The following is a 63359-nucleotide window of genomic DNA, read 5'->3' as shown; positions in this document are numbered from 1 at the left end:
GGCCTGTATCCCTCTATATGTCTAGGCTTCGGCCTGTATCCCCCTAGGCCCTTACTAGCAAGATTCACTTGAATAATGTTTTCCCCAAAGATAAGCTTGTATCTTTAATGTTAATCAAATAAGTTTTATTTTTCAAAAGCGAAACTTTTAAACCTTTTTTTCAATTCCCAAACTTATTTTGGAAAAGAAACAAAACTATTTTTATTATATGTAAATGTAGAAAACTTTATGGGTTATTATTATTTTTATTATGATAGTGAATATAAAGCTGCATCCACTACTTATACTTATAGGAAAACAACGGCAGCAGGAGCAGCAGATGGGATAGTTTGATTTACCTTTATATCTTCTGCTAGAAAAAAACATTTCCAAAATGTAAGGTAAGCTACATTTTTAAATATGCGTCATTTATCGTTTGAAGCAGAAAAAGAGATAAAGAAAAAAAAGTTGTAAAGTGCAATTTTTAATTGTAAAGCTTTTTCGGAATAATTTTAAACATTTCAAAATTTCTCTGATAGGTTGTGAGTTAACTAGATACTATTTAATTATATACATTAATCAGATTTAACCTTTTTTTTCGTCTATGGATTATTTTTCCCTTGAAGTTGAGATAAGGGAGTGTGATACGTGTCCCTAATCCAACGTGCGTCGGAAAAATATTCATCCCCCAACCCTTACCCTATCGTGATTTAATTTAAAATTTGAATCTGTAGCTTTCATTTATTATGATTAAATCTATATATAAATTTGGCTTGTCTGTTTGTTTGTCTGGGTGTCTGTCTGTTTGTATCCAATAAACGTCAAAACGGCTGAACCGATCGGGCCCAAATTTTTTGTGGGACATCTAGGGACCCCAGGGAAGGTTTATGAAAAATCAAAATTTCAAATATTTGTCTCCATCAAAANAAAAATTTTTTCTTCTTTGTTTTAAAATGTAAACAAAAAGAACATGTTCACAATTTAAATAGAAGATGGGCGAGAAGCGCCCTAAAAGCCTAGAAAGAAGGGCGCGAAGCGCCTTGAATTTCTAGTATTATATCTATTCATACGTGTTCTAAATGAAATAATAACGCAAAATTGTTAGAAAAATTTTTACTTTACAACAAACGATCCGTTGAAAATTTTTTTAACAACAATTTCGTGACAGAAACATTTTGTGTTAGAAAACGTTATTTTGACATTATTTTATAGTTTAATGCGAAACCTTGAGTGGTAAGGAACGTTTATTTGGAAACGTAGATTAGTATACTACTCTACGTTTTAGGGAACGTTTTTTTTTAACTTTTTGTGGTATAGAACGTTTATTTGTAAAATGAAAGTTGCAAAAAATGTTTTTAAGTAAGCTTGCATAGGTAACGTTTTTTGGAACATTTTTTTGGAACCTTTAAGTGGCAAGGGACGTTTATTTGTAAACTTTGTTTGGCAAAGAACGTTTATTTGAAAACTTAAAGTTGCAAAATCATCACAAGACTGAATATCTCCGGTCTCCACTATGTGATGACAAAATTAATAAAGTTTGGTTTACATTACATATTAATATTTAATCATAAATATTTGATGTGTTCTATATTCAATTATATCAATATTATATACATGTGAGAAATACAGAGCGTCCCTTATCATATTAGATTATCTCTCTTAACGCCAAAATAAACACATAATACTCAAAAATATAAGCCTTATTCAATTTTTCAAAATGATTTATTCTTCTTAAATGTTTTAATTAGTCCCGAAAATCGTAATTTTGACCCAGGGCCCCCCCTGGAACTCCCAGGGTGGGGGCAAGAGGACTACTGCCCCCCCTCTATGTACGCCACTGTGGGACACCCTGTGTATTAAACTTCTTAAAAATCTAATTTGGTACTTTTTTATAAAAAAGAAAAAAAGGTTCCACCAGAATAATATAAATTTACCAGAGGCAAAAAATAAACAAAACTTCATATTTAATTACATTTTGCGAACTTAGCCTCAAATACATTATACACTCGATTCTATTCTTGTTTTGTGTTTAAACAAAAGAAACATAAACAACAAGAAATAAGGAAACAAACATCAACTCTAACCGGAAAACTAGGAGTAAACAGATATCAAACATCAACTGTAAACATAAAACTAGGAGGAAACAGAGTCAAACATCAACTATAACTAGAAAACTAGAAGGAAACAGAGTCAAACATCAACTATAACTAGAAAACTAGTAGGAAACAGAGTCAAACATCAACTCTAAACAGAAAACTAGGAATAAACAGAGTCAAACATCTACTGTAACCAGAAAACTATAAGGAAACAGAGTCAAACGTCAACTCTAAAAACAGAAAACTAGTAAGAAAAAGAGCCAAACATCAACTCTAAACAAAAAAACTAGAAGGAAACAGAGTCAAACATCAACCATAAACAGAAAACTAGAAGGAAACAGAATCAACTATCAACTATAACCAGAAAAATAGAAGGAAACAGAGTCAAAATCTACTCTAGCCAGAACACTAGAAGGAAACAGAGTCAAACATCAGCTCTAACCAGAAAACTAGGAATAAGCAGAGTCAAACGTCCACTCTAGCGAGAAAACTAGAAGTAAACAGAGTAAAACATCAACTCTAACCAGAAAACTGGGAGGAAACAGAGTCAAACATCTACTCTAGCGAGAAAACTAGAAGTAAACAGAGTCAAACATCTACGCTAACCAGAAAACTGGGAGGAAAGAGAAATCAACACATAAAAACACGTGTTTGAGTTTGTGGCAAAGATTCAATACTTTTATCCATTTTACACTTTTAAAATGGAAACTCTAGAAGCGCATAAAAATGTTCTCAATTTTTGAATATTCGATTTGAATGGAGCTTTTGGTTTTTCTATAAACATTCAATATTCAATTTTTTATTTTAACGACTTGTTGAATTCAAATTCATTTTAGTCTTTTAATTCTAATTATTAAGTTTCCGAGAAATCAAATAATTTGAACCTGAGAAATCTTAAAGAAAAGTTTTTTATTTTAATGAAGAGGTGTATTTAAAATTTAATGTTCTGAATATAGTGTAAAGGACGAAAATAGTTATATCTCTTCTTTAGTTAGAAGTTTTTTCAAGTTAGTATATTCTAATACAAGAACTTTAATTTATTAAATTTAATTTGTTTTACCTCGTAGTCCTAACATCCTGGAGACATTGTGATATTAATTTCACGATGATCGGAAAGAAAAAGTGTGAATTGGTTTTTCAAGGTTGTATAACAGATTGGTTACTCTCAATACGTTACAATGTATGGAAAATGGTGTCTCCTAAGATAGACAGATAAAAACCTAATATGACGTCACTGATTATAGAAGCTAGAGTGACGTCATCTGAGGTTTTTATCTATATATCTTAGGAGACGACATTTTCCGTACATTGGAGCTCATCGACAGTAACAAACCTTGGTATTTATTAACATCCTTAGATATTTTTTTAATCTAAATATTTATATTTCCTATAGATTATATTAGAACATTAATACATTGATATTATGTTATTACTTTAAACGAATACATTGTAAATTTTCGAGATTATAACATAATTATTATACTTGAAAAATGCGGATTTGTTTGAACAATTTTTTTATAGAGTTGCATGATACTTTAGTTTCAGAGTTAAAGACTTAAATAGACTATACCGCGGGATGATAAACTACTATTCGACTATCGATCATAGTTTGAGTCTAATTAAACAGAGTTGAAACAGTTGTAGAGACCGGTCCTAAAATAGACTAGGTTTTAGGTAGATGATTAGATAATATGTGATATACCTATCAAAGTTGATTTAGACATATTCATAGTTGAAATGGTTTTACAGTCTAGACTAGACAGTGGGTAATCGAATATTGATAGACTACAGAACAGGTAATCGATTAATGATAGATAATATGTAATTTTCCCTCATAGTTTTTACATCCGACTTAAACGCACAGATAACATGTCTTCTGTTTGTTATTAGAGAAAATTGTTAGAGAAAATGGAGATTTTTATCCTGTTTCCTTTATAGTCCCTTTAATCTTTTAACCCATGCTTTGTTGTACCTTTGTTATTTTACATGAAGAACTTTATCTAGTTTTAAAAAAATGCGAAGAGGAAAAATGTTGTCTAATTATTTCAAACTAGTTAGGCAAAGATTATTAATTATAAAAGAAACCGGGTTGAAAAGCTGATTCCAGAACTATATATATGCAGAAAATATACATTCAGAATTGACAGCGCAGAGAACTAAAAATCTTTATCTTTCGGCAAAGGAACTGATTTTCTTTTCTCACAAATTCTGATTTTCTATTCCCTACATCTTTGCAACCTGATGGTGTAAACCTTTGATATTTCAAGCTATCATTATTTGATCTAAAAGAACTCATAGTTAGGATTATCTAAGGCCTCCGACTTGAAAAGGTCAATTAAACGGATTCAGATTCCTTCAAAATATGAAAAAAGAAATAAGTTTTTGCCACAACCCATAATTTTTCAATCCCTATATCTTTAAAACCAGATGTTGTGGACCTTAGATAATTCAAACCATGAATTCTGTTAAAGTCTAAGTTTTAAATTTCAAAGGTTTACACCATCAGGTTGCAAAGATCCAGGGATGAGAAAATTTGAGTTTGTGGCAAAACCTAAGTTCCTTTAAAAAGTTTGTCATGGAGTTGAAATTAAAAACATTTGGTTAAAACTGACCCATTCTATAATCTGTGAGTATCTATATCTTTATCTGTATATTCAAACCCAGAAATATGAGGATGACATTTCTTTTAGAGTTTATTAAATTATCTTCTGAATATGGTGTGGTGTATATGTAAAACATAATGGAGTTATGGAGTTTTCAACTAAGAAAAGGAAAATGGTGAGTGTCAAAGTTCTTAGTTGTCCAACTCTTAGTATTAGGAAAATCGTTGTCCGTTGACGTAGTTTAAAATTACCCGCCAATTATTCAAATATGTACATACAAGATGCACTCATGCAGTCATATAGCGTTTTTTGTTTATTCAGATATTTACTTAATTTTAACGCCAATTTATAGGAAATTTATAAGGCTTTATTTTTTGTGAAACATAAAAGTCCTAGGGGGGGGGTATTGAGGGGTGAATATTAACCGAAAAAAACTATTTATCAAAGGATAAAAGATACATATATATATATTACTTCTTAATGTATAAACAACATTAGTTCAAAATTTCCTGCTTGAGAAATGATTTGTTTAGTAGTTATTTTGGCTTTTGTAGCCATAACTCACCAGTATTTAAGTGATTTCTGTAAAACCCGCACACAGATTTCAATAAAAAGCTGATATCTTTTAAAGTTTTCCATATACTCTGAGAAAATTTGGTAATAAAACTCATTTTTTATATTCATCTCTAAATTTGACTTATTATACTATGATCGCCGCGCTAGCTTGTTTTATTTTTCTGTAAAACCCGTGCACAGATTTTCCACATACTCTCATTTAAATTGATATCAAAGCACATTTTTTACGACAAAATACAAATTTTTAATTCACAAATCTTTGCAACCTGATGACACAAAACTTTAAATTCATCTAGATGGTTGGAAATTTCGAAATTTCGAAGATCTACACCATCAGGTTGTAAAGACTTATCATAAAAAATCAGTATCTGTATATATATACTGAGACTCTGATGGGCGCTTAGGCCTATTTCATGAATTTGACAATGCTGTTTTTGATTCATAAATTCAATCATAAATTGGTCGCTTTTAACCATTTTGTAAAACAAAAGCTTAATAAAATAATAAATGATCATAATCCAACATCTTTCTAAGTAAATACTCTTTGATCACTAGACCAGTGAGTTGGTCGGAGATCATATTTATCAAAGTGTTTGTATTGTAGATCAAAGTGTTTGTATTGTAGATCAAAGTGTCTGTATTGGTATTCACAAATGTTTGGTCAAAGTTTATAAAATCAAAAATCAAGATAAAAAAACGAGTTCCAAGAAAAATTTGAATTGATGAATCACGTGACAAAAAATATTTGCAAAATATACTAGCGCACCAATCATAGAAAGTCAGTTTATTAAAATCTTAAACCATTAAGTCGCAAACAGACGTGTTTTAAGAAAAAATTTCGCGTAAAATTCAATTGATTAATTTAATAAAATAGGAAATCTGAAGTGCTGCCATTCAGAGTGTCATTAGGTTAAATTTTGAATCCAATCCGATTAAGCTGCTTGAAGAAATCTTTAAAAACGAGTACGTCATTAATAATGTTGATAATTTACATATCTATTGATAAATTTAATGTAATTTAATGTAATTTAATTTAATGTAATTTAATGAAATTTAATGTAATTTAATGCCCCGATTATAGTTAAAGTTAATAAGTCTGGCGACATCAGGTTACTAAGGTATGAATATAAGATTTTATGAATATGAAGATATTATATTTTTTCGAACAAAATTTCAAATGAAAATAAACTTTTTCGAACAAAAATGTGTTTTGTTACCAAATCATTTTGAAGTTTATTGAAAACCTTAAAAGTTTTACAGAAATCACTTCAAAATTGGCGATTTATGGTCACAAAATTCAAATTAGCCACTAAACCAATCAAAAGTTAAGACAAATATTTTGTTAGCTATTTAATATCCTGATATTTAGCTAATAAGTCTCGGTTAAAAAGTATTCAGTCCTAAGAAATATATTGCAAAGATTTGCATTTGTAAGTGGCTCGGACGGAGAATTGTTGCGGCTGGCCTTCCAGTCCTCGTATGGGAATTCAAACTTTTAAACTAGCTTTAAATATTTATTTCTTCAGTTGCGTTCTTTAGGTAAATCGAATGAAATGAATAAAACGAAATAAAATATGGGGGGGGGGGGTTACTTACACCATATTTCCTTTAGTTTCTAATAAATGTTGAGGCTGAAAACTATAGTTTATCATTTGTGAAAACGATATAAATTTCTTTGTCCAAGTTACCAAGCCTGTCACAGTTTTGTTCCGAGGTTTCTCTTTCTTTCAGTTTTCAAACTTGAATTACAGTTAGTCCCGATAAACTAAATAAACTGAGTTTCGATACAATGCCGAGGATTAGAAGAATTGCCACTGAAGAAAGGTTATAGTTTGAACGCTGGACTATAATTTGCATGGGAAAATTGTTATGATTTGTGCCTTAAATTCTAATGAATTGATTGGGTGTAAAACGCTGATTTTCGATCAATTCCCATGAAAATGTAGTGAAGCACCCAGAATTCCTATGAAAGTGTAGTGAAGCACCCAGAATTCATATGAGAGGGTGGTGAAGCACCCAGAATTCCTATGAAAGTGTACTGGAGCACCCAGAATTTCTATGAAAGCACTGGGAATTCCTTCTGAAAGTGTAGTGAAGCACCCAGATTTTCATTAAAGTGTAGTGAAGCAACCAGAATTCCTTGAGAAAGTGTAGTGAAGCACCCAGAATTCCTATGAAAGTGTAGTGAAGCATCCAGAATTCCTATGAAAGTGTAGTGAAGCACCCAGAATTCCTATGAAAGAGTGGTGAAGCACCCAGAATTCCTATGAAAGTGTAGTGAAGCACCCAGAATTCCTTTGAAAGTGTAGTGAAGCACCCAGAATTCCTATGAAAGTGTAGTGAAGCATCCAGAATTCCTTTGAAAGTGTAGTGAAGCACCCAGAATTCCTATGAAAGTGTAGTGAAGCATCCAGAATCCCTTTGAAAGTCAATATACAAGGAAACGTTTATCTTTATTTTATTAGCAACTGTTTTGATATTATGAGATCCAATATTTGTTTGTCGGGATATTAAACATCAGGAAGGAATTGGAAATAATATAAAAAGAATACATGCCGAGAATCTGAAACAAAAACAAAGAAAAAAACAACAAAACACGAACCAAAATGTAAATATAACTGCGAGTCAATTATTTAAGACGTTAACACTAACAGTCCAAATCATTTCATAAGACCCATCTAAATCATTCTGCATTCATTTGATCAATCAGTTTTTATTCAATGCTAATCAGACTTAAACTTATTCTAAAAAAATCTTGTTAAAGTTATTCTATTAAACTGCCGGTTAATTGTTAGCTATAGGCAATAATTTCTGTTTCTATTAGGTCCAGATCAAAAATATTCCAGAATCTTAATTTTCATATTCTCTGAAGTGTTTACTAAAATACGCTTCATTAGATTATGACCTTTCTCACACATATTTTATTAGTGCAGGAAATGTAATGTATATAATAGTAACCCCCATATCTTTGAAACATGAACCTACCTGTATATATATTATGTTATATTCACCTGACTGTATTAGCGGTCAGTTAAATCTTTATCTATAGCTTATACAATTATACATAAATTTAGTTAGTTGAATATGAACTCTGTTTTATTACGGTCAGACGTATCAGCTCTCAGTAGAGAGTATAGAGTTTGAGAGAGTTGTATCTGGATTGATACATACTTTAGAATACAGAGAGAGTTGTATCTGGATTGATACATACTTAAAAATACAGATAGAGTTGTATCTGGATTGATACATACTTAAGAATACAGATAGAGTTGTATCTGGATTGATACATACTTAAAGAACTATTGGTCTAAGGCATTTGTTATAGGTAAAGTAAGACACAAATATTTAGTTGCAAGATAGTTAAAACCAAGAAAGTAATGAAAATGGCTGAATAGTAAATAAAGTCTATACATGCAGTCGTCTCTGAAGTTCCATCCTTTGTTGGTAACCCTTTACCATAAAAAACTTTAATTGTTTCCAGCTCAGCATGTTTTATCTATATTGGGACTGAGGGGAGATTTACGCTGACTAACTCTTTCCCTATTTATGTGAAGTGTATCTGATTCAATTTGGTTTATTGATGTTTGTCAGACGGAGAAAATAGGTTCAGGGGCTCATATTCAATATACATATTTATTTATACAATGTACATTGAACAATGCACAATTTCCATCGAATAAAAAATATCAAAAAAACAAACAAATAATTCGATTTACACATGAAGCTGTATATAATTTTTATATTATTTTAGAAATACCAGTGTATATTATAAATTCTTAAGTACAAGTTTATTTTAAATTCTTAAAATTTTTTTCTGTATATTTTAATTCTCCTTATTTTTAAAGCCTGCCACCCTTTCTTTTTTCCTGTTTTTAGTTGTCTGTTTGTGTTATGAGTACTATGTAAACTGGATTATAATAACAAGATAGAATGTTATGTACATAGATTAATAACATTACAGATAGAACACTAGATGTTGTCTTTTAAAGATTTCGGGGTTTTTCGTTCACAATTACCCTGAGGCAGAGGCCCTAAGGAGTTATGCGCATGCCGCGTTGAATTACAAGAAAGAGAGAGAGCATATGCAAGTTGCAAAGTTTTAGGGATTAGAAAATCAGAGTTCGTGGCAAAGACTTATAAGTCCTTTTAATGGTTTTTCTGTTTCAAATACTTCACACAGAAATGGAGTGGGAAAAAAACGCCCAATATCAAAAAAGCCCAATGTAACAAAACGCCCAATGTTATGCAACAAAAGGCTTAAAATAAAAAAAACGCCCTAATTTAAAAAAACGCTGAATTTTTTTTTTTTAAATTGGGGAGTTAAAATGTGTTTAAAATTTCAGGGTTAGGTTAGGTTAAGATATTTTCTGGGCTCAGTGCTGCAGAAAGGATTTCAAATGTGTGTATAATTTCAGGGTTAGGGTTGGTGAAGACAGTTTCATTGTTGTAATATTTTTCCTAAAAGTTTGCCATGCCAACTGTCCATTTCTCCAGTTTTCAGCTGTAGACAAGAAAAAATATTTTTAAAATTCACAAATCAAAATGAAGTTATTTTCATAACTCTTAGATATAACTTGAGAACTGAAGGCGTTATAATGGTGCAAAGTATTCTCGTTGAAATATAAGTTCAAATGAAATGTATTTGAACTCCTAGTTGCAGGGCTCTGTCACAAAGCCTGTCTTAGCCACAGCACTCAGCCTGGAAACTGTCTTAACCTAACCTAACCCTGAATTTTTATGTTTTAATAATTTATTTTTTATAATTTTCATAAAATAAAATAGTACGAACTACTCCTAGCACTTCAAATTCAAATCCCTGATATAATACACACATTTCAACAATTTTCTGGCAATTGTACAACTGAATAAAAAATAGCTCAGCTCGATAAAATTAAAAATTATGTCGAAAGTCGTCTTCATTGTATTGATATAATCGACTGCCACTTAAGATGAATAAAAGGCCTATTAAAATCCGATTTTTTTTGTTGAAATCTCATCTAGAAAAAAAGTTAAAAATAAAAATGCTAAAACGTACAAAACTTTTGTCTGCCGTGCTTTCGTCCAGAATTTCAACAGAAAAGTTGCAACTTTTCTTGTTTCTTCTTTTCACATTAAAATTTGGACGTTTTGTAATTGGGCGTTTTGTTTTGTGCGTTTTGTAACATTGGGCGTTTTGGTTATTGGGTGTTTTGTAACATGCGCGTAGTTGGGGGGGGGGCAGTACCCCTGTGCCCCCCAGACATGCACCCCCCCTAGAGCCAGAGGCAGGCTCTAATTTATAACAGTAAATTTACATGTATATTCAGATTTTTTAATTCTCCATTATCAATCGAAAATGTCACAATTTGTCCATTTTATGATTATTTCTCAAATTAAAATTAGATTTTAAATTTAATTTTTTTCTTAATACTGGTGTTTAGGAGGGTGCACATCAACCGTTATTGGGGTGCACAAAAAAAAATTTCGCACCCCCCTAGGCTGAACGCGCCTTTTTTGTACTCACTCCCACAGAAACAGGTTTTCATACTTTCCATTACTTACATATATACATTTATATTATACGGTCTGGGGCCTATTAATCATAAGAAAACCATTAGAATATACAATAATATACATATTACACATAAACCTGGTTTATTATTATTCTAAAGGAGAGGAAAGAATCATGCAAAGGTGTGGCAATTTAGAGGTTAAGTTAGCAAATCTCTTTTTGTTAATTCTTTTCACAGTAAATATTAAAGCTTGTCACCAAATATTTGATCTAAGCTTATTTAATTTAATTTCTGTTCTCCGGCAAGCGCTTAAGACAGTAAGATGAAAAGAATTGAAAAGTTGGAGCTAAAAACCTGGTTCCGGTCTAGGAACTGGGAAAGAGAAGGATCATTGTTGAAATTACTCCGGGTCCAGTCTCTGATTTTATCCCACCACTGGTTTCTCCGGATTTAATGGCTATAAAACCTGGGTTCTCTACAAACATCTTAGAAAACATCTTGGATAATCTTATTAATGACCTTTTTATCCTTCTAATACAAATTATTTATATCATTAACAATAATGCAGTAGCTAGCTCTCTACTCCGCATTAAATCTACATAAATGAAACCCAGAAAGCCGAGCCGTATAAAGGAGGTTATGGGGTTTACACCCCCCCCCCCCGAACCAGGAGGGTACTATAAAAATGTATTTCAACATTAGGGGGAGCGGCTTAAAATGAAGAAGAATACTGTCGAGCTTAGTGACCGTATAAAATTCCAATATTCTTAAAATGTAAATATCAGCAAGTTTGGACAAGTTAAAAGTGTTAAAAAGAAGTTTTACTTTTGAGATTTTAATTCACTAATCTGCACACAATTAAAGTTTGAACAGACAATGGTTGCAGGAAAAATATGGAAATGGAAGACGACCTGAGAAAAATTCCATTTGATATCCGTATTCCGTAAAATGGGCAAGTGCGCACTACATCGTTAGTTTTTATCATTTTTATGGATGCTTATCAAACTATTTTTATCAAGCTGAGAACATTTTTGTGGTTCTTCAAGGTTACCCAATCAAAATTTGAGGCAAATCGGTTAAGGGGTTTCTGAGTTATGATCGGACATATAAACAAACAAACAGGGATTACTAATTTATATATATAGATTAAAGTACATTAAACTTTTTGCATCTATAGATGGTGCCTACTAGAGGGTGCAGCTGATTTTACATAGACTGACCCAGAAGCGAGTTGGCAAACTAAATATTTGGATTTTTAAACAATGGAGAACATTTTGTGAACTGAGCAGAACTAAAAGAAGAAGCTAAGAAGAGGGTGGGGAACGGGTGGGGGGGGGGGCTTAAACTTCGCATAAAATTCCAGTTAAAGTTTAAAAGTTTAAATTCTTCTCCAACTCTTAATTAGTAAAAGTACGATGTACATAACTCTGGAGGATACAAGATACAACATCATACATTCAAAACTTCAACCAAACCAACAAAGATGGCTAACTTTCAGAGTTGTCTAGATTTTAATGCCAGTGCAGTCGGAACCCGGGTTTCGTGAATGGGTTTACTAAATTTTGTTGTTTGAAATATTATTTAGTATATTATTTCATTCAACAATTCTCTCTTAAAGGATCAGTCTTTGCCACAATATTATTTCATTCAACAATTCTCTCTTAAAGGATCAGTCTTTGCCACACGAACTCAATAGTCTAATCCCTATATCTCATGCAGTCTAATGTGGTAGGGCTTTTTATATTTAAAGCTCAGATTATTTGATCTTACAGAATTCATAGTTTGAAAGATCTAAGGTTTACAACATTGGGTTGCAAAGATATAGAATATTAGAAAATCAGGGCCTGTGGCTAAAACTCAATTTTATTTCCGGCTCTGCTGGTAGAAAAATAAATAAAACTCATCACCACTAAGTTTGTTTACGTTTCTCCCACTTATAATGTAAACAAAGCTATAGGGTTCAAGTGTATCTTCCTTAAAGTAACACGTGGCCTTCAACTACCAAATTACTGATTGACAACAGCACCCTTTAAACCTTTTCTGATTAAGGATGAATAAGATATCCTTATTTGTCTAGCGGGAAGTTTATTTTTTAATTAATATTTATTCCTCAGAGTAATTGAATAAATTAAGGGGCGGCTTAGGATATTTTTCAGGGATGGGAAAATAATTAAAATATGTAAACAAGATTTAGATTTTTATAAAAATTTTCATTTAGGGTGATCAGTGGCGCCGCAGGGAAAATTATTTTCGAATCTATTCTTAAAAAGACAAATTAAAGAGTTAGAAGGTGCTTGGTTTCTCTACTTGCGCTCTTAATTTTTCCAGGGGGGCGTCCCCCCTTCCCCCCATAACAGGGGCGGATACAGGGGGGCGGGGGACATTCGCCCCCACCCCTCTGAATTTGGAATTTTTTGTTCCTATTTTCAGAATAGCTTCTCAATAGCATGCTTAAGGGAAAGAAACCCTAGTGCAAAACAGGAAAAATATCTGTCTTAATAAGCTATAATATGTGAAAAGTTAAAAAAAAANAGCCCCCCCTCACTTAAATCCGGTATCCGCCCCTGCCCCATAAGCCGCCTCAGAGTAAATTAGCTGAATTTCACTCTTTCATGAAGAAAAACACGACGATATCTTCCTCATTGTTAGGTTTGTTAGGTACCGTGGGAATCGGACTTGTTTTAGCATTTAATTTATTCAACATTAGAAAATATCAATATATTAGAAAAGTTTCAAGACACCGAGCTTTTTTCTCCAAAAATAGAATGAAAAGTGGAGAATTGAATATTCTGTTATCTCATTTGATCAGTATGTTTAGCTTCCTGGTATATTCTATTACAGAAAAGGAAACTATTACTCAAACCAATCATTAGAGGTTGGATAATATTGAGTGATTTATCCAATAGTGTAGACTCAGGGGCATCTTATAACTACAGAAGAATGTTCTCAGACCCCCCCCCCCACTTCTCTAAAACTTTACACTATAAACCAGGGGTGGTAAAAATTTTATCATCAAAAACTGCTGAAATAAATAAATAAATAAAGTTTACAAAGGAAATGCTACACATTTTTTTTCTACAGATTTACCGATTCTGAACCCTATTAAGATAGAATTGCATGCAATTCTTTATATTAGACTTATAAAATTTTGTAAAATGATCCGTTCTTTTAAAATTTTCTTATTAGTCCCGGAAATCGAAATTTAGAGCTATATAACACTATCCAACATGATGTGGGACACCCTGTATAATGTATGTAAACCTCCCTAGACTTGTGTATTCTGTAGGTTAGGAAAGAATAAGACTTATTATGTGTAGTCGATACATGATTTATTCCAGCTGTTATACAAGCTGTCAATATATATTGGTAATAGAGCTGCAGCTGTCTTCTGGATTCCAAGCTGTTATCTTGCTATATGGATCTGCAGGATTAAGCTACTATACTAATGATTTCTAGCTACTATCTACTAAATTATAGCTGCTATCTACTAAATTATAGTTGATATCTACTGGATTCTAGCTTTTATCTACTGGATTCTAGTTGCTATCTACTGGATTCTAGCTTCTATCTACTGGATTCTAGCTTCTATCTACTGGATTCTAGTTGCTATCTACTTGTTTTTGATAAATAGAACTGCCATTTGCTATGTAGACTATAGATAGTTAAATAAAATAGGTTCTTATAGCTACTGTATAATCGTAAACTAATGTTTATTATTCTAGCTTTATACAAATGAACTACAAAGCTGATTATAGTAGACTGCTCTTTATTGGAAGGTTGGTTACAAACAGCTTATCTACATAGATACTAGACTGTAGTTGAACTAGGAGCACCAAACTGCTGATTCTACATTTAGAAAAAGGCTGCAATTTGCAAGTTATTTTTGTGTTTTTTAGATGAAGACAATTTTAGTAAATATTCAACCCCAAGTAAGTAAGTTGCTGATAATTACAGATAAAATGTTGAAAATTAACCTATTGTAGAAAGAACTAAAGAACTAACTTTGAGCTTTAACCAGTTTGGTAGGTTTCATTCTAAGAAATAATTACTATGGTTTCAGAGAAGAACTTGTTTAAAGTAAAAAATAGAAACAATTCCCTAAAATTCACAATATTTAATAACTTCTGAAGCCTCCATACTTAAATGTAGTTTTTACAACAATTATCCAAATTTTTAGATTAATCTTTCATATTTTCAAACAGACATTATTCATTTATTCAATTTTTCATCCCAAAATCATATATTATTATGGTTTATGAAATACTAATTTTCTTGGTTATTAATAAAATAAAATATCTCAGCCACCTGCTAGTAAAACTATTCGACCATTAAAGGTTTCATTTGTATAAAATTATGCATTTTGAAGTTTTATTTCTTACGATTTTAAATTTTACCACAGCATGAGTCTACATATAATTTAATTATAATTACTTGCCTTTTTAGTCATTAATTTAGCAGATTATTAATTTCATGATAGATTCTTGACAATCTCAACAAATTATCAAGATCTGAAAGATGCCTAATGACTTTTGTAAATCCTAAAAATCCCCCACGAAAAATTTTCAAAATATCTCTGAAGATCGCTCAAGATGAAAATTTATTTTCAAAGATTGTCCAATCCCCAAAGTCTGAATGTAAAACTACCATCTGAAATGTTTTTCGTGTTGCGGGATAAAAGTTTTTTCTTTTAATCTTTTGAAATAGCTTTTACAGACCTTTTCTCATTCACGACATAGAGGTTATGAAAAATTAATAAACTCAAACCAAACCTGAACTCCCCCCCCCCCATAAAAAAAGTTCAATTCATGAAAAGAGTGCACACAAGTTGTGGTTGGAGGGGGGGGGGGGCACGGGGAACCACTAGAAATCTCATTGCCCTTGTTGAAACCGAAGAAGACGGAAATTGAGTTTTGTTTCTCTTGGATATATTTACCAATTTTTCTTATTTTAAAATTACACTTCTAGAGGAAGGGGGGAGGGGGTTCAAGACAAGTTTTGTGCTTCCTGCTACTTCCCCCTAGATTAAATCCTAAATACGACCCTGATCTGGTGGTGTTAAAATTTTAAAACCCTGTTAAAACGGTTAAAACCTAGTTTTTTTTTTATTTCGGTTGCAGACTTTTTAAATATGTTATGACTTTGTCAAAATCATAAAGAGATTCCCTTCCTCACTTCTCTTCCCTTCCCTTGCCTTGCCTTTCTATACATAAACATGATGGAAGTACTCTGATTATCTCTAAGCACCCAATCAAGTTGAATAAGTATGATAATTTATTATCGAGATGATTGCTCTCAGCTCCCAGGAGACAGGAACACATGGTTTCATCAGCTACTTAACATCTTTAATAATCTTACAAACATTCATTACAAATAGACGAGATAAAAAATTATTCTGATTTTTTTAAAATTCTTTTTTCTGTTGCAAAAGTTTGGTTTTGAAGGGGTTTTATAGATCTGTGAATTTGTGTCAAATTTCCTGGTTTGATTTTTATATTTTTAAATGTAAAAATATATCATGTATATTTCTGATCTCTCTTTTTACATTTCTAAATATCTAAAACAAATATATATATCATATATATTTCTGATCTATCTATTTCTCAGAATATATATACTATTCTGAGATTTTAGTGCTACAAACCAAGTATAAATAGATTGTAAATATCTCGTAGATTTTCTAAATACACAAAATAGATAAACATCAAACATTGATCAATCAAACATCAAACAGGGGGGGGGGGCCCCTGTTGGATCAGATTTTTGATCAACATATCAACTTTTCTAAGATAAAACCTTGATAATTTGTTGCGCTGAGGCAAATTCAAAGATTTATTAGATTATGGAAAAACAGGAAAACAGAAGGAAGAAGAATTGAATCAGAATGGAGCAGTCAGACTGGAGCAGCCAGGATGGAGAAGTCAGACTGGAGAAGCCAGGATGGAGCAGGGTTGATTATAGGGCTAGGTCACCATTTTACGATTACGATTACAAAAATATAGTACAGGGTTATTCATAATACATTATTGGTTCATTATCGACAATTATTTATTTCCTTGTTGTTAACTTGATTTGATTTTAAGTTTCTTTGATACTAAAATGTAAGGAAGGTTTGAACTGAAAAGTCGGTCAACTTGGGTTCAAGTCTAAAGATAGATACGGAGAAATTGGACGGGTGTATATATCTATTTTTAACTTTTAATTGCTTTTACTAACAAACTGTGTGTTTTACTCATAATTTTAGAATATTAATGTAAATCATGAAAAGTCTAAAACTATAACTCGCTTCTAATTAGGTGAGAAAGGTTACTTTTAGAGCGTATTTTGTAATTTTCTGAAATACAAAATAAAAAACTACAGAAATATCTAGTTACGGCCCTGGATCAAATCATGTTAGATGCTTTTATATCTAACTGAGCATTTTTTGAGACACCACTGTATTCTAGAAAACAATCTTTAAGTAAAACAAAGAATTTCTAATTGTATTTTAAATAATAGAAGTTTTTACTCGCACTCTCTGAATATTTGATGGACTGAGACATAGAATACAATAAAACTAATGAATACTTAAACCACAGGAATAACAAATGATCCCACACACAAAAACCATAAACTTTAAAAAAAACGGGTGGACATGGCGGGAGGGGGGGGGGAGTTCCGTTATGCGCAAGTGACCCTCCATGCAAAGATGGCAATACTCGATTTACAATATAGTACTCTTAATATCTTTGTATGATCAACTGTTAATAATATTTAATAACGGATTATTTCAATTGTGTTCTCTCTGCAAAACATAGGGGATTTATTAGAACAAAAAAATTTTTGACCTTCCTTGAACTCGAATATCTCGTTCAGCTGCTCTGGTTCAGGATCTACCTGAGTAGCTTCTTCAACCTGAAATATCTCGTTCAGCTGCTACGGATCAGGATCTATCTGAGCAGCTTTCTCAACCTCAAATATCTCGTTCAGCTTCTCTGGATCAGGATCTATCTTGGCAGCTTCCTCGAACTCAAATATTTCATTCAGCTGATCTGGTTCGTTTACTGTTTCTACTGCAAATCCTAGCTACTTCTTTTGCTGCTCCCGAAGTCTCTGCTACTTTAGCTGCTCCCGGTCTCCCGGAGTCTTTCCTTTTTAAGGTGCTCCTTTAATCTGAAATGCTTTTTCTGCATTCTCCTACTTCTGCTGCTTCTACATCAGGTCTGTGAAGAGCTGCTCTATAGGGAACAGTGTCTCCTGCATCAAGATCATTCCTACTTCTGCTGCTTCTTCAATAGGCCTGTGAAGAGCTGCTCTATAAGGAAGCAGCGTCTTCTGCATCTGCTGCTTCTACAACAGGTCTGTGGAGAGATGCTCTTTAAGGGAGCAGCGTCTCCTGCATCCAGATAATCTCCTTTTTCTGTAACAGGTCTGTGAAGAGCTTCTCTGTAAGGAGCAGCGTCTCCTGCATCAAGATCATCTCCTGCTTCTGCTGTTTCTACAACAGGTCTGTGAAGAGCTCCTCTTTAAGAAGCAGCGTCTCCCGTATCAGGCTCATCTCGTTTTGCTGCTGATTCTACATCTGGTCTGTGAAGAGCTGCTATACAATGAGCAGCGTCTCCAAACTCAGGATCATCTGGTTCTTCTGCTGACTCTACAACAGGTCTGTGAAGAGCTCTCTATAAAGAGCAGCATCTCCTGCATCAGGATCATCTTCTGCTCCTGGAGTCATAGGTCTCGCTGGATCTTCTAGCTGCTCCAGATCACCAGTAAGATTGGTTCCTTGCAAAGGGTAATCTGAAGAGGATAAGACAGCATCTGATACCCTCGGTGATGCTGAGGATTCCAAGGATGCATATTCATGTATAATGATGGGGGAGGAGGCTGGTGGCCTCCTCTGTTCTTGGACAAGCATGTTAAAGATCTGATAACAATCTGATAGCAGTACAAAAGTGCATGTCTTCAGGCCTTGGTTGTATAAATGGAGGCTTAGCTCAACTTCTAAACTATTTCAGAATCCCGGGTGCACTGCCTTAATCTCCAGGTTCTATATTCTGCTATGACTCAGAGAAAGGAGCTTCAATCTCCAGGTTCCATATTCTGCTATGACTCAGAGAAAGGGGCTTCAATCTCCAGGTTCTCTGCTATGACTCAGAGAAAGGAGCTTCAATCTCCAGCTACTATATTGTGCTATGACTCAGAGAAAGGGGCTTCGATCTCCAGGTTCTATATTCTTCTATGACTCAGAAAAAGGAGCTTCAATCTCCAGGTTCTATATTCTGCTATGACTTAGAGAAAGGAGCTTCAATCTCCAGGTTCTATATTCTGCTATGACTCAGAGAAAGGGGCTTCAATTTCCAGGTTCTACATTCTGCTGTGACTCAGAGAAAGGGGCGAGGAGTTTAGAGTTTAGTAACCATACTTTAAATACTACAATAAGTGAGGTAAGATAAAAAGGACAAGGTGTACACTTTAAAGTTGACCCAGTCTGTAGGAGTCTAAAATGTATTCACCCAATATGTGAGAAATAGCACTCATAGCACAAACTTCAAATCAAGCATATAAATTATTAATATATACTTTGTACCCTAATTCCACGTGGGAATTTGAGAATAAAGAAAAGTTTGGTTTTCATATTTCTGGATTATATTCAAGTGTGGAGGATATTTAATGGATTCTTTATCAGCCATATTCGGGAATTACAAAGGGAAGGAGAGAAGTAAGGAATTAAGGAATTAAGGAAGTAAGGAAGTAAGGAAGTAAGGAAGTAAGGAAGTAAGGAAGTAAGGAAGTAAGGAAGTAAGGAAGTAAGGAAGTAAGGAAGTAAGTAAGGAAGAAAGTAAGGAAGTAAGGACTTATGAAAGTAAGAAAGTAAGGAATTAAGGAAGTAAGGAAGTGAGGAAGTAAGGAAGTAAGGAAGTAAGGAAGTAAGGAAGTAAGGAAGTAAGGTAGTAAGGTAGTAAGGAAGTAAGGAAGTACGGAAGTATGGAAGTAAGAAAGTAAGGAAGTAAGGAAGTAAGGATGTAAGGAAGTAAGGAAGTGAGGAAGTAAGGAAGTAAGGAAGTAAGGAAGTATGTAAGAAAGTAAGGAAGGAAGGAAGGAAGACCAATAGTTCAGAAAAAGAGACCGAAAGAGAAAAATCAGATGAAAAAGTGATTATCGTCTAGATTATCTAGATTATCGTCCCGGGGAAAAAAAGAAATTCCGAAGGTCCTAGCTGCGGATTTATCAAAGTAAGAACATAAGGATAACTATAGAGCAGTTTACCAGCTTAATGGCTGAATACTGAATAAAGCTGAATATGCAGAACTCTGTAGTTTATCCATCCTTTAGTTCTCATCCTTCCTATTCTTATATAGAATACCGCATACCTATACTATACAACCCTAAATACACTGTATTGGGTATCTATTTATTTCTATTCATGATACTCACCCCTATTCATCAAAACTTTCTGCATTTTCGAAGGAAAAAAAGAAAAACATTTCTTTAAATGATTATGCAATGAAAGTACGTTTAATGTTCTCTATAAACCTAGAAAACATATATTTGGAATTTTATCGACCAACGTCCTTGGTTTCCTCTGAGATATGATATTTAGTACACATAAAGGGGGTCTAACGCTCTTTCTATCACTCACTTTACTTCAATTTTTCAAATTTTTCAAATTTTTCAAATCTATCGATTGATACCAATTAGAGGTAGAACAAAAATAAGAACATTTTGAAATTTAACATGTTTTGTTTGGTTGAAAATTATGTTGGACCATTGAGATACGTGAAAATAAAAATTATTTTGAACTCACATTTTATTTGAGTAGATTAAGGGGTTAGAATTACACAAAAATTATTAAGAACATTGATATAATGAAAATTATAATGATATTTGACTAAAAGTAGGATGTCTTGCTGGGTGAAATTAGTGCCCGAACTATATCAAAAGAGCATGGCATTAAGTTGTTGTGACCCTTTCCCTGTGGTACTGAAAAGCAAGGCAATTTGTTTTCCTGCATTGTAGACTAAGGTCTTGCCAATCTTACAGAATAACTGGGCATCTATATATAAATTTGTCTTGTCTGTCTGTTTGTTTGTATCCAATAAACGTCAAAACGGCTGAACCGATCGGGCCCAAATTTTTTGTGGGACATCATGTGACTACAGAGAAGGTTTATGAATGATAAAAATTTAAAAAAATGTGTTTTAAAGGTTTTTAATTTTGTAAAAAAATTTAAAATTCTTGAAAATCCGCAAATTTTTTTTAAAAATCCGCAAAATTTTTTTCTTCTTTGTTTTGAAATGTAAACAAAAAAAACATGTTCACAATTTAAATAGAAGATGGGCGCAAAGCGCCCTAAAAGCCTAGAAAGAAGGGCGCGAAGCGCCTTGAATTTCTAGTTTTTTAAATTTGTTTAGAAGATTTGCATTTTTTACTTCATAATTTTTTTGTTCCAAACCTCTAATTGATAGAAATCAATCGAAAATGTTTCAAAGATTTTATTAATGTCCCAAATTTAAAAAATTGAACCATAATGAGTGCTACAATGTTTTAAAAAGCGTTTTTTAGAGACACCCTGTAAACACTAGCCATTGGAAGAGCAAATTATTTAGAGACACCCTGTATACATAGAGCAAATTATTGCCCTCCCCGTTCTAAGATCTTGAAAATAGACATTTTCTACGACTGCAATAAAAATTTTGTAAATTGTCCTATAAATTTATAAACCTGGTCTCAACTAGATTATTTATTTTATGACAACAATCAACATTTTTATGGCAATCGACATTGAAAATGTGCTTTATCACTATAACAATATATTTCTCCGAGTTATAATTTAAATATTTGGAAATCTAGATTTGTTTGCTCGTCCGATCATAGCTCATAAACCCCTAGACTGATTTGCCTAAAATTTTGATTGGGGAACTCCATAGAACCAGGGGAATGTTATCAGCTCTATTTAAATTCAAAAGTGATTATTATATTTTGTTTCTAGGTAACACTGGGTTTACTGCCAAGATAAAGTCTTTAAATTGTAAATTTACTTTCACACCGTTATGGATACTTTAAATTGTAAATTTACTTTTACCCCTTTATTGATACTTTAAATTGTAAATTTACTTTTACCCCTTTATGGATACTTTAAATTGTAAATTTACTTTCACCCCTTTATGGATACTTTGAATTGTAAATTTACTTTTACCCCTTTATGGATACTTTAAATTGTAAATTTACTTTCACCCCTTTATGGATACTTTAAATTGTAAAATTACTTTTACCTCTTTATGGATACTTTAAATTGGAATTTTACCCCTTTATGAATACTTTAAATTGGAATTTTAACCCTTTATGGATACTTTAAATTGGAATTTTACCCCTTTAGGAATACTTTAAATTGTAAATTTTACCCCTTTATGGATACTTTAAATTGGAATTTTACCCCTTTATGAATACTTTAAATTGGAATTTTAACCCTTTATGGATACTTTAAATTGGAATTTTACCCCTTTAGGAATAATTTAAATTATAAATTTTACCCAATTGGAATTTTACCCCTTTATGAATACTTTAAATTGGAATTTCACCCCTTTATGGATACTTTAAATTAGAATTTTACCCCTTTATGTATACTTTAAATTAGAATTTTACCCCTTTATGGATACTTTAAATTGGAATTTTACCCCTTTATGAATACTTTAAATTGGAATTTTACCCCTTTATGGATACTTTAAATTGGAATTTTACCCCTTTATGAATACTTTAAATTGGAATTTCACCCCTTTATGGATACTTTAAATTGGAATTTTACCCCTTTATGTATACTTTAAATTAGAATTTTACCCCTTTATGTATACTTTAAATTAAAATTTTACCCCTTTATGGATACTTTAAATTGGAATTTTACCCCTTTATGAATACTTTAAATTGGAATTTCACCCCTTTATGGATACTTTATATTGGAATTTTACCCCTTTATGAATACTTTAAATTAGAATTTTACCCCTTTATGGATACTTTAAATTGTAATTTTACTTTTACCCCCTGAATGAATACTTTAAATTGAAATTTAATTGATTTCTAATTAGATATATACCAACATCATTACTTATATTTTATAATGCATCTAATTTTCTAGCCCTAAGGCCGAATTTAAAGAATTTGAGCCGTGGTTTAAATTTAAGCCGCGGCTTAAATATGGTTGGTTCCACTTAAAATTGTATTAAATTTTTCAAGATTTAATCCGGCGATTAATTGAATCCGGTTTTTGGGGGATTTGAGACGCGGCTTAAATTCATTAAATTCGGACACCAGATACATAAACTTTTGTCGATAACTTCATAAAACCACAATCAGTTCAGCAGATTTTCTTCTTTTTTGTATAAAACCTTTTTTATGAGAAAAGTCATCAAAAATATAAAGTTTTGGGTATTAAAATTTTTCATAAATATCAAAAGTAATCAAAAAAATAAATACGCAGTCTAGTATTAGTCTAAAGTATCTATATGTCAAACTCAGACTTTTTTGGACTAGTCTTCTTCTTAACCCTGTAGTCCTTTTGGACTAGTCTTCTTCTTAACCCTGTAGTCCTTTTTTAAATAAAATCAGCAAGCTTCAAACTTTTCACCTTTTTTTAAAATTTAATTGGATGCATAAAAATTGATTGTCTGGACTCTGGACTGGATTGGTTTATAAGTTTGTATTGAGAATATTATTCTGTTTCTATTGTTGGATAATTGGTCTACCTCCTTCTCTAAGTATTCTCCGAGGAGACTTGAATAGGAAATAAGCTTCACGTTTCTAATTTATTCTAGATATATACTACACAACCTACTCTAAACCTACTCTAGATATATACTACACAACCTACTCTAGATATACTACAAAACCTACTCTAGATATATACTACACAACCTACTCTAGATATACTACACAACCTACTCTAGATATATACTACACAACCTACTCTAAACCTACTCTAGATATATACTACACAACCTACTCTAGATACACTACAAACCTACTCTAGATATATACTACACAACCTACTCTAAACCTACTTTAGATATATACTACACAACCTAATCTAGATATACTACAAAACCTACTCTAGATATATACTACACAACCTAATCTAGATAAACTACAAAACCTACTCTAAATATATGCTACACAACCTACTCTAAACCTACTCTAGATATATACTACACAATCTACTCTAGATATATACTACAAAACCTACTCTAAATACATACTACACAACTTACTCTAGATATATACTACACAACTTACACTAGATATATACTTCACAACCTACTCTGGATATATACTACACAACCTAATCTAGTTATACTACAAAACCTACTCTAGATATATGCTACACATCCTACTCTAGATATATGCTACAAAACCTACTCTAGATATATACTACACATTCTACTCTAGATATATACTACACAACCTACTCTAGATATATACTACACAGTACACAACCTACTCTAGATATACTACAAAACCTACTCTAGATATATACTACACATCCTACTCTAGATATATGCTACACAACCTACTCTAAACCTACTCTAGATATATACTTCACAACCTACTCTAGATATATACTACACATCCTACTCTAGATATATACTACACATCCTACTCTAGATATATAATGCACAACTTACTCTAGATATATACTTCACAACTTACACTAGATTATACTTCACAATTTACACTAGAAATATACTACACAACTTACTCTAGATATATACTACACAACTTACTCAAGATATATACTACACAACTCACTCAAGATATATACAACACAACTTACTTTAGCATACACTTCACAACTCACTCAAGATATATACTACACAACTTACTCTAGATATATACTACACAACTTACTCTAGATATATATTTCATAACTTACTCTAGATATATACTACACAACTTACTCTAGATATTTACTACACAACTTACACTAGATATATACTACACAACTTACACTAGATATATACTACACAACTTACTCTATATATATACTACACAACTTACACTAGATATATACTACACAACTTACTCTAGATATATACTACACAACTTTCACTAGATTATACTTCACAACTTACACTAGATTATACTTCACAGGCTATTCTTATTTTACCCTAATATAAACAAACAAAGAATATCTTCGCAATATTTGATATAGAAACTTGTAAATATCTTGAAATGATTGTTTAAACTTGGATATATATTATGGATAGAACTCTAAATATTACCCGTACGGGTTTTAAGGAACTGATTCTTTCTGACAAACTCTGATTTTCCAATTCCTATATCTTTGCAACCCAATCTCGTAGGCCTGGGATATTTCAAACTATGAATTCTGATAGATAAAATAATGTAAGTTTGAAATATCAAAGGTATACATCAGATATAGATAGAGGAATTAGCACTTTTAATTTAAGGCAAACATCCTGATGGAAAGTGGTGACGTATGTCAGTATTTTATGCGTCCTCAAAAGTACGTTTTCCAAAGTACGTGGTGGAGACACCATTAACTTTTTTGAGCACATATTCGAAAGGTTAACTTCACAAAACTGGAAAACTTAACAATATGTGCGTATTTTTCAATTAAAAATTCGTACAACAATAAAAAAAATTAATATATGCAGGTCAGTCTATCCTGGAAACAAAACCATATATCAGATTTTCCTGTTTTGGTTGCACATTTCTGACCAGCTATCAAACTGGGGTCATGTGAATTACCACAAAAAATAATGAGACTAGCCAAATATACATTTATAATTATAAATAGATTTTTCTCCTTCGTTATTCAGGGTTACCATTTACCAACAAAGAATAAGACTTCAGATACAATTATTTAATTATTTATTAATTATTGCTTATATTGTTTACAAAATTATATTCATTGCGCTGCGCAAAACACCAAAATCAGTTAAGTCGTTCAGCAGCGAATACTGTTAGTCTCGAAACTATCAAAATGTAGTGTGTCAATTTTTATATTTTCAAAATTGAAAGAGATTAAAAGAAAGTTGTCAAAATTCCAATTTATCAAATGAAAAAATAGTTTAGATATTTCTTTAACGCACTCAATTTTAGAAATTAAAAGAGAGCAGACCACATTTTGAGAATCTCATAAAACGCACAAACTTCATTCAATATACTGTATGTTAATCATCTACATTTGTAAATCAAACGCCATTTCAAAGTCGTCTTTTAATTCTCAAGTTTATTGTGACACCCTGTATACGGATTGTAAAACTTTAGGTTTGAATATACTTGAGAAGTATTGGTTTATTGGAATATTTTTTAAATTTGATATTTGATTGAAGAAAACTTTATATATTTCAAAACTTGATTCAGTCTCTGATGCACAAACTACACAATATTGTATATTTAAGCTCGCTTAACCCTAAAAAGGCGGGGGGGGGGGCGTTTTTTCGCCATGCTTTTGAGCTTCTTATCTTTTAGACGAGGAGGTTATTTTTTTGTGCTTTTTTTTGGGATGCGCGATGCAGGTTTTGAGACGGTCATAAGAGTAAGTAAGTTGGGGATTATATCTATTTTCTGAATAGCCCGCTAACTTTTTATTTGAATAACGAATATAACATGTATGTAAAACAATGAATATGTCACATGCTCATATAGTAAAAAAAACCCCATCTAATAGGTCTGCACAAAGGACTTAGGCCCAGGGAGATTAAAAAAAATTATAAAAAGAACAAATTTACGCACTTTTACGCAACGGATTAAGAGGGGTGGGGGTGATTCAGTAAAATGTGAATATAATATAATAAGAATAAGTTACTCTTTATTATATTGTATTCGTCTTTATGTCCCTCTGAGTCCTCTGAACCCGTTTTCTCCATATAAAGAGGTCGTGTAGTTCACGTACTTTGGGGGACGATATGTTGGCCGCTATGATGTCTTATGCTAAATTCTTATCTGATATGATATATAAGCCTTATGTTATTTTTCAAAATGATTCATTCTAATGAAATTTTCTAATTAGTCCCGAAAATCGTAATTTAGACCCGTTCTCGGTCTAATATGATGTGGAACACCCTGTACAACTGAAGTCTTGCAAGTGAGGGAGGGGTACGTGGCTGCTCTCAGGGTTTTGGAATTGCTCCCAGGGTTTATGGTGTACTCCCAGGAATAGGATGAGTTAGTTACTCCCAGGGTTTTGGAGCAAAATGTGAAAATTTATCCGACCTTTTATAAAAAGTCTTTAATAAGGGTACTTTAAAACCGAAAATTGAAAAATGGCTTTGATACCCCTTTTTTACTGTCTTTGTTCAGGGAGTTCAGGTTTGCAGGAAAAAAATCGCAAAATTCAATTCAAAATTTTGAGCCTTCTATATGTGCAGATTGTGGCCCCTTCCTTTTTTACTGCCCCTCCCCTTAACCTCTCACTCCTTCCTCTTCATGTGCAAAGAAAAATAAAATTTAGCAATTAACGAAATATCAAATTTTTCGACCTACGCAAATCCACTATACTTCACTTCTGACCTACGACAATTCCGCTATAATACACATCCGACCTACAAGCAAGTGGTTTTACAGCTGCTAAATGGACTTGTGGCCGCAGCGCCCGGCCCCCTAGCCTGCACCTAGCCGCGGCGCTCGGCCCAGAAATTGTCTTAACCTAACTTAACCCTCAAATAATACGAAAATAAGCAGCTGGCGTAGGTCGGAAAGTTACTAGGTCAGAAGTTCAGTGGGGGGGATGTTGCGTATAGACGATGTAACATTACCCAAATGATATGTTTAATTTTCAATTTGTATAGTGAGGAAAGGGCGGATGAGACTGATGAAAAATAACAAATTTGAGAAATCAGGGGGAGAATGGACTGCATCCCCCCCCCAGCTCCACCTCCTCAAACCTCTATATTATCCACCCAAAGCCCTGTTTCTTTCTGTTTCCCAGTTTCTTAAATCTTCATGTTAATAAACCTTTTTCCTTGAAAGAAGTTGATGATTAATTGATAATATCTTCGTCATACTTTTCCTATTAGTAAATTGTATTTTGCTTCGCGGCACTTGCGCTAGACTTAAAAATCTCGATCTGAATAAAAACACAAAAAATTAATATAAAACTAAATTAACCTTCCCAGGGGAATTCTGTAAGTGTAGACTGAAAGTATATTTCGGTATATTCCTAGAGAACGATTTTTTCTAAATTTTCTAAATAAATATACTACACAACCTACTCTAGATATATAGTACACAACTTACTCTAGATATATACTACACAACTTACTCTAGATATATACTACACAACTTACTCAAGATATATACTACACAACTTACTCTAGATATATACTACACAACTTACTCTAGACATATANCCCCCCCCCTTCTCCTATCAATTTTGTTCAAGACCACTTATTTTTCAGCTAAAGTATAATTTTTTTTTATTACTATAGGTCAGGTTAGGTTTGGGCCGAGCGTTGCAGCGAGGACAGGCTAGGGGGCCGAGCGCTGCTGCTAGGACAGACTAGGGGGCTGAGCTGAGTAATCAAGATGTTACAGTACGCCTTCATGGCGGAGTATAGTTCAACATATCTTTTGCTTAAATCAAAAGAGACCTCCAGAACTTCAAAAATGATGTTATTCCTATGAAGATTTCTCTAGAAGCTGGCGATCCTTGTACCTTTGGGATCTAGACCCACCCATATCCGCTGAAGATCACAGTATTACCTAATGAAGAACGGAAGATTAAAAAGAATAGGGTTAAAACCTTAAGTCAGTTCACAGGGTTTATCCGAGCAACAAACAGGTCTGACAGCACTCTCACTATCCCAACCGGCTCCTTTAATGCTCATACTTTTCACGTTAACCCCGCCATTCAGATCCTAATGTGTACGGTCCCAAAAACATCATGGAGAACATGACTGGATATAGGGATCTGGGTGACTATGAAATACTTAGGATGGGCAGGGCCTTCATTTCGTATTTCATGGGCCTGCATTTTTAAGGGGCTGTACAACATAATCGAGTGTAAGACCTCATCCAAGATTGCAGGGCTTGAGATTGAGAAGAGGACGAATGACGAAAAGGAGAAAATATATATAAAATCTAGATATCTAAAGGAGAGGGGAAGTTCATATCAAAATACGATTTTGAATTTTATTTATTTAATTTTTTACTGTCAAACCAAAAACGAAATCAAGATGAAATGCCGAATTTAACGGGTATTTTAAGTTAAAAGCTAGATTAAAATGTGAAGTGCTTTTTAGTCTTTTTCTTCATGCTTTCTGTTTTTGCGCGGTCTGAATATAATGTTTGAATCATTTCGGGATTATTTGAACCGACGTTGTTTGTTCTTTTCCATTTTTTTCGTTTTTTTTTCCTCGCTTTTTTCGTTTTGTTTCATCTCTTACCTGTTTGCTCCTACTCGGCTATTACTCTCATTTTCCCCGATGTTTTCTATGAAAATTGAGTTTATTATTTTTATAATTATGATTTCGAGTCTATAACGTTTATCATTGCTAGTCTCGAATCTTTTCGAAATTAAGTCGAGTTAATATTATATTGTTTTAAATTGTTCTCAATTCCTTTAAGTTTTTCCATATCTCGTTTCTCTTCTTTTTTTTCGTTTTATTTACTGAGTTTAAAAATTTCCAAAAATATGTGTGAATGTCAAATTTTGGTATAAATAGGCTTTATTGAGTGAAGTGCTTTTTATATGCCGTGTAAGCCTATATGCTTTATATGTTAATCGAAATTATAATCAATTAATCGAAATGCTCAACGTATATAAATATGCTTATATTTAAAATTTGCATTTTTAACAACAAATAGATTTTAATAATGAAAAACTGTAAATTTTCTCCTACTTAAGTTAACTTTTAGCGCTTAAACAAAAAACATGACCTGTAGACTCTAGACTGTAGAGTGAAGAGCCTGTGTAGGAAATCAGCAAAGCTTAATTTTAACTAATCTTGTGTTTCAGAAATGAGTGATTAAAATTATCTCCCATCTTCCTACTTGACACAATGTTCAAAATTAAAACTCCAGACACGTCACATCTTAAATATGAAGAGTTTGAATCTGTTTATGATCCCGCTGAGGATAGTTTTCTTCTACTTGACGCACTAGAGCAGGAGCTCCCTCTCATTCATACTCTTAACCCTCTCATAGGTAGAGTCAAGCTTCATATTAAGTCAGTTTTAATTTATTATTGAAATCTGTATTTGGTTCCAAAAAGGGGAGGGGGGTGTTATAATTAATTGTAAATTAATTCCGGGTCTTTTTGATTACAACTGTTAATAGAATTATTATCATGGGTTTTTAAAAAGAAAGTCTGGTATTCCTAACAAAATTATTTTTCTCTTCTCCAAATATCGATATCTGGAAAAACGTGAAAGTTTTGTTTTTGATTTGAACCTTGATCTAGTTGTTGAGGTTGGTTGTGGCAGTGGAGTAATATCTTCAGCCCTCAGGTACCCTACCTTCCGGACTCTAGAGTCTAAAGAATTNGGGGGGGGGGAGAAGAGGTAGCAGCATGTCAACACACCGGCTTTCAAGAAAAAAATTTGATTATGATTAGTACATTTATTATTTTCTGAGATTGGTTCATTTATGCCATAAATGATTTTTAATAAACCCTCTTTTCTGAAAACAAATCTCCCTTCCATCCCCCACTTCCTCAATCTACTCCCACCCTCCGAGGAAAAATTGCTAGTTTTAAAAATACCCACTTCAAATTTTTTTATTCCTAAATTTTCTCTTATATGTCGTTGACACTATTTCTAAACTGTTCGTTTTTACAGTACTTGTTTACCTGCAGCTATTGTTCTCAGTACTGACCTTAACCCAGCAGCCTGCCGGGCAACACAAGTTACAGCTGCTGCTAATAAAGTTCAGGTTCAGGTTTGTATTTTTACAGTTGGTCGTTGAATTTATGATTAGTTTATTGATTCAAAATTTAATTTTCTGTCTTTTATGATCTTATTTAAGCCAGAATATTTTTTTTTTATTATTTAGGTTGTAAGAACTGATATCTTATCTACTTTATCTGACCGGCTGCGTGGTCAGGTTGACCTGCTTGTATGTAATCCTCCCTACGTAGCTACAGAGGACACTGAGATAAGCGGAACCGGACTTCCTGCTTCCTGGGCAGGAGGAAACCTAGGATTGGTGATAACAAGGTAGAATAAAAAATATAAAAATATAAAAATAAAATCATTTTTCCAATTATTTCTATTCTTAATGTTTGATGTCTTGAATTTTATCTTTTTCTATCCTGCCGTTAAAGTGATAAAGACAATATATTTTTAGTCTTCAGAAAAATTTAAACGGGGGTTAAAAACAGAAATATGTAACTTTTGAAAAAGGAAATAGAAAGTAAGTTCAGAAACACAATTTGAAAAAATCAAAAAATCTTATTTTTGTTAATTGCAGCGTGTAAAACATTCAATGCGGCTTTAGTTATTTGCTATAATTCTTTGGAAATATTTTAAGTTACTTTTTCAATTTACTAGTAGTTTTAACTTATTATTTGTAGACGGGTTGTGGAGAGTTTAAGAGAAGTTCTATCTGAGCACGGGATTGCATACCTAGTCCTGGAGCAATGTAATAAACCTGAAACCTATATCCCAGAGATGGAAGAGCTCGGTTTTGATTGCTCAACAGTTATCTCCCGACGAGCTGGCAGAGAACTTCTTTACATTGTTAAATTATCCCGTAGAAAAAGATAAACTTATTTTGCAGAGTTAAAAATGATCATCAGAACAGGGGTTGTAAATGGACTACGATTATCTCTTAAATTTTCCTTCAAATCATATACGACCCAGCAGGGATTTATATTTAGTAAATCTTTTCCAGACTCACTAAAACAGGAGTTCGAGTCCAGTTTCCTTATTTACGAGAACTTTGTTAGTCTTACGGAAGAAGAGAATCTAATGGCTGAATTCGAACCACATTTGAAAAGACATCTTTATGAAAAAGATCATTGGGATAACGTAAGTTTTTTGACATTTCACACCAGCTCTCAGCAGCCTTTTTTTTCTGGATTATTGATGTTTAAAAATTGTTTTGTCTGAAATTGTTTTGTCTGAAATTGTTTAGTAGAAAAAATATTAAAATTTTTTCTATAATTAAGATTTTTTGGGTTAGAAAAAGAACGTTTTTAACTCTTAAATGTTTTAGGCAATTTCTGGATTCAGAGAGACCGAGAAAAAATTATTTGATAAAAGGAATTCTCCGATTATACAAAGAATACGAGATATCAGTTTTCCTTCTTCAGGTTTGTGATAACCCAGGGATGGAAATTTTCAAAATAAAAATTATTATCACACAAATTAATAATTGCCGTTGAAAATCACGCTTAATTATAAAAAAAGTTAAAAAATAAACTAAAGAGAAAAAACCGCTTTCCTCGTCACGATTTTTCTGTGAACGTATTAGAGCTTGGATTATCTTGTTGTTAAGTTGTTTTAACTGGTACCCATATCAATATGCATAATGCTTCTCAAAATAAAGTAGTTAGTTAATTTAGTGGTTAATTGATAGTCATTGAATTATATACATAGATGGTGATTGATTGATATTATGCAGGCCACAGGGGAGTATATTCCCCCCTCCCCCCTGGGCCCCTTGGGGGGGGGGGGGAAGAAATCAGCCCAGGGAAGAAAATTCAAGATAAAAGAGAAAAAAAAGAAGAAAAAAAGGAAAAAGGGGAAGAAGTAGAAAAAAGGGGAAGAAGAGAGAAAAAAGGGGAAGAAAAGAGAAAAAAGGGGAAGAAAAGAGAAAAAAGGGGAAAAAATAGAAAAAAGGGGAAAAAATAGAAAAAAGGGGAAGAAAAGAGAAAAAAGGGGAAGAAAAGAGAAAAAAGGGGAAGAAAAGAGAAAAAGGGGAAGAAAAGAGATAAAAATGGATGGAAAAGAAAAAAACTATTTTTAAAGAAGAAAAGCCATGATAATATCATGAGTCTGGGGAAGAAAATTCTAAAGATATTTATTTCCCTTCAGTTATCACTTTCCCAGTTGTTTAAGGGAAGAGAAAAAACATGATTTACCCCCAAAATATTAAAAAGTTTCCCCCATTGCCTATGGGGAAGAGAAAATTAGAAAAGTTTCACATATTCCTTTAAACTGAGTCTCATTTCCCAATTGTATTTAAGTTCTAATGGAAGAGAATTAAAAGAATCTTTTAGAACCTTTACGTGCAGGCATAAACTGGTTGGACTTACAGACAGCTTAGTGTCAAACAATATTTTTTCAAATTTTTTAAAATCACATTATTTGTTATCTGATCGTTTTGCCTCGCACAGGAAACTACGCAAAACCTTTTTGGGGAAAAAATATCATATTTTTTTCCTTAATATCAATATCATGATTTTCCCCCATTTAATAAGCTATTCTGTTACCGTGCACATGCATGACTAAAAACATCTGTGAAGTTTGTGCGGGCTGCGTCACCCTGTTATAAAAACCTGATGTTTTGGTTGTTACTGTAGGGGGAAAATATGATTAAAAAATAGAGGGGAGGGGCCAGAAGTATGAATCTCAGATCTAATATACATCCCTGACCTGAGTAAGTGGGTAAAAAATGTAGCAAAAATGACTGAATGACTGTAAATTAAAGGAAGTGATGATGCAAAATGATTTAAAATATGGTAAAATAAGTGATTTGGTGTCAAAAATTGCTAGTTTGCGATAAAAGCCGAACAAAAATTACCCTCTCCGGGGAAGGAAATTCAGGACAATTTTGTCAGGGGCGGGGGGAACAATTCAACTTCTGGTAAGAATATACACCCCTGATTATTAATACAAAGATTGATTGATTGATTGATAATTATTTGTTTGATCAGGTAAAGAAAGTAAAATCCTCCCGTATACCCATATACTTGATCTGGCAGAAGATGGATTTATTAAACCTCACGTTGACAGTATCAGGGTTAGTTTTAATACTTTAAATATTCACAATTAAAAAGTCACGCTGATTTAACAGTTTGGTCTTTATCTCAGCAAGCTGTGACTTTCGATCAAAATTAACCTATTAAGCTTTCATTTTTTCCTTTCTCTTATGAATTTTTTCATCGGCATGTACTTTATATGAAAAAGTATTAAAAGACAACTCGAAAAGTAAAAAAATTGTTTAATTATAAACTAAAACATGATTCAATTCAAATAGAATTAGCCTAAACATCTCGCCCTGGTTAGTCCAGGGTTAGGTGGTAAATTCCTTGAAATTTGTCTTGATAAAGAAAAAAGATAGTGTGTGATATTACGTTAATTAAACAGAGAGGGTTGTTAATCGTGGTTTTCTTTAACTTAATATAATTCTTCCCATATTTTATAACTATATTCTGGTTAAATATTTATAAATATTTAATCAATATGTTTATTCTAAGAGAAAAGAAAGGGAAAACAAACAAAAAAATGATCATTTTAACACGCTCCTTTTTGGTTTGTTTGTTTGTTTGTTTTGTTTGTTTGATGCATAAAAACAAAATTTGGTATGAAAAACAAATGTTAAGAATAAACAATTTGTAAATTTGTAAAATTTCCTGCACAGTACGACGTACAAATCAAGCTTTTAAATAAATTTTCTAATTATTATTATTATTTAAAAAAAACTATTTCGTTCGTGAAAATCAATGATATTACCCACAACAAATTCTCCTCCCCCCCCCCAAAAAAAAAAAACCCCTATCCTTAACTGCACAAACACATAAATGTATTTAGTTCTGTGGAGACCGTGTAGCTGTAGTTTCCCTTCTCTCCTCTAGTATTGGAAGGTTTGCACTAGAGAAGGATTCAAGTATATCTGTAGTTGTTCTTATTCCCAGACGATCTCTTTACATTATGAAGTAAGCAGTTTTCTTATTCCCAGACAATCTCTTAATATTATGAAGTAAGCAGTTTTCTTATTCCCAGACAATCTCTTTACATGATGAAGTAAGTAGTTTTCTTATTCCCTGACCATCTCTTTATATTATGAAGTAAGTAGTTTTCTTATTCCCAGAAAATCTCTTTACATTATGAAGTAAGCAGTTTTCTTATTCCCAGACAATCTCTTAATATTATGAAGTAAGCAGTTTTCTTATTCCCAGACAATCTCTTAACATTATGAAGTAAGCAGTTTTCTTATTCCCAGGCAATCTCTTAACATTATGAAGTAAGCAGTTTTCTTATTCCCAGACAATCTCTTAATATTATGAAGTAAGCAGTTTTCTTATTCTCAGACTATCTCTTTACATTATGAAGTAAGTAGTTTTCTTATTCCTAGACAATCTCTTAATATTATAAAGTAATAAGTAGTTTTCTTATTCCCTGACTATCTCTTAATATTATGAAGTAAGTAGTTTTCTTATTTCCTGACCATCTCTTTATATTATGAAGTAAGTAGTTTTCATATTCCTAGACAATCTCTTAGCATTATGAAGTAATCAGTTTTCTTATTCCCAGAAAATCTCTTAATATTATGAAGTAAGCAGTTTTCTTATTCCCTGACTATCTCTTAACATTATGAAGTAATCAGTTTTCTTATTCCCAGAAAACATTATGAAGTAATCAGTTTTCTTATTCCCAGAAAATCTCTTAATATTATGAAGTAAGCAGTTTTCTTATTCCCAGGCAATCTCTTAATATTATGAAGTAAGCAGTTTTCTTTTTCCCAGACATTCTCTTTATATTATTAAGTTCGCAGATCTCTTTTTATTATGAATTAAGTATTTAATCAGTTTTCTTATACCCAGAAGATCTCTTTATATTAGAAGTAAGTATCAAAGTAGTATTCTTATACAGAGACGGTTTCTTTGTGTTATGAAGTAGGTGTTATGTACTTTCCCAAAGGCATTTCCTCAAGGGCAACATCCAAATGACAGTTTCTTAAATGGCAACTTCCAAATGTGCAATTTCCCAAGTGGCAACTTCCCAAAGGTTAGGCCCTCTGAAGCGCCGCAGGCTACAATGGGGGCCGAGCGCTGCGGCAAGGATGGGCTAGGGGGCCAAGCGCCACGGCTAGAACAGGCTGGGTTGCCGAGTGCTGCAGCTAGGACAGACTTGGGAAGTTGTCGTTTGGGAAGTTGCCTCTTGGGAAAATTCCCTTGGGAAGTAGCTACTTGGGAAAAATCCTTTGGGAAAGTATCTAACAAGCGTTATTTTATACCTAGACGATCTCCTTTAAAAAAAAAAAAAAAATAAGGGATCAGCTGATAAATCTAGATGAAATGAGGTAATTAAACTTTAAAGTGACAGTTAAAATTATAATAGGTGTAGATTTTTTCGAAAATTTCGAAATTCGTCTCTTAAAATGTAAATCCGGAATCATAAATTGATTGAATAGCATTACCCTACTTTCCCTACTCAGTACTTATGCTGACATGCCCATTGCTTATTGCTTAATGCCCGAAATGCCCATCATAATTAATAATTTCTCAATTCAGAAGAAAAAGATGTTGGATTTTGAGATCCTAAGGTTATACGTTGTCTTGTAGACGATCGAGATCAAATAAAAATTTTAATAGTTAACAAATTTGATGTTTAGGGGACTTTCACGTTACGAGTTCACACATGAAATATTGAAAAATCAGGAGTCTTTTCTGGATGGAAAGTTCGTGGAAAAATCAAGAAGAATATCAATCATTTGTCGGAATGAACCTTAATCAAATAGGTTCGATCAAAAGAAAATTCAAGAAGATTAACAAGAAACTTGCTTTAATACAGGAGACGGATAGGCGATATTTTTTGGAGTAAACTTGAAAATAAAAATATTTTTCTACATATTCTATAAAATTTAAATAATAAAATTATAGTGAAACTGGTGCGTTTAAACGATATCGGATGTTATTTCACCGAAATAGCGCTCCATACAATCACTGCACAAGCACACACAGGGGTATTCAGGAATTTTTTACAGAACCGGGGTGGGAGGTGGATAGTTTTTCACTTTTCCAGGGGGGGGGGATGCTTGTCTCCATACCCCCTGACACCCCTGACTGCACACAGTTACAGGATTGAATAGGCCTGAAATACTAAAGTTACATAAAACAACAATGAGTGGAAAATTTGAAATAGGTGAACCTTTGGAAATCTAGTTGGTTGAACTCTCCTTTTACCTACAGGGTGTCCCACTAAACATGACAGAAGCAAGACGACTTGAAAGTTGTCTTTTATTTATAATTTATTTGTGACAGTTAGTCGTCAACCTACTTTAACATCAATAATTCTTGATACAACAACCAACAAATTCTCCTAGTCCTGGCATTTATAAAATTTGGTTTGCCTTTTTTGTGCTGTCAATATTCTGAGATACAGGGTGTCCCACGAAACATGACAATAGCAAGACGACTTGAAAGTCGTCTTTGATATTTGAATTTATTTGTGACATTTAGTCTTCTATCTACTTTAAAATGTATGATTCTTGAAACAATTATCACATAATTCTCCTAGCCCTGGCATTTCCAAAAAGTGGTCTGCGTTTTTTGTGCTTTCAATATTACCGGAGATATAAAGAGTTTGGTTCAGATTTCAATTTTGTTAAATAAAAGCAAAATTGTCGAAATCTGAACGAAATTCTTCATATCTCGGGCAATATTGTAAGCACAAAAAAGGCAGACCTCTTTTTGGAAATGGCAGGACTAGGGGAATTTTGTGATAATTATCTCTAGAAATTTACTTCTAAAATTAGGTTGACAAATAAGCGCAGCAAATTATATCAAAAATCAAGACGACATTCAAGTCGTCTTGCATACTGTCATGTTTCGTGGGACACCCTGTATCAAGAATTTCGTTCAGATTTTAATTTATTCAAATACAACAAAAATTGTCGAAATCTGAACGAAATTCTTCAGATCTTCGTTAATATTGAAAGCTAAACAGGTGCAGACCACATTTTGAAAATGCCAATACTTGGTATTTTCTGATTAATAAACTATAATAGAATTTTACTATTCCAAGATTAGGGTAACGATTAAATGTCGCAAATTCTTTTAAATATTAAAGACGACCTTCTAGTCTTTTTGCTACTGTCATGTTTTGTGGGTCACCCTGTATGTCTTACTCTTACTTTGAAGTAGTTTTTAAAAGGTGCTTAAAAGTTGCCGAGATCATAATTGTTGCAATTGTAGTCGGAATCGCAAATGCAGTTACAACCCTATCCCGGCTTGGAGCTGTTACCTGGTGGGAGGGATAGAAAAGGCCTACAATTAGCAAGATAGTGAATTTTTTTAAGGTTTGATGACATAGGTCGGTATCATACCACCAACTTTTAAGGATTCTATATCGATAGGTCTGAAGGCCGACTTGAAAGCTGAATTCAGAAACCGGTTTTATAGTCCATTTGAACATAAGTACAAATGCATGAACAGAACAAAAAATAATTTTTTTCAAATGAGCAATTTTCAGAAAAAAATTACAAAATTAATTTTAACACAACTTGGCATCACTGAAATTTGGAAATTTATGGCAGCAACGCCGATCCACTTTGCATGACGTAGCCGCGGCGTTCGGCCTGAAGCACGTCCTAGCCGCAGTGCTAGGCCCAAAAATTACCGTAACCCTCAAATATTAAGATTACATCATAAAATTTTTGTTTAAAATACCAAAAACTTTACAAGATGTAATTCAAATAACATTGAAAAATTTGTCCAATTGAACGTTAGTCCAATTCGTCCAATCGATCATTATAGTCCAATTAATATGACACCCTTCTGGTAAGATAGTCTAAAATGTCGTATTTGTAAGGAAGTCAGATGCCCCGTAGCTAATTTTAACAGAAATCTGAACCAACCAATAATCCGCCGCGCCGGTGCGGTAGGGATTGGAGTTCCCGGAGAAAATAATGTTCGAACAATTGTGAAGATTTGGATGAAAATTCAGAAAAATTCGATTTCAAAGCCTCCTTTGCTGACTAAATTTAATATATCAACCGAAGGCGACAGACCAGTCATTATAACACTTTTTATTTACCTTAGTGTACTTTCATAAATTATAATTTTTGATTCGTTTAGAAAGACATAGACCAAATATTTTCAAAGTACAAAGTACAAGTTCAACAAGATTGATGGACCCTCCCTTGCCTGGGATAGTCACGTCACGTCAAAAGTCTGCAAGTAGATTGTGAAATATCGTTGAAGGTCCGATTTCAACAGAAACTTATAGAAGAAACCTGGCTTAGCTCAATTTGCAATTGGGAACACAAAGGGATTTTAGCATAAAATATGCGCAATCCTGGGTGCAAGTCTGGGTATCAAATCATTTATATGTCGGTAAGGGACGTAATGGTGCTAAAAACTAACGTTTTTGTGTAGATTTTATAAAAGTTCAAACAAATTGGTAATTTCCTAGTATACGATTTTTGGACCCCCCCGGCCCCCCCCTCCTATCAATTTTGTACATGGATCTGAAATGTAAGACATGTGGCCGCAGCGCTCGGCTCCCTAGACTGTCCTAGCCGCAGCTAAAATTTCAGAAAATTTACATCGAGTAAATATGTCCTTGTATGACGACGATGACGATATCGTAAAGGAGAAGGAGAGCCAGGTGGCTGGATGGTCTCAGGTCAAAATTTGAAATAAAAAAATCATTAGTTTATCGGTCCCAGAATGAACCAAAAACTTTTAAAAACTTTGATATAAAAAATGTTAAGGTACTGTTCTGAAAATAATTTGATCCATGTGAAGATATTTTTATTTGAACTAAATCATTTAGTCATTAAGGGAATGGTTGACTTAGATGTTTTTTAAATTTTTTTTTTATTTTCTAAACTATTGCAGTTCTTAAATAGTAAATAAATCATTTTTCCCTTTTCCGTCGTTTTTCGTGGTTGAAAGACCTATTCAAGAAATTTTATATAATAATAAAAATATTGTAGGGTATACGGTTAATGCACAATCAGATGCACCTTAAGAAAGCAATTCAAACTCCAAAATCTAGGGAAATCATCAAAAACAAAACAGTCCTAGCCCCAGTCATCGACTTCAAGAAAAATAAGAAAGAAAATGACGATGAGAATAAATTTTCTTTCGGCGGAAAGGTGAGAGAGAAATCAAATCATAAATTAAGATTTTACCTCGGTATCAATATATATTCTGTTTGGGTGTCTGTCTGTTTTTATCTTCAATGATGACAAAACCTAAAAAATTGTCGTCATTTACAATTTTTGAAAATACCCCAATTTTAACAGTTAACAATTACTGTAAATGTATCCCAACGTATTCTAAGAAGTTTATGTATGATGTTTTTTAGCCGTTCTACAAAGGTTCAGGCGACAGTTTGATACCATTAGAACCCAAAGTTGAACGCGAATATGATCCACTGTGGCCGAATGATTATGAAAAAGTCGTGAAAGGTAATAATAATGATATCAAGTAGGGTTGCCGTAACTTTTATTTTCGAGATTTGTCAGAAAATGTTTTTAAAAAAATAGTTTGATTTAGCAATTCAAAATCTCAATTTTACAGTTAACAACTATTTCAGTGTGATCAAAAACAATTAAAGATTATAAAAGTTCGTCGATCAAAAATAAAACCAAAAATTAAATTTTTTCTGCAATCAATAGTTCCAATTTTATTCTGTAGAAATGAGATCAGTGGATCCTGGTCCTGGGAATGGTTCTGAGAATGATACTGAGGAAATACCTGGCAGAAAGAGACCTTATATTGCTAAAAATCAAATGCTGGCGAGAGAAAGGTTTAATAACTGCGATGAACAGATGAAAGCTCCAGCTGGATTTGCTGGGTTCGGTGGACGACCTAGCTTTGAGGATGATGAATATGATAAAGATCGAGACAGAGCTAGAAGTAAGAAATTAATTTCGTTAAATTCTTAAACTTTGTACATTTCAATACAATAGAAACTTCATTTATATGGTACGTATAATCCTAGGTGGCGGAGCTGCCATAGCACCACCTCCTTCCTTGATAGAAAGCTCCGCCTCTCCTCCGCCATCCATGTTTAACTCCGCCAAGGCAGCGCCTTCCTCTGGAATGGGTTTTGCAGCTAAATTAATGGCAAAATACGGATATAAGGTAAACCGGAGTAAATTGAACAAAAATCTATTTAACTGAAAAATTAGTTAAATATTTTCTTATATAATTGTTTTGTGTAGGAGGGTGGTGGTCTTGGGAAATCTGGACAGGGTATAGCTAAAGCTCTACAGGTGGAGAAAACATCTAAACGAGGAGGGAGAATTGTAAGAGGTAACTCCTTAATAATACATCATAATCATTCCATACACACAACTCTGGCAATGGCTATTAGAATTAAAGGTTACGATAACTGATATTGTTCTGTTAAAAGAGGATGAACGATCTCTGTCTGAACCTGAACCTACAACGGGGGGTGCTGCTATCCCACCTCCCTCAAATATATACGGAGACGAGTATGGATCGAGTACGGGTGGTATCGTTCCAGATTATGGGACCGGAGACGACTCGGAATACGGAGCAGATGTTCCGGACGAGTTTAGAACACCTGAACCGTTTAAAGCTCCGGAACCATTTAAAGCTCCTCCTCCCCCAGCTCCAAAACTTTCCGTTACGGAGTTAATCAAAAACCCGACCAAGGTTGTTATGTGTAAGGTGAGCAAAACTAACAATACTTTTTTCCGTCAATTATTTTGTAGATTTATCGGTTAGATCCCATCTGAAAATGTCTCTGTTAAGAATATGGTTGCACCTGGAGAAGTTGATGAGGAACTAGAACCTGAAGTAAAAGAAGAATGCGAGGGGAAATACGGAGAAATTAATTCAGTAAGTTTTTTTTAAAGATGAATAATGAAAACATGAAGCGAAAAATGTAATTAATAGAGTTCTGAAAATGATATAATGATATTCTATAGTTTTTAAACAAATCTTAGAAAGAAAAAAAATTATTTTTTATCAGGTTAAAATAGTTGAGCTAGAAAATGTACCTGAACATGAAGCAGTGAGAATATTCCTTGAATTTAAACGGATAGAATCAGCGATTAAAGGTATTATTTTAATCTATGGTTAAACTGAAATATCTTTTCAAAGTTTCTTACATTTGTAAAACATTGAAATATAGTTAAAATAGTAATTGAAACATAGTAAATGTGAAAATAGTAAAGTTTTTCCACTTGCCTCACCTCTAATTTAACTTTACCGTCCCTAGAAGTGATAAAAAGCCAGTATTTTGAAATTAGATTTAGAATCATAATGGTTGTTATGGCTTAATGCTTATCCATTCAGCGCCCTTTTCTTTAAAAAATCATTTACTCCCCAGTCGGTTAAGAATATTATTGTTTGATCGCTGAATTAGTGGAAATAAAATAAAATTTTCAAGGGGGAAATGTTTAGCATTAAAATTAAATTTTTATTTTTTACATTGGTTTTGAATTGGAATAGAATCAAGTAAATTTGTATATTTTAGCTCTGGTAGATCTCAATGGAAGATTTTTTGCTGGTAGAGAAGTACAAGCCTGCTTCTACAATATTGGACAGTTTGAAGCTGGAGAATTAAAATCATAAAGCAGTGTTCTCTCCTCCATACAAAACATATTACGCAGTTGTCAAAACTTAAAACTCTTTTATCTACTTGTGATATCTTAATATGTTTTAAACAAAGGTTTTTGAGGGATTAGAGACTTGCAGGAAAATCAGTGGCAAACTCGACACAAAATGGAGAAACTTTAAATATCTCTTTAATTTAAAACCCTAAAATCCTTTATGTAAGGTTTTCAAAAATGTATTTTTCCTTGGTTCATATTGATCATTAAACCTGATTCTCTGGTTTGCAGAAAGAAAATGGAGGCTGTTTGTCCACGATGCAAAACAACAAGCTACAGGAACCCGAACATGAAGCTCATGGTGAACGTGTGCGGACACAACCTTTGTGAAAGCTGTGTAGAACTTCTCTTCGTTAAAGGTGACCAGTGAACACGATTAAAATAATCTGTACATTATAAAATCAACAATACGTATATATATAAAGTAGTAATTTCTGTTTTTCTGTTTGTCTGTCTGTCTTTATGCTTGTTTGTTTGTTTGTTTTGATGTCTGTTTAAAACTCATGAACCTCTGGACCGTTAAGCCTCAGATCTTGATTGGGAAACTCAATAGAACCACTAAGTTAAATTAGAATACAGCCATTAAGAAATAATTCTCAAATACTTCTTTATACAATTGGTACATTGAAATTGTGATTACCAACATTAAGGCCGGTACAATTATAATTAATTTTTACATTTTATAATTGAATACAATGATACTTAAATTTTACATTTTACAATTAACGACCATCGAGTACAATAAAATATGCATCTTACATTTTGAAGCAGGTTAGTACAATGATACATTAATCATACATTAGTGTAGTATTTAAAGCTTGGTGTATTAGTTAGAATATGATACCAACCCCCTCAACCCTTTGTCTGAATCTAAGCTGAGTAGAGAACATGGAGAATAGGAACAGTGTACTCCAGGACCTTATACAGGATAGACGTTAGAGCTCAGCTCCGTTTATCCAACTAAGGCCTGGGCACTTCATGGACAGCTCTCAGACTGATATATCTTTACCATGACTACCAGATGACTAGGGAGGACGCCAGCCCCCTTCCCCCTCCTCCAACATAAATATACATTCTCGGAATCCTCAGCATCAATAAGGACATCAGAGGACTTTCTTTACTCTCCATCTAGTTCTCGGTCAGACATATCAGCTGGAGGATCCAGTCTTTCTTCTCCAACTGGATCTATGAGCAGAGCTACTGGGGCCTTGGAGCAGCCAAAGTATTAATAAGACATACAGAAGCTCCATATTCTCAAGTTGGTTCGATTGACAGGGACCCCAAGATACAGAGCAGCCAGGACCTCAAAGACATGCAGAAGCTTTATATTCTTGAGTTGGTTCTATTGACAGGGACACTTAAGATACAGAGCAGCCAGGAACTCCAAAGACATGCAGAAGCTTTATATTCTTGAGTTGGTTCTATTGACAGGGACACTTAAGATACAGAGCAGCCAGTAACTCCAAAGACATGCAGAAGCTCTATATTCTCGAGCTGGTTCTCTCGACAGAGACACCCGAAATAAGGAGCAGCTCGAATACCAATATAGACCAAGGACTTCAGGTAAAGAGTTCATGAGGATCTACGAGGACGGGATCTATTGTAGAAACAGTTGAGGAACAAGATATCTTGATGCAGGATAAGTTGCTCCTTGTAGATAGCCTCTTCACAGACCAGTTGACAGATCCTGAACTGTAGCAGCTGAATATCTAAAGGAACTTATTAAACCTGAATAAACGTTACAAATGTATTTCCAAAAAAAAATATGAAACTGATCTATCCCATTAATTTATACTCGGAGACATGTAAATATAGAGGTTATTAAATGGATTGATACTAAAACAAGAGGACAGGTTTCTAGATTGAAATATTTGCATAAGCCCTACAAAAGAATTTTAGAAATGAACACCATTATACATTAATTTTACATTTTACAATAGTCAACTATGATGAATATTGAATATTGCATAAATCCTACATTATACAACATTAACATCATACAACAAGATACATTAATCATCCATACTTTTTCTTATTTCCAGTGGCAGTACATCTTCGTGAATAATGTACATTGTACATGCTTCTTCCTGTTCAAATAATCAAGAAATCTGAGAGTTTAAACAACCATGAAATTGTAGAAAAGAATTGTTACCCTGTTATCCTATTAAGTAATCCTAGAATAAGTTGGAATCTAAATCCCAATTAAAGGTTCTTGAAACCCTTATCTTACTTCAAATTTTATCTACGTGCACATTTCTCTGTCTAATTATTTCTTATTATGTTATATTTAACTGTAATTGGATATTTTTCTTCTAACGAGACGTTATCATTTATAGATCATGGTTTGGTTGACAAAGAAAAAAAAATATTAAAATGTTTTCTCCGTCGTAGGTTCTGGTTCCTGTCCTGAGTGTAATGTACCCTTGAGAAGAACAAATTTTCGTCTTCAGCTCTTCGAGGACGCAATTATTGATAAGGAGGTCGATATACGGAGACGTATTCTCAGGCAGAGACAAACTTTTTAAAAAATCTAATTTTCTCAGAGTTTCAGATTTCGCATTAATTCTCAGTTATCTCTTATCTTTAATTCTTCGTAGTTCTAATATAAGCACTGAAGCAGGGTAAAATATTATTATGTAATCAACACTGTGGAAATAAAATTATTTTTCATGAGGGGGGGGATGCAAGGTTTACCCCTGTGTACAGTGTACACAAATTTGCATATCGGAAGTTCTTTTTATTATTTCCTCTCGTACCAGTTTTGCAAATAACTTAAAGAATTTAAAAACCATAAAAAATGCAAGTCCCACTTTTTTCTTTTTCCGGGTAAAAGATATTGTTGAACTTGACAATTAATTACTTAATTTTTTAATGTATAAAAATCTAAGTTTTTTAAAGTTTTAAAACTTTGTTTCTTTGTGGAGAGATTTTAACAAACAAGCTGAGGATTTCGGAAGTTTAAAGGATTACAATGATTATCTGGAGATGGTTGAAGATGTAATATACAACCTCTCAAACAATATTGATATCATTGAAACTAATAAAACTATTCAAACCTATAAAGAAGCGAATAAAGAACAGATTTTAAAGAACAGAATAAAACCAACCAAAGAATCCCTGGAGTTAGAGGATATGCTCCTGGAGGAACGAAGTCTCAGAGCGAAGGTTAGCAAGGAGCAGCAGATCTTGGAGGAGGCGGAGAAAGCTGCAAAGATCAGGAACAAGGAGAAGCTGATTGATGATCTCATGTTCGGGGACGAGGATGCGGAGAAGATCCTTGAGCAGCACAGGGAGGAAGTCTTGAAACAGGAGAAGAAGAAAATAGTTTTTTCTACTGGTAATCTTCAAAATTCTTAAAACATTTTTTCTCTCAAAATTATTAAAATATTTTTTGATCTTTACATTTTTTAGGTCAAGACACGATTCGACCGGGAGCACTTTTGAACCTACCGGAGGATAAACCTTTTATTTATGAACCTTTACATCAAGATTTCATGGGTCCTTCTCCACCCTCCACTAAGGTACGGATATTTAATACGGAAGGGTTTTTAACGATGTTAGGTACTTTTCCAAATGGTATTTTCCCAAGTGGCAAGCTCCCAACTTTGCAATTTCCCAAGTGACAAGCTCCCAACTTTGCAATTTCCCAAGTGACAAGCTCCCAACTTTGCAATTTCCCAAGTGACAAGCTCCCAACTTTGCAATTTCCCAAGTGACAAGCTCCCAACTTTGCAATTTCCCAAGTGGCAAGCTCCCAACTTTGCAATTTCCCAAGCGGCAACTTCCCAAATCTGTCCTAGAGAAGGTTTTTTTTTACACACAAGAGTCTTAATTACTACAAAAATATTATGAGTTTATAGCGAGGTCATACGGGGGGGGGGGAAGGTATGTCACACTAAATAAAAAAGGACGGCACATCTTCTTAAATTTTTCCCCTCATTTTTTTGAAAAGATTTTGAGTTACAAAAAATGAAAAATATTTGTTAAAATAATAGATAATTAAAGCTTACTTTATTCAGTTGCTGATAACCGAAGGATTTACCAAGAATATCCGAACTGCAAATGAAACTGAGCGAGCTGGTGGATATGTTGAAAGTATAGGATGCCTCCGAGCTGTACAGGAAGCTATGGCAGGGTTGTATTTCCAACCTGTGGTAGAACCTTTGCTTCCAGAAGAAACTTGATCTACATCTAAACATTAGATCATGTAAACATTGTTCAGTTAAACTTGTTGCAAGAAATTACAGCCGGTTTAGAACCAACTTCAGAGGAAGTGAAATCATCTGTGATAAACAACAGTTATATACATTTATTTTTTGATACTTCAACTTGGAAAGATGTTTGTTATGTTTTAGAAAAATGGAAGATATGGATACTTCGGACTGTTCGGATCCGCTCCTTTCCGAGTTTACAGGATGGCAGGTAGTAGATTCATGATAGACCGTTACACAAACAATATGTAGAAATTACCGTTAAAATGTAAGGTCGGGTTCAAAGGCAAGTCAGTAAAGTAAAAATTAAAAACAATCTATTTTTATCTGAAGTTCTTCATTCAGGACAAGCGATGAACAAATGCAATTACAACTTTTATACCAGATTTTACCACATATATGGTCAAAATACGCTAAAACTAAAATTAAGCTTTTTTGGAGCCTTTGTATTGTCAGTAACTTCAGCAACCTCTAATCATTTGTTAGTAGTTCATTTTGGGTAAAGATACTGGAATCAAATTAAAAACCTCACTGCGAATAAAAAGTCGGCTGTTATTTACGGAACAAGTACTTAATCTCTTCAATTTAAAAATTTTGATAATCTAGTTCAAGCGTTATAGATTAGCGCCATATCGTACAAAATTTACGAGTTTTGCGTACATTAATAAGTACTAAAGATGGCTGCTTACAGTGCTTAAAATCCGAATCCGCAAAAATATGAGGATCCACGGGGCAAAATATCAGTTAAAAACTAAAGAAAACTTTGCTCTCAAACCCTTAATCTGGGTTAAAATGATAGACTTTTAAAAAATTTCATGGTTCATCAAGTTTAAGCAATAAGATGGGCGAACAAATGAAAAAAAAATCAGAAAATTCAGTAAATTTAAAGAATTGTATATGACCTGGATCCTGATCCATTTTATTCAGGGCGGATCTGGATCCGCATCAAAAATAAATGGATCCCAAGAACTGGTCTGCTGAAGGAGCGCCCTGTTATTATTTTACATCTGTTTTATTATTCTGTTTTAATGTTTAGACTGAGCCTAGTTGCTCGGACAGTCCTGAGAAAATAATCTCCCTGAAGAAGATTTCAAGAACGGAGGATGGGAAGGCAACAATAATCTTCATCATTGACAAGAATCAACATTTCACGCTCTACTGTCCTCTTAACTATCCGAACTATCAGGTCAAACAATACATCTTTAGTCAATGCACATTTTGTTAAAATTTGTGTGATCATGTGCAATTTATTGTTTTGTAAAATGTGTGTAGATCTAAGGTAGGTAAAGGACCTCTCGACTTATCATGCAGGACTACTCAGAAACTTGGCCAATGAGCTTTGTTCACTATCTTCGTTATTTTGTTTGATTTGTTTAAACACACCCTAGTCCCACCACTTTATATATTCACACTTGGATTCAATACATTTTTAAGTGTTGACCTTTTTCAGCCTTTTTTGCTTGTTGTGTGATTGATTAATAGATGTGTTGTTGAAGATATGATATTTCAGGAGGAAAACTTCTTTATAGAAGCTGAACCAGGACTACAGCTCTGGTGTAATGCACTGAACGAGTATATTTTAGACAGTACGGATACACTCAGGTTTATATTAACTTTATTCTTTCTGTATTCTTCATTTTAAATCCTTGACAATCAATATTTAAATTAACCTTTTTCTCAGTTTTTGTCATCGAACCCATTTTCTTTTTACATTTCTTTTCCCGTCTTTGTGGGATTTGCGTCTAAAGATAAAACTAAAGAGATGATTAAGTAAAGGATACAATTTTTCTTTATAAAGAATTGCAATTACTCTTTAATTTTATTGATATATTTTTGTTCAGTTTGTCCTGTATCCTGAACAAGAGCTTGTCTTTGTACAGTACTAGAGACAGCAGGAACAGAACGAACAGTGTGAATATGATGGATAGTGAGGATGAGGAAGATGATGACGGATCTGCTTCATCAGGATCAGGTCAAATATCTATCAAAATCTACTCTGATAAACCATTTTCTTGCTTCTCAAAGGGACTTTCGACGCACTTTTTTAGTCATATTTCTGATTTTCAAGGGATCCCTTTAAATTTTATAGTATTTTGATTTGTGGTTTCTCTATAATTTATATGTGCGGATTTATGAAGCAGACATTTACAGAATTAATCAATTTCAAAAATAGAAAAACGAGACTATCTTCCTCATTGTTCCGCAGAGAAAGGTTTAAAGGTTCCTGTTATGAAATTGTTGCGCAGAGAAAGGTTTAAAGGTTCCTTTTATGAAATTGTTGCGCAAAGGAAGGTTTAACGGTTCCTGTTATGAATTTGTTGCGCAGAGAAAGGTTTAAAGGTTCCTGTTATGAAATTGTTGCGCATAAGAAGGTTTAACGGTTCCTGTTTTGAAATTGTTGCGCAGAGGAAGGTTTAAAGGTTCATGTTATGAATTAGTCATTTCAATCTTTAAATGGAGGGTCACTTTAAGTTACATAGACACTAGACAGTCCTTTAAAGAACATTTTGGTGAAAAAAACTTAAATTAAGCTACATGTTAAAGAAAGTGTTCGCGAATACCCCCTTTCATTTCTCGCGAAAACTCCCTTTAAGTTAAAAACTATTTAGAGCATGAGTCAGATATAGAGGATGCACAGTTGGATGATATGCTAGACAAGGATTTCAATACAGAGCTTCTGATTGCTAGGAGAAGGAAAAGATGGAAAGCTAAGGAGGAGGAGCTGAGAGCTGAGAGTAGGAACGGGAAGTGTGCAGACCAGGAGGATTCTGCAGGATTGTCTTTACAGGTTGGTTGGTTTGGTCGTTGGTTGATTGAGATGCTTGGATGCATGGATGCTTGCTTGGATGCTTGGATGCTCGGATGCTTGGATGCTTGCTTGGTTGAATGGGTGGGTGGTTGGTTGCTTGGATGCTTGGATACTTGGATACTTTAATGCTTGAATGCTTTGATACTCGGAAGCTTGGATGCGTGGGTGGGTATTTGGGTGGTTGTTTGGTTGCTTAGATGCTTGCTTGGTTGCTTAGATGCTTGTTTGGTTGCTTGGATGCTTCTGGTTGGTTGGTTGGACACAACATTTCAGAAAGAACAGTTTTAATGACAATTTCTATTATTACAATTATTTCAGGAAGTTTACCATGATCCTAGTTTGAAGAACAGCCAACCTAAACAGGTGTTCACAAGTGCAGCTGCGTCTGGTATTCTGATCAACGATCTGGTGGCGATCATGCAGACTCGAGGTGTTCAGGGTGTAGTTGCGGATACAGTAGATGATAATATATTCCAGTGGAACGTGAAGTTGAGTAACTTCCAGGGAACCAAGTTGAACGAGGACCTGATGAAGGTGAATGAGGAGTTTGGTTATGATTATATTGAGCTACAGCTAGACTTCTCAATGGATTTATATCCGTTCTTTCCTCCTCTAGTCAAGGTAATTATTTTCCTCAATTTAGCAAAAAAAGAACTTGAATAGTATTTGTAGACGCTCCCCTCAAAGATTGCAATTATAGATTGGACAATGAATGGGCACAAATTAAGTTTGAAAAGCAGGATTATTTTTTCTATAATAATTCGTTGAACACCATTTTGGAGGAAATTTAAACGAAAAAATTTAATTTGGGAAATGATTTGATTTAGGTGATTCGTCCTCGTCTACAGGGCAGTATGATGCTGAGGGTTACAACTATGGAGATTCTTAAGTTAACCTACTGGGATCCAGCTCGGGATATGAAGTCCGTTCTCACGGTAAATATTTTAGAATTTCAAGTCCTGGGTCAACTAGGCAGGATACAGAGTCGACGCGGACCGCCCACCGTGTAGCCAGGACGGATTTTACTAATTAGACAGCTGTATATTGCTGTACATTTCTTTATAGTCATCTATCTAGTTAGATATTTTGCGGTTATCATACATGTGTTGTACGTATTGTCTGCATTTACAGCGCTCCACAGTGTTTCGGAGCAAAACAAAAACTTCGTCTCAGTAGTCATGGAAATATAAATATTTTCTTTCTGTCCATCATGCGTTTCTTAAATCCCACATGTTAGACGCCCGGTACACGTCAACCCTGAATTCTTAGTGTATCCATGTTTTGAGTTAATGTAATTAGAATATACAGTAAGAACCAGTAAACACTTTTAATCGTCATGTTTTAAAAAATTATATGTTGAGGATTTTTATTGTAACTGATTTTTTCTAAGAAGTGCCTTTTTCTACTTGTGAAAACATGTAGGATAAAAATATAAATGTTAAGGACATTCGAAACTTCCTGAGCACCTGGGCTAGGTTGGATATGCACTCGGAGAGAAACGACAAGATCCGATACCCTAACGGAGCGTATATAGATATCGAACATCATCTACTACGTCTCGCGCTTGTAAGCGAGATTGTGCCGAGGGCGAACCATAAGTATGTATCAGATATCCCGTCTCCGGTCAGGCTGCCTCCTACAGCCGTCGAGTCCAGATTTGACCGGCCTAAACCTCCAAAGAAAGATGAGAAGAAGGAAAAGACCTCAAAATTGTTCGGACTAACTTTTCAAAAATCCAAAACAGAGAAGAAAAAGAAGGATGAGTCTCCGACGAAAAAGATGGCAAAAGGTTGTTATATGCTTTTTATTTGTTGTAGAACTTTTCTTAAGCTCCTTTTTTCCTAAAAATATTTATCCTTGTTCTTCTAGGTATAGGATACTCCTCCTACAATAACAAGGGATGGGATGTGAAAGCGTTCATGGCAGCTCAGCTTGAGAAGGATAAACAGATAGAACTTGTTCTTGAAAAGATTCTCCTAGAGCTTAAGCGAATACACATAGTACAGCAGAGCCTCCTGAGTCGAAACCTTCCCGACCTCATATCAGATAATCCCGGAGAAGGTAGATTCATGTTTAAAGGGACGGTTCATTTATTTATTACGTGGTTCGCATCTTAAATTATTATTAAATATCAGTGAATTCCCACCAAATGTATTGCTATTTTATGTTTCGTTATATATTCATTGATTTTAAGCGTCTGCAATGGATTAAAGAAATATTTGCTCCTGTAGCAATAAATTATCTGGTTTATTATATTTATTTGTATTTTTTTCTAAATTTGAATACCTTTTCTTCCTTAACTAGGTTTACCTCCTGTAGATGTGAACTCCCATGCTAGATCAAACAGTAGCAGGAGAAAACGAAAACATTCGCCTGATGACGTAGCTGCCCAGGTCAGTAGAACAGAAGAGGGGTCAACTCCTACAGGGTCGACTTAATTTTGATCTATCATCTGTGTTCAGCTTTTAACAACACATTTTATAGTTGATTACATGCAGTGCTTAGGATCTGAATCCGTTGGATCCGCAAGATTTTGGCTTCCTGGATTCGGATCTGCAAAAATATGCGGATCCAAGGGGTAAAATATCAACCAAAAACTGCAAAAAAAAACTTTTTTAATCATAAAACCCAAATCTGATGTTTTGAAAAAAGAGAGATTATAAAAATTTCCTCATTTCTAAATGGCTCATCAAGTTTTAGGATAAAAATAAGCGAAAAAAATAAAACTAAAAAATTGAAATTTATTTTTTGTTAAAAAAAAAATCAGTAAATCTTAAAGAAATGACTTGGATCCATTTTTTTTCAATGCAGATCCAGGATCCGGATCCGCATCAAAATTAAATGGATCCTAAGCACTGATTATATGAATTCAAAACGAATTCAAAACAAACGTTTTTTTTATAGGAGTGGGTATATAATTTGGTATAAGATTAATCTATATAATAAAACAAGACATTCCTATATATATTCCTTATAACCGGCCAAATGGCTGGATCAAATGGTCTGAATTTTGTTGATGGAACCCAGTCGTAAAAAAAAAATCGCAACCAATCTTAGTTCTAAGGTTTAACCCGGGTTTTCGCGGGTAGAACTGATAGCTTGGGAGCACAATCAATTTTCCGATTGTCTTCAAATCTTTTTAAATAATTTTTTAAATTTAATCTAGACAATTCTCTCTTTAAGGGAGTGACCAGCAATATAGTTGAACTGAGAATGTATTGTTCTTAAGAATTTTTTTAGAAATAAAATGAGACCTATAAGACTTTTTTTAAGGTGCTTATTTGTTCAGCAAGAGCGTAAATTCTATCTTTAAATCCTCATAGATTGGTCATTTTTGAGGGATGATTTTGAGAATCGGTTAAAAAAATTATTCAATAGAAACGACGAAAAAATGTAGTAAAAATTCTACAATGTGTTATTGTTTAGGAACAGTTTCTGTAGATTTCTTGGAATTTTTATTGAAAAGACGACATTTGAAGAATTTGAAGAAATCTGCGGAGAAATTCATGAAGAATAAGAAATTCAATATAATGACGAAAAAGAAATAATTGATTCTAACATTGAGAGAATTTCAATTGAGAAATATGTTCCTAAACATCTAATTAGTTTACTGTAGATTTTTTTACATTTTTTGTCGTCGTTATTTAACTGTTAAATGTCATATGTCAAATGTCATTAAAAAAAATCAATTCTCAAAACGTAACCACCCAAATGGATGATTTTGAACGTTGACTTTGCTCTCAAACTCAGTAATTACACATCATTAAAAAGATTTATAATTCTCAAATGAATCCTAAAAAATGTCTCCACAATACTACATTCTCAGTTCAACTACCATACATTGCCGGTCACTCCCTTTAATTTGATTTTTTAAATCATAAAATCCTTTCAAGGTAAATTTTGTAAAATCATTAACTTGCTGAATTGCAGGATGAGCTGGCGGAAGATGGTCCTATCAATCCTCTCTCCGATCTCTACGCTGTTCTTGAAGGTTCAGCTCTCATTCCCTTCATTGAGTCCAAGCTGCAGTCCAATAGCTTCCTGGAAATAGGACGCCATCCTTCCGTGTACAGGATGCTGGTGGGGATTATAAAGGAGTTGAGTACTCAGAGTACGCTTCTCTCCCTCCTAGGCCCACTTCCTGATCAGAAGAATTCAATTCATTTTCTTCTACAGAACCTAGAGCAGCAAGCTAAGATCATGATTAGTAGGATAGGTAATATCTCATTTTAAATAATGCTAAAAACTCGTGCTTTAAGAAAATCAATTACACATGAAGTCAGAAGTGGAGTAAAATAGAAAATACATCTTGTCATAAGTGGAGTAAAATAGAAAATATATCTATTTTGTCTTAAAGAATTTGAATATTTTCTCGAAGTCATGTGAGGTCCTCAAAATATCTTGACCCTATCGGCCAACTTTAGTCGATTTGACCATCAGACAATCTAAATATATGATAGTTAGAAGTCTTTAATATAAAGTAACTGAGCTTTTTATCTTTGCAACCTGATGCCGTAGATCTTAGATATATTAAACTATTAACACAACTAGATCAAATGGTATATGTTTGAAATATCAAAGATTTATACCATCAGGTTGCAAAAATAAAGTTATGAGAAAATTTGAGTTTGTGACAAAAACTCAAATATTTCATAATGTATCCTACTGCTTTTTATCCCAGGTAAAGCTAGTGCTAACGGTTCTGTTCCCAAAGCGGAGAAGGGTAAACCTGTAAAGAATGAGGATCATGCTTCAGCATCTGGAGGAGATAATCTAGCCAAAGAGTTCCTTCTACTCTCTAATCAAGTAACTTTTAAAATTCTTAAAAGGGAGTGAGTTGCCAGACATTGTAGTTGAGCTGAAAGTGCAGTATAGTAGAGAAAAACTTTAGATTCATTTGATTCCAATGAGATATTATTGAGAGCTTGCATGTTGATTAATTTTTCATAGTTTTCTCCAGTGGTTAGGATCCATTCAATTTTTATGCGGATCCGGATCCGGATCCGGATCCTGGATCCGCACTGGGAAAAATGGATCCAGGTCATTTCTTTAAAATTTACTGAATTTTTTAACAAAAAAAATTTCAAATTTTTGGTTTTATTTTTTTCGCTTATTTTTATCCTAAAACTTGATGAACCATTCAGAAATGAGGAAATTTTTATAATCTCTCTTTTTTCAAAAGTGCAGATTTGGGGTTTTGGAGTAAAAAAGATTTTTTTGCAGTTTTTGGTTGCTATTTTACCTCTTGGATCCGGATCCGTGGATCCGCATATTTTTGCGGATCCGGATCCAGGAAGCTAAAGTCTTGCGGATCCAACGGATCCGGATCCTAAGCACTGGTTTTCTCTTAATTTGAATGAGTGTTTGGTTCTGTTCTGTTATCCTTTTCCATTTTATCCGGTTATAACTTCTAAGATTATGGAGAACGTAAATATTATGGTTAATATATCCAGGTTACCCAGGCACTCAAGAATACTTGTGTTCTCCCTGAGGCTACCGCTGAGGGCGGAGTACGGACTAACGGAGTATCCACTAGCTCTCAATCTGTTAACCCTATCCAACCGGATCAAGTAAGAACAAATTCAGACGCTCGGTGTCTTTTTTCTCCCTGCGAATTTAGTTGTGCTTGGTTTAAAAACCAAAAAATGATCTTTAATTATTGGTGGAATTGGAGGTTTTGAGATTAATTGATAAAACATGAACATATTTATGTGTTCCCCAGAGATATGATTCGGTTTACCGTTCTATGTATTAATTTTCATAAAAAGGTTTGCCAGTCTGCATTCTTCTTCAAGTTAATTTCTATGCTTTTTATGCAATTAAATTTTTTTTTAATCTAGACCGATGATAACTTAGAAGCTCAATATATAGAAGCTCTAAAACCTTACCAGTTTACTACTTTGGAGTTCCCAGAATCAGGTATAGTTATTTATTTATAATTAATCAATCACTAGCTGAAGTGCCAGGCGTTGCCCGTGGAATTCTTAAAACACTTGAAAAAAATTATCCTTTCTTACCCCCGGGGTACTCAAAAATGTCAGCCAATATGGTCCAGCCGTTTTTCCACCTATAGCTAACATAAAAATATATATATATATTAGCGAAGAGCTTTATTATGTAAATAGGCTTTTTACTTTTCTGTTCTAATTATTTTTTCAATAATTTAGGGAAACACGCCCATTTTTTCCAGTCAGAATACTCAAGAAGTGATGCTCCTTCGTTTCCGGTAAGAAAATAAACCCTTATTAATATTTTCTTCTCAACATTTTGATCCATGATACTTGTCTTTTTTATACAAGGTTTAATTGAAGTTTTGATTTTGGTCTTGCATGTTAACTATATGTTTTTTATTAGGTCATATGTCGAGTTGCCCAGGACATATCTAGCCTGGCTTCACAGGGTTCTCTTCCTTTAAACCTTTCATCATCTCTCTTTGTGAGAAGTGATGATGATAAGAGCACTCTTCTTAAAGCCATCATTACTGGGTTAGTTAAATATATACATTTTATTGGTAAAATAATGTGATCACTGTTAAATGAACATTTGGTAAAATCTGAGTGTATGTGACGTAGACCTTGCATGACTCCAACCTATTCTGACCTGGAAAACTTGAATCACGGGAACTTATGAATTTCATTTCAAACTTAACTATTTTGTTTTAATGATATTGATTGGTTTTATGGGATGTTTCTTTGGAAAAATCTAGAACTTGGTTTTTACTTACACTTTTTTCCTATTGTTTTTTAAAATGTTGAGCATAATATAATAAAATATTTTAACTCTTTGAGTAAAACATTTATCCAAATATAAGAAATTAAGTTTGTTTTTCTCCAAGTTAAAAATGATTTAATCATCTGTACATTTAGACCTGAAGGAACCCCCTACACTGGAGGAGTTTATGAATTCGATATTTATTTCCCAAGCAAATATCCACACTCTCCACCTAAGGTAATATATAAATTCTGGTTTACTTATTTTTGATCAATTTAGCATTAAAATGACTGCAGTGCTTCGCGCACATTTGTCACAAATGATAAAGCACAAGAAAAATTAAAATTTCAATAGCACACTATGTTCAGGTACAGTTTCGAACCACGGGGAACGGATCGGTTCGATTCAACCCGAACCTGTATCAGGACGGGAAGGTTTGTTTATCTCTTCTGGGAACCTGGGAAGGAGCTCAGGGAGAACAATGGAACCACGAAACATCGACAATTCTGCAGGTTTCTGCTTTTTCAAATATTAACCTGTGATCTGATTTAATGAATTTGCAGAGTCGATGAACTGTCAACTGGTTCAAATTTGAAGCACTGATTTAAATTCTTGCTAAATCTTTATTTATGAATCGGTGGTTCAAATTTGAACCGGCAGCAGGTAGTTCAGCGACGAAGCTCAAATTCATTAAATTCGGTTCCTGTATTCTTGATATTCCTGTCAACAATCATTTATTTTTATTTTAGGTGCTGATCTCAATCCAAAGTTTAATCCTTGTCCCGGAACCATATTATAACGAACCAGGGTTCGAGCGTCATTATGGTACAACTACAGGTAACCGTAGAAACCTCTAGGCAACGCTTGGTTCCTAAGCTATTAAAATATTAAGATACAGACTAAAACCCCAGAATATGGGAAGGATTTGAATCTCCCATCCGTATGAAAGACACCTCTAACTATTCTTGTATCGTATGATCTGATATTATTTTACTCTTGGAATGAAAAATTGACTTATTGACCCATAGACATATAGACTGATTGATTGATTGTATTAAGGGAACACTGAGTCTATGAAGTATAGCGAGGATACGTTTAAGAATAATCTAAAGTTTGGTATCCTCGAGCAGTTGAGTTCTCCTCCTCTAGGGTTCGAGGAGGTTGTCAGACTACACTTCTATATCCGGAGAAATAAACTTATTCAGGTTTTTATATTTATAAAGTAGTAGTCTGTTTGTTTGTTTGTTTGTATTTCCTGTCATAATTCAGAAACCCCTGGACCGATTTGCCTAAACTTTTGATTTGGGGAACTTGGTAGAAACATAGGAATGTTCTGAGCTCGTTTTTGAAAATTTAAGTTAAGTGGGTTGTCTTTTATAGCGAAAGTTTAGTTTTTAGGCAAAACGGGGTTTCAAAGCTAGTAAATAATATTTCTGCATGTAATAACTCGCAATCTAAACTTGCAAAATATTACATGTCAGTAATTTTAAGTAATCTATCTAAATAAATAACTAAATAAAAGTAAGCTATATTTATTCTAGTTTTAAAGTCTATACACTACTATTTTTTCTTCACTCCTGAAAAGCAAAACGATCTTTTTGTGTAGGAGATAGAGAGGATGGGAGAAGAGTATGGGAAAGGAGTAAAGAAACTGGTGTCCGAGGTTGTATCTCTGCTCCAGGTCCTAGAGAAACCCGCCTCTCTAAATACTCACTAGAGTTGGTTCCTCTCATCTTAGTCTACTCAGCACTCACTCGACCCAGCTCTAAACTCAAAATACTGTCTGAAAATCTAGTTATTAAACTTATCTTGGATTTTTAATTATTATTTTTTTAAATGTAATTTTTATTCGGCCGATTATAACAGGGTATAGGAGGAGACGCAGCATGTGGCCGTATCTTTGTTTTAACAATTAGGTTGTGCTTTATCAGACATGATCCAACCTTCAGTACCTTGATAAGTTTAAATTTTGTGACGCAACCCATTTAGTTTGTTCTTCTGATTATTTGAGTTGCTAGAGAATACGATCACTAATGAGCTTATCTAAATTCATGTAAAATGTATGTATTTTGAGACTGTTATTATATTGTTGACCTGTATCCATTACCCAGACGTTTTGAAATTGTTCCGTTGTTGCTGGTCGAGTCTCATCATAATGTGCCAAAAATTCTTGTAAATGTGGAGTCCAAGCAGAACCAGCAACAACTTGTAGATGTCCAATAGAAATTCTTTCCATCTAAATATAATCTTGATTTTTCCGAAACTAACATACATACATATCCTCTCTTGTCATTCCGTAAAGATTAAACAGTAAATGGAGTCTGTATACAGTATACTTCGTCTAGTTTAATGTCAGAAAGTGATGTTTTGCATTTAAGGTCCCCTGTCCCATAGTATAGTTACTCGCACATACAGATACTAAAATACATAATATATATTTGTTGTAATGCACACCTCACTTTTACTTGTAAGAAGAGATATATGCAGAAACCGTAATATCAGGGATAAAACTAGAGGTACAATAAGGAATTAAAACTCAGACCTTGGTTCTATAAAGTTAATTTTGCTGTCTGTTTGAACTTAACTTTTTTCTTTTCAATTGACATGATTGACATAACCAAACATTTTAAGGATAGAACTGAGTCTAAAAACTAATCCAAGGGTGAAATCTATCTTTGTACCTTTATTGTTTAATCTAAGCACAATAACTGTTAAAAGTATCTTTTTTACATCAAACTTTAAAATCTCGATTGTGCTGTGCCCGAATTAAAGAATACATCAAGATTATTTCATTGAGTTTTAGAATTTCATTATTACATTTTTATCCTCATAATATTAATATTATATCATATTTGAGAGGTTCCATGCGCATGAGAAATTATATAAAACAAATGATTCTGGTGACTCGGACTTTTTTAAGTTGGAATAGTCAATATTATGAACGGTTGCAAATAAGTTTTATGCTCTTGTTCTGACTATCACTGTTTTTTATTTTTCTAATGGTACAATGTTAAAACCATTTTTAAGTAAAACTTGGTTCTTAATTTGATGTGGCTTCATTGTTTCGGTGCATAAACTGGAACTTGCTATTGTTATTGGTTAGTATAGATTTCAGTCTAAAAATCGCTGGTTTTGGTTTACACTGAATATTTACATACTTGAATCAAACTCAAGGTTCAATAAAAATCCAAGCATTTAAAAAATTTTCGGTCAGAGCATGAATTTAGTATTCCAGCCAGAATATAGGAAGCTAAATTTGGCCATTCAAGTATTTGATTGATTAAAATCTGGGCCAGCCTGCACTAAGCATGCCCGTTGCATAAACCTCAACTTTGGCTTTAAAAAATGTCATTTACCAAGAAAATATTAATCTATATTTTGGATATTTTTCAAAAAAAATTGACAGCATGCATTTGAGCCCGCCTTACAGAATGCACTTTGTACACAGTTCTATGTTTTCCCTTTAAATGGATTGTTTAATGACAAAATCAAAAGGTTGACACATATCTATTTCTACCGCTTATCATGCAGCATGCATACAGCATGCTGCATCCTACATACATGCTGAAGGATGAACAGAATGCATGCTGACCAGTACTTTACTAGAAATGGATTTTTTAATATCTTACTGGTTAATTCTGGTATTCATTTTGGAAGCATTTAAGCACCAANAAAAACAAAATGTCCCAAAGAAATTTATTTTATGAAATATAAACATCAAGGGATGAAAGACACAACGAAAAAAGAATTCAATGAACGACCTGGAAGACCTAAAATGCCCGCCAAAATTCTCATCTTATTATTTAAACTAATAGTAATATCCCTGTAAAATTAGAGATAGCAAGTGTGAGAACTGGAGTTTACAGATAGTAGAAGAGCTAAAGTTTACAGATAGAAAGTAGGAGAACTGGAGTTAACAGATATAAAGTATGATAATTCTGGAGTTTACAGACAGAAAGTAGGAGAACTCGAATTATACAGATAGAAAGTAGGAGAACTGGATTTTACAGATACAAAGTAGGAGAACTAGAGTTTACATATAGAAAGTAGGAGAACTAGACTTTGCAAATGGAAAGTAGGAGAACTGGAGTCAACAAATTGAAAGTAAGAGAACCGGAGTTTACAGATAGAAAGTAGGAGAACTAGAGTTTACAGTCAGAAAGTAGGAAAACAGGAGTTTACAGATGGAACTCAGGACAACTAGAGTTAACAGATAGAAAGAGGGAGATCCTAGAGTTTCAGATAGGAAGTAAGAGAACTGGAGTTTACGGATAGAAAGTAGGAGAGAACTAGATTTTACGGATAGAATGTAGGAGAACTAGAGTTCTGTCAATATTCCAGAAAGCTGTGACTTTCGATCACAATTTGACCTATTAAACATAATTTGTAAGCCGATTGTTTAATACTTTTTTTGTCGGCAAATGCATTTCAAATCAAAAGATTGTTGAATTATAGACCAAAGCACGTTTGAGTTCAAATAGTGTCCCACGAAACATTACAGTTGGTGAATATTTAAAAATGTCTTCTTCCATAATTTGATAAGTTGTTTGATACCAAAGATGATGATAAGAAATACTAAATGGCAGTAATATTATAGTAAAATTGGTTTCAAACAAATATATTTTTGGGTATAAGATTTGTTTAATGAAATAAACTGCAAAAAAGTCTTAAATAACTAATACAGTATCATGGAAGACGACATTGAAAACTATTCACCAACTGTCATGTTTCGTGGGACACCCTGTAGAAGAAACCGAATGCTGCTCACTCTGGTTAGTCCGGGGTGAGGAGACAGAAAGTGGGAGAACGAGTTTATCTATATTTTTTAACAGATAAGAAATAGGTATTTACTGCTTTTAGTTCAATTTTGAAAGGGGGTGACATTCTTTTTGTGCGCTTATACGTGCACACGTATTTCCCCCCCCCCCCCTCCTAAGAATGGTTTAATCCCCCCCTGACCAATTTATAATGCATTTGCTTGTTTTTTTCAAGTTGATACTACATTTAGATTTTGCATGTTGAATGTGCCCTGAGTTTTTTTTAGACGGGGATAAGGTAGATAATAGTAGTGGGCATTGTCATGAACTGAACAAAATCATGAAATCATTTGCTGGATATTAGATCGTAAATCTTCCAAAAAGAGGAGAGCAAAACGGGTTGTCTAGTAAGAACCAGTTCGACATGAACTAATGAAGATCTTTGTCTTTCGTTCATGAAGTAAGATTTATAGGATTGTTTTCATTGCTATGGAGTGCCAAACCCCACTAAAAGTTTGTGACACTAGTATTTCAATGATATGATTTCATAAACGAACATTATTTGGTTTTGATTATGGTTTCACACGAGCTATGTACTTTAAAAGTAGTTTTAGCCGTAGGGTGGGGGCAACTCGACCCCCGGCCCTAACACCTCTTTATTCCGTCAAATTCTAAATATTAAATCTGAATTTGGAATTTTGGAAACCCCTTTTTCTTCAGTATCAATCAATAAAAAACAGTTGATTGAAATTGTGAAGACATGACAACCTTTCCATTTTAGAAAAACTCTAATTCCGTACTATTACAAATATGCACAGATTTGCAAAATCTCACCAAAACTTGGTTTGCAATAAAGAAAAACTAAAGAAAATTCAACAAAGTAGGCAGTCAGTCAGTATGCTTTGAGACTCAGCAGTTTGATGAAAATGTCCAATGTAAGGCTTAAAGCATCCGAGTACAATTTCTGGAGATTTTTTTCACTTTCTTCAAACTTTTGAACGACCTATTCACGAAAACCGGTTGACATTTTTTTGAACCAACTCCCCAAGTGGTTCCATACCTATGTCAATTCCTCCATTTACTCTCCTCATTTTTACCAAATGTTTCCCCAATTGGAGAATAAACTCCAGTGTTTCCCCAACTTTACTAGGCGTAAAATGTACTAGAATTTAAACCCCAAAATTCCATTGCATTTTTCCTTTGTTTATTTCTACTAGTTTTTTTCCACGTTTTTTCCTCCAATCTTTCTTAATATTTTCTCTAGATTTACTAGGAGCAAATGTTTAGAGAATTTTATTCACACTTTTCATAATTTTTTTTTGAACATTTTTCTTCGTTCTTTTTTACTCCAATTATTCTCCTCATTTTCACTAAATGTCTCCCCTATTGTAGAATAAACTCCAGTGTTTCCCCAAATTTACTAGGCTTAAAATGCACGAGAATTTAAGCCCAAAGTTCCATTGCATTTTTCTGTTATTTTTTCTTCTAGTTTTTTCGACGTTTTTTTCTCCATTTTTTCTTAATATTTTCTCTAGATTTACTAGGAGCAAATGTTTGGAGAATTTTACTCACACTTTGCATAATTTTTTTTCTTCGTTCTTTTTTACTCCTTTTATTCTCCTGAATTTCCCCAAATGTCTCCCCAATTGGAGAATAAACTTCAGTGTTTCCCCAAATTTACCAGGCGTAAAATGCACGAGAATTTAAACCCCAAAGTTCCACTGCCTTTTTCCTTTGTTTTTTTTTCTCCATTCTTTCTTAATATTTTCTCTAGATTTACTAGGAGCAAATGTTTGGAGAATTTTACTCACACTTTTCATAATTTTTTTTCTTCGTTCTTTTTTACTCCTTTTATTCTCCTGAATTTCCCCAATTAGAGAATAAACTCCAGTGTTTCCCCAAATTTACTAGGCATAAAATGCACGAGAATGTAACCCCCAACGTTTCACTGCCTTTTTCCGTTCTTTTTTCTTCTAGATTTTTTCTAGGTTTTTTCTCTAAGTTATATAGTTCCATTACTGCCTTAAGGAGAAAAAGTAAGTTGTATTCTGGTTTTAAATCTGTGAATATTTTTCTGAGAATTAATTCTCGACTTTTTCTCAGAAATGATATGATATTTGCTTTTGTAATTCACGACCAAATTTTCACCATTAGGAGAATTTTGGAGAAAATGGTCACCAAAAATTGAAATTAAATTTTACTTTTTTACACTTCTTGTGTAGGAAAAAAATGGGGCATGTCAAATAAGAGAATTGATTCTTGGAATGTTCAAAATTAAGTAACGAAAATTTCTAAAAAAAAAATAATTTATTGATTACATTTAATATTATAAAAAAAACAGCGTAAACATGAAAATATGTTTAATTGTTTGCAAAACAAAATATGTGTATAATTTTCTTGAGCTTGATGCTAAGAATGTGAAGGACAGGGGTGGGGGACCTCTTGGACAGATTTATTTGGTTTCATATTTCTTTTTTCTCCAGCTTGCAGGAAGGGGGGGGGGTCAACGGTTTTGGCGCCTCATTCCTAATTGTTCACAACAAAGTTTTGTCACAATTTAGATAAAATATCATCACATAGTTTAATACTGGAACTAGAAAGAAAAGTTTACATTGAGTGAATGTGTTAGGTAAATCTACAAAATAAAGATAT

At 33.4% G+C, this 63359-nt stretch overlaps 5 protein-coding genes across 5 annotated transcripts; all 5 read left to right on the top strand.

Annotated features, from left to right (window-relative positions):
* The first annotated feature begins 18068 nt into the window (after positions 1 to 18068).
* Positions 18069 to 31456, top strand: LOC111706172 (hemK methyltransferase family member 2). The gene is made up of 6 exons (XM_023478965.1): positions 18069 to 18081; positions 29696 to 29883; positions 30140 to 30185; positions 30516 to 30615; positions 30730 to 30893; positions 31250 to 31456. Exons 2-6 carry the CDS (start codon positions 29739 to 29741, stop codon positions 31440 to 31442), a joined length of 648 nt encoding a protein of 215 aa, XP_023334733.1. The 5' UTR covers positions 18069 to 18081; positions 29696 to 29738; the 3' UTR covers positions 31443 to 31456.
* LOC111706171 (alpha-ketoglutarate-dependent dioxygenase alkB homolog 7, mitochondrial) lies at positions 31449 to 36473 on the top strand. The gene is made up of 5 exons (XM_023478964.1): positions 31449 to 31706; positions 31894 to 31990; positions 33557 to 33642; positions 34434 to 34558; positions 36238 to 36473. The coding sequence occupies exons 1-5, from the start codon at positions 31464 to 31466 to the stop codon at positions 36353 to 36355; spliced, it is 669 nt and encodes a 222-aa protein (XP_023334732.1). The 5' UTR covers positions 31449 to 31463; the 3' UTR covers positions 36356 to 36473.
* Positions 36474 to 39163: 2690 nt separating this feature from the next.
* On the top strand, positions 39164 to 42453 carry LOC111706169 (splicing factor 45). Its single transcript, XM_023478962.1, has 10 exons — positions 39164 to 39251; positions 39565 to 39726; positions 39939 to 40041; positions 40271 to 40492; positions 40578 to 40720; positions 40801 to 40891; positions 40992 to 41272; positions 41357 to 41443; positions 41577 to 41664; positions 42084 to 42453. Exons 1-10 carry the CDS (start codon positions 39183 to 39185, stop codon positions 42179 to 42181), a joined length of 1344 nt encoding a protein of 447 aa, XP_023334730.1. The 5' UTR covers positions 39164 to 39182; the 3' UTR covers positions 42182 to 42453.
* LOC111706170 (CDK-activating kinase assembly factor MAT1) lies at positions 42445 to 46579 on the top strand. The gene is made up of 5 exons (XM_023478963.1): positions 42445 to 42578; positions 44611 to 44725; positions 45144 to 45556; positions 45631 to 45740; positions 46239 to 46579. Exons 1-5 carry the CDS (start codon positions 42458 to 42460, stop codon positions 46401 to 46403), a joined length of 924 nt encoding a protein of 307 aa, XP_023334731.1. The 5' UTR covers positions 42445 to 42457; the 3' UTR covers positions 46404 to 46579.
* LOC111706168 (uncharacterized) lies at positions 46565 to 58401 on the top strand. The gene is made up of 21 exons (XM_023478961.1): positions 46565 to 46641; positions 47467 to 47616; positions 47941 to 48032; positions 48272 to 48402; positions 49040 to 49218; positions 49558 to 49860; positions 50067 to 50174; positions 50683 to 51028; positions 51109 to 51300; positions 51544 to 51632; positions 53170 to 53455; positions 53921 to 54045; positions 54693 to 54809; positions 55080 to 55158; positions 55407 to 55465; positions 55594 to 55724; positions 56106 to 56187; positions 56319 to 56462; positions 56700 to 56787; positions 57010 to 57155; positions 57557 to 58401. The coding sequence occupies exons 1-21, from the start codon at positions 46579 to 46581 to the stop codon at positions 57665 to 57667; spliced, it is 3021 nt and encodes a 1006-aa protein (XP_023334729.1). The 5' UTR covers positions 46565 to 46578; the 3' UTR covers positions 57668 to 58401.
* The last annotated feature ends 4958 nt before the right edge of the window (positions 58402 to 63359 follow it).

This window comes from Eurytemora carolleeae, unplaced genomic scaffold (assembly GCF_000591075.1).
Source record: "Eurytemora carolleeae unplaced genomic scaffold, Eaff_2.0 scaffold666, whole genome shotgun sequence".
Taxonomy (NCBI): domain Eukaryota; kingdom Metazoa; phylum Arthropoda; class Copepoda; order Calanoida; family Temoridae; genus Eurytemora; species Eurytemora carolleeae.
Note: the sequence above shows the minus strand (reverse complement) of the source record. Positions and strands in the feature narration are given on the sequence as shown.

What these genes read in the sequence shown, in the direction of transcription:
- LOC111706169 (XM_023478962.1), top strand. Translation starts at nt 39,183, where the DNA reads ATGTCCTTGTATGACGACGATGACGATATCGTAAAGGAGAAGGAGAGC. An exon ending in AATTTTCTTTCGGCGGAAAG is followed by an intron (nt 39,727 to 39,938) that starts GTGAGAGAGAAA and finishes GATGTTTTTTAG; the next exon opens with CCGTTCTACAAAGGTTCAGG. An exon ending in GATAGAATCAGCGATTAAAG is followed by an intron (nt 41,665 to 42,083) that starts GTATTATTTTAA and finishes TGTATATTTTAG; the next exon opens with CTCTGGTAGATCTCAATGGA.
- LOC111706168 (XM_023478961.1), top strand. Translation starts at nt 46,579, where the DNA reads ATGGAAGATATGGATACTTCGGACTGTTCGGATCCGCTCCTTTCCGAG. An exon ending in CTGATGACGTAGCTGCCCAG is followed by an intron (nt 51,633 to 53,169) that starts GTCAGTAGAACA and finishes GCTGAATTGCAG; the next exon opens with GATGAGCTGGCGGAAGATGG. An exon ending in AAACATCGACAATTCTGCAG is followed by an intron (nt 56,463 to 56,699) that starts GTTTCTGCTTTT and finishes TTTTTATTTTAG; the next exon opens with GTGCTGATCTCAATCCAAAG.
- LOC111706170 (XM_023478963.1), top strand. Translation starts at nt 42,458, where the DNA reads ATGGAGGCTGTTTGTCCACGATGCAAAACAACAAGCTACAGGAACCCG. An exon ending in ATACGGAGACGTATTCTCAG is followed by an intron (nt 44,726 to 45,143) that starts GCAGAGACAAAC and finishes TTCTTTGTGGAG; the next exon opens with AGATTTTAACAAACAAGCTG. An exon ending in CTTCTCCACCCTCCACTAAG is followed by an intron (nt 45,741 to 46,238) that starts GTACGGATATTT and finishes TACTTTATTCAG; the next exon opens with TTGCTGATAACCGAAGGATT.
- LOC111706171 (XM_023478964.1), top strand. Translation starts at nt 31,464, where the DNA reads ATGATCATCAGAACAGGGGTTGTAAATGGACTACGATTATCTCTTAAA. An exon ending in TATCAGTTTTCCTTCTTCAG is followed by an intron (nt 31,991 to 33,556) that starts GTTTGTGATAAC and finishes TTGTTTGATCAG; the next exon opens with GTAAAGAAAGTAAAATCCTC. An exon ending in CTCACGTTGACAGTATCAGG is followed by an intron (nt 33,643 to 34,433) that starts GTTAGTTTTAAT and finishes AAATGTATTTAG; the next exon opens with TTCTGTGGAGACCGTGTAGC.
- LOC111706172 (XM_023478965.1), top strand. Translation starts at nt 29,739, where the DNA reads ATGTTCAAAATTAAAACTCCAGACACGTCACATCTTAAATATGAAGAG. An exon ending in TACTCTTAACCCTCTCATAG is followed by an intron (nt 29,884 to 30,139) that starts GTAGAGTCAAGC and finishes ACCTTGATCTAG; the next exon opens with TTGTTGAGGTTGGTTGTGGC. An exon ending in CTAGGATTGGTGATAACAAG is followed by an intron (nt 30,894 to 31,249) that starts GTAGAATAAAAA and finishes TATTATTTGTAG; the next exon opens with ACGGGTTGTGGAGAGTTTAA.